We start from the raw sequence: 72089 nt of genomic DNA, 5'->3' as shown, positions 1-72089 counted from the left end.
ACAGAGAATGAATTAATTTTATAAATTTTATTTGAAAAAAAACAATAACACATCTGAGATTGTGGACAATTTTTGTGTAATGTCTCCCTGCATATTTCCAAACTCATGGTAAAGTTAAGTCATAGAGGCACATAGCATGGAAACATAACTTTCAATCCAACCAGGCAGAAGAAGGCACTGCAGATGCTGGAGATAAGAGTCAAGATTAGATTGGTGCTGGAAAAGCAAAGCAGGTCAGGCGGCATTCGAGGTATGAAAGAGGTGTCCCTCAAGTTCCTTTTGAATCTTTTTCTTCTCACCGTAAAATTTACGTTTGAACTCCACATCCCTAACGTACAGACTTTGGCTATTCAAATTATGTATGCCCCTCAAGGTTTTATGAATCTTTAAAATGTCACCGCTCAACCATCTATCCACCAGTGAAATAACCTCAGCCTATTCAGCCTCTTAATATAACTTAAACTCAATACCTGATAACTCCCATGTTAAGCTTGTCTGCACCCTCTCCAATTTAACAATGCCATTGGTATAGCAGAGACACTAGAACTGTGCCTCAAAACTTCAAACCTTCCCTCACTAATGACCAGTAAAACAACATGTTGTCCAAAATCCTTTGTTTATTTTCTGGGTAATGAACTCAAGCGTGCCAAATGCCATCTTCACTACCCTGTATACTTGTGTCACAATTTTCAACGAAATATGCAGCTGAACTCTTTGATGTCTCTGTTCTACAACACTCCTCAGTGCCTGACCATAAACTGTAAGGTCCTACCCTTCTTCATCTTATCAAACGTGACCCAGTGACCTGACCGATGTAGGCCAATGTGCCAACAGTCTTCTTGCTGCCTGAATTGCTGTGCTCTTCCAGCACCACTGATCCAGATTCTTCATTACCCTGTCTACCCGTGAATCCACTTTCAGACAACTTTGAACCTAAAGTCCAAGATCCCTCTGTTCCACTACACACCTTAAGTCCCTACCATTCACCATAAAACTCCGACCTTGATTTGAGTTTCCATAATGCAATACCCCACACATAGCTATATAAACTCAATTTGCCATTTCTCAGCCTAGCTCCCCAGCTGATCAAGATTCGACTGCAATTTCTGATATCTGTTGGATTTCTGCAATTCATTGGAGGTTGGGCTGAGAATTTTTATGACGTCGGAGAGGAAAAGGAAATAAAATCAAAACTTTTATATTTGACACAATGGCATCACTTTAAGAAATAATTTCCAATGTGTTGCAGTGCAAATAATATTTCACTCCTCTTTCTTTGCTTTGTAGATGATGGGGCAAAGCTCAATGAATTTCTCAGGAATGTCTCAAAGAATGATCTGCAAGCGCTCACAACACAATTCGAAAAGAGACTGAAAGATGCAGTGGAGGAATTTGGTCAACAGCTTGTTGTGAATTTACTTTGTAAACAATTAATTTCTGACAAAGAAAGTGAGGTATGTTGGATTATTGCCTTTTTTAAAATTTTGGTTTCGATCTGATGCCAGAAGCATTTTTCAGATTCAACTTGTAATTCCCATTTGGTGTTTGGATTCCGGATACACTGAAATTTAATGAGCAAAGTTACGTTCTCTTCTCATTAAGGCAACAAATCACAGCAGAGCGCATATCTAGAAATAAATGGATACTTTTCCAGAGATCACTCAGTGATATGACAAGTGAATGACTCCTTGTCCAAGTTGCGATGTTCAAGCTTTCAGTTAAGGAGGGTAAATTGTTTGAAGGGGAATTATATTTCAATAGAGGCATGCAGATCTGAGCAACTGCATTCTGAGGGCACAACTGCTTTTCTGGTTTGAAGTAGAGACAATGTGTTACCAGGTCAGATATTTATGATACTTGAACAACACATTACCACAAAGAAGCATGATGCAGTGAAAATCTTTGAAGAATACTGTGGTATTTATCCTCATAATCTGAAATCCGAAATCAGATTGTTGATGGGTGTAAAGCCATTTATTGATGAATGCATACAATGAAGTAGCGGAGATACTGTGGGTGAACCTGTTGCAAGTTCTCTCTTCAGAATAATAACATATATGGGCCCTTTAACAGTCTGTATGTCACGTGTGCCAGTTATTATTGAATCGGGAGACATAATTTGGCACATTATGTCAAATTACGTCCTGAATCACTGTATTCTACTTGACTCTTGGCTGCCTCGAGGCAGTTTGGGAGAGATAATAAATATTGGCCCAGCAAGTGATGCCCAAAGCATGTGAATGAACAAAATAAATGTAAAATCCGAGACGGAATTGCTCTGCATGTATTTGATAAACAGTTTATCATTATTTAAGATGATGCCCTGACAATATTTATTGTTAAATATTACCATTCGTTGGTTAATATCTCCTTTAGTTCTTTTGTTCATGCATTCACTAGTCTGTCTTTCAGTAGTGTTAATATATTCTACCAATCTCTTCAATATTGCATTGAAATATGGAAAATAAAAGGTCAGAAACGGAACAGCAAACCACTGCACTGTTGGAAATTTGAAATGAAAAATTAAAAGTAAACAATGCCCTGATTTGCTACTTTATGTATACCGTATCTACAGCATCAGCTAAAGTGGAAATATTTTTAAAGGCTGCATTGCAAAATGTGACCTTTGTGTTACTGCAGTTGAATTGGAAAAACAAAAAGTCGCAATGGCAAGCAAACAAATCAATGCCCCACAGTGAAATTAAGAGTAAAAATCATTACTGTGATTTTGGATATAATTTTATATAACCTGTCAGCAATGACTGGCAAATATATACTTTTTAAAAATTTCGTACATGTACATTTCATGCTATTGATTTTGAACCATCCTGCAATGTGTTTCTAGCATTCGACGAAGTTGATGAAAGAAAAATGCAATAGTGAAGCTTCAAAGTTCATTTTCGATAAAGTAAGAACAATTGGATTCGTAGCAGTGAAGACATTGTGGGAAATATGTGTGAACGTAGATGGCGTGACACCAAAGCTGAATGAAATACGGAAGGATCTACTCAAGACAGGTATGATCTCACGAGATACAATAGTAAGCATATGTTGTCCATACATATCAAAACATTCGGCAAGAGGGAGGGCAGCATCACATCGCATCCATTCAAATTAACAGTGGCATTGACGCAGACAGATGGCCAGTGTGCAGCATTTCACACAACTCGTTAAATAAACACTTGTGGGAAATCATCAACCAGTGATCCAATCTCAGCACGAATACCATCATCCTGAACAAACCTACTCCCAGTCTCCCACCCCTACCCGCTAAAACAGATTGCTGGGAAGTGAATTTGGACTTTTCCCCAAAGTGTGTAATTCGGATAGTCAGTGAGGGTCTGGGCAGACATGCTTGACTGAAATAGTTGTGCAAATGTGTGTCTTAGGACCTTCTTGCGTGTCTCTGTATTACCTACATTTGACAACTCTGCAACTAAGTGTTTTTCCTCAACACGACCTTGCCTCACTGATGACCAACGGCTCCCGGTTCAACAACAGCTATATTTGATCATTCTGCATCAGTGTTTTTGTAAATCCCTTCTTGGCCTCACCACTCCATCTCCCTTCAAACTGTCCCATCCAATCATCAGTTAGTTGTTTTAGGTTACTTCACTGTACACTTCCATTGCTTCCATCTGCTGTTGTACTGCTCATGTCAGTCTCAAGTCAGCCGATGTACATGTCCAAGTAATCATAGAACATAGAACAGCAGACAAGAGGAGCAGGTTATTCGTCCCATGATTTTGTGCCGAACATATGCGCCTACTCTGCAGATAAAGGAAATGATTCACTTCCTTCGACTGCTGTACAGTTTGTGCGTGTCTCAGTGTCAACCTCTGAACACATCCACTACGCTGAAGGTAACAGAGAGTGAACTATTTTTGTACGATGATTTCAAAGTATACTAACAAACTTAAAACATGTCTGACATTGTGTGAAGGATACAGCTTCGATGTCATCATTACCTATATCATTTCAAAATCACCGTGAAGTTGTGTTTGACATAGAACTAGTCATTCCAATAGTCACTGGAAGGTGGACTGAAGAACCAAAATGAGAATCTTCACTAGGCCACAGAATGAAATGAATGAAAATCAAAGCATTCGCTTTCATTTTTTCATGAAATATGTGTCACAGTGATTGGGCCAACAATTATTACTCATCCCTAGTTGCCCTGGAGGTAGCGGTGAAGAGTTACTTTCGTGGAATATTGCAATCTAACTGCTATGGATGAATACAATTTGCTATGGGGTAGGTGATCCAGTAGTTTCACTCAGATATAGTGAAGGAACGGTGACGTATTTCAAAGTCAGGATGATATTTGGCTGGGAGAATTTGGAGACAGTGGTGTTCGCACTTATGTCCTACACCTTCTCTTCCAGATGTAAGTGGCCGTAGGTTTGGGAGGTGCTGTCAAAGATATTTGGTAAATTTCAGGAGTGCATCTTGTAGATGAATTTCAATGTTGTTGTTGAATATCAGCAGTGCAGACAGTGTACATGTGTGCATGTGGTGTTAATCAAGCAGTTTGTATTGTCCTGACTGGACAAAGCTTATTCAGTTTTCTTGGGGCTTCACCCAACAAAGTAAGTGGGGAGTAATCCATCACAATCCTAACTTGTGCTGTATAAAGTTAAAAATCACACAATACCAGGTTTCTCTTCTAGCAGGTTTAATTAGAAGCACACTAGCTTTTGGAGCGATGCTGCTTCATCAGGTGATAGTGGAGGGGTCGATCGTAGCACAGAACTTATAGCAAAATTTTACAGTGTGATGTAACTGAAATTGTACATTGAAAAATTGATTGTCTGTTAAGCCTTTCATCTGTTAGAATACAGTAATAATTTCACTTCTTTCATGTGTAAATCACAAAACCTTTTTTAAAGTTGCATTCTCGGGTTAGCTGTTAACAATGATGATAGCGAGACAATATGTTGTGAGGGGCTTTGTGAGGGGCAGGTCATGCCTCACAAATGTTATTGAGTTCTTTGAAAATGTTACGAGACAAGTTGATGAGGATCAAGCGGTGCATGTGGTGTAGATGGACTTCAGCATTGGTTGACAGAAGACAGCGAGTGGTAGTGGAAGGGAAGTATTCTGCCTGGAAGTCAGTGGTGAGTGGTGTTCCACGGGGCTCTGTTCTTGGACCTCTACTCTTTGTAATATTTATTAATGATTTGGATGAGGACATTGAAGAATGGGTTAGCAAGTTTCCAGACGACACAAAGTTTAGAGGTGTCCTTGAAAGTATAGAAGACTGTTGTAGGTTGCAGCGTGACATTGACAGGATGCAGAGATGGGCTGACATGTGGCAGTTGGATTTCCACCTAGATAAATGTGAAGTGAGACATTTTGGTAGATCGGACTTGAAAGTTGAGTGCAGGAATAAAGGCAGGATTCTTGGCAGTGTGGAGGAACAATGGGATCTTGGTGTGCAGGTACATAGATCTCTTAAAATTGTCACCCAAGTGGACAGGGTTGTTTAGAAAGGATATGGTTTTTACGCTTTTATTAACAGGGGGATTGAGTTTAAGAGCCATGAGATCTTGTTGCAGCTCTATAAAACTTTGGTTAGACTGCACTTGTAACAATCTGTTCAGTTCTGCTCGCCCTATCATAGGAAAGATGTGGATGCTTTGGAGAGGGTTCAGAGTAGGTTTACGAGGATGCTGCCTGGAATGAAGGGCTTATCTTACGAAGAGAAGTTGGCTGAGCTTTGACTTTTTTGACTGGAAAAAAGAAGGAAGTGAGGGGAACTAATTGAGGTGTACAAGATAATGAAAGGCATAGATATAGTTGATAGCCAGAGACAATTTCCCAGAGCAGAAATTGTTAACAAGAAGGGTCATAGTTTTAAGCTGTTTGGCGGAAAGTATAGAGGGGATGTCAGAGGCGAGTTCTTTACGCAGAGAGTTCTGAGACATGGAATGCGTTGCCAGCAGCAGTAGTGGAAGCAAGGTCATTGGGGATATTTACGCAACTGCTGGACATGCATATGGTCACAGAAATTTGAGGGTTTTTACATTAAATTTACCTTACACGAGGAACAATGGTCGGCACAACATGGTGGGCTGAAGGGCCTGTTCTTTGCTCTACTGTTTTATGTTCTATATTTGTCTGCACGTCACCCAATGTAATTATTACATTCATTGCACAAAATGTGGCATCCTCTACATTGGCAAAATGAAACATAGACTGGGCGACCACTTCCCAGAACACCTACTTTCTGCGTGCAAGGAAGACCCTGAGCATCCAGTTGCCTGTCAATTTAACAAACCGTCCTGTTCCCTGGCTAAATCTCTGTCTCAGGCTTGCTGCTGTGCTCCAGGGAAGCTTGGCGCATTTTCCACTTTTTTTCATTTTCTAAATTTTCCATATCACCTCATGTTCCACATGGGGACATTGAAACCGTCTGGACCAATTATGCTACCCCCTACCCGAAACACCAAGCCTTGTTATCGCATAGTTTGCCGTTGCACACTGTCTGCTTCGATCCACTAACAGTCTCAATTAACAACCAAAATACATCCTAGCCAGATCCTTATCGAATCATTTGTCTGTTTAACTGTACTTCTCTTCATTTGAACTCTGTCACCACCTATCATTGACTCCTTACCTTCCACCAATACCCCCACCCAATCTTCTGTGTGTAAACTAACATTTTCCTAGCTACCATCCGTTCGAAGTTAATGTCAAGCGACGTTAAGCATGAACTCTGGATTCCCTTCCCAGATTCTGCCAGACCTACTGAGCTTTTCCAGAAATTACTGTTTTTGTACACTGCCTAATATCCTGGGCTCACCACAGTTTGCTTATTCCTCTCTTAGAATCTTTTTTTCCTCGCTGGGATGCTTTATTGAAGAAAATCGTGAATTACCTTTTTAAATATACCCCACTGCTTGGTTACTATTATTCATACGAAACAGTTCACTTCAGACACCTCTATCCCAATTTTATGGCAATTCCTTTTATTTAGTTAAACACAACTCTTTTCGAATCAGGATTTTCACTGTTAAAGTGAATATTAAGTTCTGTCGTGTTGCGATTATTTCTTCCTTGGAGATCCTTTCCTCTGACATCATATTTTACTTGTCCCATTTCCCATTTTTACCAGGTATAAGATAGCTTGATGCCTGGTTGGCTCAATGATATATTACACTAAGAAACGAATTTTATTATTCATATATGGGATGTAAGAGTCATGGGCTAAGCCACCATTCGTTGTTCAAGTTAAGAGTCATGGAGATGCACTGCAGAGAAACTGACAGTTGGTCTAATTTGTCCATGCTGAACAGTTAAGCTAAATAAATGTAGTCTCATTTGCCAGTACTTGGCCCATATCCCTGTAAAACACTCCTATTCACATGCCCATCCAGATGACTTTTAAATCTTGCAAACATACCAGCCTCTACCATTTCCTCTGTCAGCTTAGTTCATGCATGCACTGCACTCTGTGTGAAATAAATGGTTGCGCCTAAGTTCCCATTAAAGCCTGCCCCGCCCCCACTAACACTAAACTTATGCTCTCTAGTTCGGGACCCCTCTACCACAGGGGAAAACCTTGCTTATTTACCCTATCCCTGTCCCTCATGATTTTATAAACCTCTATAAGTTTATTCCTCAACCTTCAACACATTGCAGATTTTCTGGAGTCACATGTAGACCAGACTTGATAAGGACAGCAGGCTTCATTCCCTCACTGATAGTTGTATAAGGGATGGGGTTTTCCCAGACAGTAATCAACGGTTTTATTGTCATCAATAGAATTCTGTTTTCAGACTATTGTTGAATTCAATCTCCACCATCTCCCGTGGCACGATTCGAATACAGATTTCCAGAATATACTCAGGTCTGTGGATTGATACTGTCATGCTAAACCAAAAAGTGATTATGTACCCTGAATACACTATCCCTAATACTTATGGAGATAACTGATAGGTGCAGGATGATGCACATCCATGAAAATACATACATGGTGAAAAGAAACAGGTTGACAGTTGGGGATAAATGAATTGAGAATAAAAGAAGCATTAGCTCAAAATTTAAAGGAGCTCAAGGAGTCTTAACACTGAAAACAACGAAACTAAGTAAGCTTTCATAGTCACTTGCTCTCTGTGCAAAGTTAATCTTTTCAATGATTGACAAGCATTTCCAGCAACATAGAGGATCAGTCTCTCATTGTTTATGTATATTTATTAATTTCGTTCAGCCAAAATCACGAAATTCACATTTTCCTACGCTTCATTTCATTTTTTTGAAATCTTTGGAAACTAGTTAATCTATTTGTGTATCACCCTTATTTCCTCGTCATCAATTCTATTGCCCCCTGTCTTGGTGTCATCAGCAAATTAGCAAAAGCAAGTTCCGGTCCTTTCCTCTAAATCACACATAAAAATTGTAATCAACTGCGTCCCGAGAATCAATATCTGGGGCTAACTGCTCCTTGTATCTTGCCATGAAATAATGACTCACCTATGATTACTGTCTGTTTTTTTTTTATGGAATGGAAAGTTTATTAATCATATCAATGTTACCCTAACGCCATGATCATTGACATTCTATGAAAATCTTCATGTGGCATGCAATCAAATAACTTCCAGATTTCGAAGTACACCCATCAGTTTCCCATCAGTCATGTCATGTTACTTTGTCATAAAGTTCAATCGAATTGGCTGAATGCAGTTGCTCTTTCACAAAACCACGTTGACTTTGCACAGTTATCTTTACGTTTCCTGTTATAACCAAATATCTTTGAAAAAGGATCTAATGTGATCTCTTTCAGAATTGTTAAGATCGATAGCTGATCACTTTCTGCTGCTGCATTCAGTTTCCAATTCTGAAATTAAAGGAATTTAAGAATACTGACACCAATTCGAACGCATCTCATTATCCATTTCTTTAAATGCCCACTGATAGATCCCACAAGTCTCCTGGATTGTTAACCATACCGCTCAACTGTTCAGTCACATATTCATGATGATTTGATTTTTGTTTTATTTTCTCGGCTTGCTCATTTCCTGCACTTCCTGACATGCAGCTATTTTGAGAACCTTGTCTGCTGGGAAGACCAATACAAAATTGAAATAATTTACTGTCTGCCATTGTTTTAACCATGACTAACTTCACAAATTTACTTTTTTAAAGGAGCAGTTGGAAAATGGAGAACCGGATAGTTTGCATTGTAAGAAAGAAGCAGGCAATTTTCAAACAGTGTGCTAATGTTTGCAAGTTATTCGATATAATTTATCTGCAAAGTTAGTTTGGTTTTTACATTTGTAATGACCCTTTATCTGGAAGTGCATGAACATTTTATTGAAACAATCGTTAATTAGCAATGAAGCAGTAATTATGAAGATTGGAATTACTATTAATTTTCTTCTTTAAAGTTTAATGACATGTGGCTTCTATCATTTTCTCATTTGCAGACAAGTTCACAGCACGCACAGTTTCTAAATGTTAATTCATACTGCCCAAGCCAAAATCCTGACGTGAACAGAATTTTGTCATTGTTGTTGTCAGTAATGGATCAGGACAACATCAAATACAGTCTGAAAATCATTTGTGATGAAGGAATTAGCAACCTGATATTCCAACAGTCGGAAAGTACGACACTAGAGGAAACATGCTTCAGTGTCGAGACAGAAGATAACTTACAGCTGTGGATAGGATGTCACCAAATGCCAAGTAAGAGAGCAAGGGATCTCTGAATAAATGTCCTTTTGGGTTTGGAGTTTGTAAATCGCATTCTGCATTCTATATGAGTCTGTAATTTCATTCGCCTGGAGGAGAAAGAAATCAGGAAAACAGGAAGCGAAATTATTCTGTCCGGTATGGACAATGTTACCCAACATCAGGAGTGGCTGAAATTAACGTCAATATAAATGTATCCAATCTTTTTGAGAAATTTCAGTACTGAGGATAAAATTGTCTAGAATTTGCTGATGATCCAGTTTCATGTTCGAAATTACTTGTAGTATTCAGTTTGCTTTTCATTTGTGTGGACAGCACAATCAGTAAATTTAACTTCTGCGTATGCTACCTTCTCTCTTTGTGTTGATTGACGTACTTCACTAACACCACCATCCCAAAAGCTACACCAGCACAGAATCTCCAAACAGTAAATCAAACATCAGGCAGAAACAGAAAGTGAAATCACTGTCGAAATCCAGAAATCTGGCAGCATATCCGCAGAAAATGCTGAGTTAACGTTGCGATTTCAGTAAAACCTCTTCAGAACGCAACTAAAATCTTTTTGCCTTCGTGTTTCTTGGTGCATGTTTACATCAGCACATCAGTTTGCATTGTCGTTTGACAAGTGGTTCCTAGTTTGAGGTTCCCACAGATTTTACAGCTGATACTTCAATAACATTGTTTCGCTTTCTCATTCCTTTATTTCCTTATGTTTCTGTCAGTCAGTTTTGTCATTATTGCTGTCAGTAATGGCTCAGGACAACATCAAATACAGTCTGAAAATCATTTGTGATGAAGGAATTAGCAACCTGATGTTCCAACAGTCTGAAAGTACCGCACTAGAGGAAACATGCTTCAGTGTTGAGACAGAAGATAATTCGCAGCTCTGGATAGGATGTCACCAAATGCCAAGTAAGAGAGCAAGGGATCTATGAATAAATGGCTATTTAATTATATACAGTAATGGTCATAGGATAGTGAAACATCTTCCTTACAATTTGAATGATGAAGAACATGTCAAGCTAGGAGAATTCTACGATACTGCACAGAACACACAAGAGAATGATTTGATCAGCGGCTGTTTAATATATAGAGAGGGCAAGGATTCAACAACTCAAGTGACTTCTCCGGTTTGTATTATTTCAAAGGAAAGCATCAGTCTCCTGGCTTTCTCTACTGTCAGGTTATGATTGACTGACTGTGGCACTTGTTGCTGGATTCTTTAGAAAAACTTTCCCAAGTACTCTACTTCCCACTCTTGCAGAAATATCAACATCAAAAACTCATCAAAGGCAAGTCTGTCAATCTATCTCCTGCATCAGAGACACTGGAGACAAGATCAGTGGTACTGATTGCGCTTACATGTTTATGCAGCCTGGGTAGGCTTTTTGTTCAAACGTAATCAAGACACAGAACAACCGATACTTGCAGAATATTACAGTGAGAAAGGTTGCGTCAGGATGGAATGAGATGTGCGTAAGTATGAGTTTGTGCACTTTGGTAGAAAAGACAGAGACGTACACTGTTCTCGATATTAGGAAAGGCTTCAGAAATCTAAAGCTCAAAATATATGAGGAATCCTCGTTCAGCATGGTCTTAACGCTAACATTCAAATTCATGTGGCAGTTAGGAAAGCAAGTGTAATCTTAACATTCATTGAGCGACAATGCAAGAGCTGAAATGCTGAAGCTACAGAAGGTTCTGATTCGATTGTATATGGAATGTAGTAAGCCGTTTTGGACACCTTTTCTTCGGAAGGATGTGCTATTGTTATGACGTTGAAAGTGTTGTACTGTACCTTTCAAGAGATAGTGAATGTTGTTTGCACTGAGAGTATGCAAACACCTGTGATGTGACTGACGTCCATTCTCAGAGTCTACTGGAAAATTGAAAATATGTAACATTTGGTTGTGAAACAAATACCTAAGTTTTAGTTGTTGTTTTGGAAAACATTCAAATTTAACCAAACTGTTTAAATTATGCCCCCGGACACGAAGACACAATGAAAATTGAATTTGTTGTTTTTGCCAATCTAGAACCAATGAGACGATCCATTGATAGGGGATATAAAGAAGCAGACACTTTGAAAGTTATTGAGTAAACTGCCGTCGAGATTAAACCTTTATTGAGAGAGAGAGAGAGAGATCCATTCAAATCAGTCTCGAACAAGGTTCCTTTTATATCAGCAAACGACCAAATAAGACCCAGGGAGATCATCACCTGAAAGAAGATAGACCTCAGTAGCTGTATGATTTTGAAATTAAAATAATGTGATTTTAATACAGGCTTTTATTCGACCAGTACGTTGCTATAGAGTTGGAGATAGATAACAAACCTTGAACAGCAACGGGCCTTAGAGTTGCATAAAGTTGTTGCTTCATGTTCACATTTAGAGTTAAAAAACGAATTGATACCCTTTATTTAAATTGCGTAAATTGGGAGTTCTCTGCTACTCATTCTTTAACAGATTACGAGGTGAGGTGAGCTTTTCTGGGTTTTGTCTTTAATGTGCTGAAGGGTTCACTCCCATGTTGTAACTGGTTGAGGCTTCAGGTCCGTGATTTGGACAGATTTACACCGACCCAGTCTGAGATTTGGACAGGACTGAACAGATTTCGGGTATGAAGATCCCAGTAGATTTAAACACTTGCCGATTGGTGTCTGAGATCTTTTAAAAAAGAAGTGTAGATGGGACAATTTGTTTAATTTTGGTTATTTTCAGTTGGTTCAATTAAAATGATATAAATGGATCGTAAGATTACTAAAGACGTTCTAAGGGTTGAATCTGATTCCCAAATTTGCTAAGACATTTTAGGAGATAGAAAACAGCCATACCGTTACAATTAGCAAAGAGGTTAGTATTGGGTTTAACCGAGGAAAAAGGTAAAACTGACCTTGTAAGGGAGTTAGTCAAGCTGGTAGGCGTGTCAGAGAAACAGACAGGTGCTGTAAAGTTAGAAAATTTTAAACTACAATTGATGAAAAATAAAGTTAGAAGATAAAGCAAAGAAAAGAAGAGCCATGTTAAAGGAAAATGAAAGAGAAGTTTCTTAGCAGAGCAAAGAGGGAAAGAAGAAAGATAGAGAGGATTTTAACGTCAGTAGTTGCGAATTAGTCAGAAAGTCAGGTTGACAGGATGGAGATAAAAAGAAAAGGTAATGATATATGCAAATATGTTAAAACATTGTCACATTTGGATGAGAAGGATGTTGAAGCCTCTTTATTTCTTTTGAAAAATGGTAATGCAGATGGTGGGGTCAGGGAACTTGTGGATAATGCCAGTTCCTACTAAGCTGGTAAGCACAGCTCGTGAGGTATTTGCAGCGCTCTCAGCTGAGGGGTCAACAGATTATGAAGATATCAAACAGGCTACTTTGAGTGCTCATGAATTGGTACCAGAATTGTATAGACAGTGGGTCAGATACATAAGGAAGGAACCAGGTCAGACTTTCGTTGATTTGGAAAAAGATTAAACACAATGATTTTCATAAATGGGTGCCTTAAAAATAAGTAAGACCGATCGGTCTCTTAGAGTGATTATTCTGCAGAGATGAGAAGAATATATGTGTTCGAACAGAAAACTCAGTAGGGAGAAGAGTGGCAGAGGTGGCAGATGAATATGCATTAGTGCACAAGGCAGTATTCAGCTTCCATCAAGAAGTTCACACTGTGAGGGATAGATTTTGGTAGAAGAGGCAATCCTACAGTATAAAACAAGGAGTAGAGCACACTGGTAATAGTTTACTACAGGTTAAAACAGAAGCCCAAGAGGGTGGAAAGAAATGAAAGGCTTCAAGTGTTTTTTACTATAATGGCATGCGACACAGAAAATTACAGTGCCAGCGCTTTAAGAAGGGCACGGGAAAAAGGGGTTTAAACAGCTAGAAAGTGAGACATGTAAAGTCACAGTGCTGGTCGTTGAAGAAAGGCACTTTGGAAAAAAAATATGGTAAAAGAGGCTAAGCCAGTGGCATTAGTGAAAGTAATAAAGGAAACCCAAAAAAGAGCCAAGCAGCTGCAGGAGAGTGCACAACTTCGGCAAGGGCTGGGTATGGAGTTATTACCTAGAATTCAAAAAGGCTTTGCCACTGTGCATAAACTTTATTCAGAAAGAACAGCGGGGAAAACGAAAACAAGCTTTAATTTTGAGAGATTCAGTATCTAATCAGTCTCCAATGGTTAAAGAAGGACACATTTGCGCTCTTTTTGACCTGTTACCCGAGAGAGTAGCAATTTGGGTTCTATATAGACATAAATGTAGCGGTGCCCTGTGGAAGTTCAAGCTGGAGTGCGAACCCAAGACTGTGGAAGTAATAGTGAGAATGATTGACAGAGTGTTAGATCCTGGAATGTTTTAGCAGGCGTCAAGGTGGGGTGGCACCTCTTGTTGTGGAGAAGCCAAAGGAAAACCAGGGAACGATGGAGTTAAAATAAAAGTACCCAGGAATTTTTGCAGACTTTGTAGTAACAAGATCCCACTATCATAAATCAGAGCACGAAGGAAACATTAAACAGAAAGATGGAGGAGTGGAGGTTCAGTTTGAAGACAGCCTGTTTGACGTAATGGTGCAAGGACAACCCTGAACAGGCAGAGGGTCTGGCAGAAGCGTCTACTCCTGAAAGGCTCATGGGCTTACAACATAACGTTGAGACAATAAAATATATGTATATATGTTGATGCACACTCTGAAATTAAAGACAGAGATATTCCTGAGGTTCATTATCATAAATACAGAATCCAAAGAAAAACTCGTGACTACGACTGTTTAGTGCAGAGGAAAAATGGGCAGAAGTGCAGCAGATTGTAGCATACAGAAATGAATTGTTATGTGTTTCATATGAACGAACAGTAGGAGGTCGATTTTGATTGGCCTGGAACATATAATGAAGTGGTTTTGTCACATGTCACACATGCCACGAGGAGGAATAAAACCATGACTTTTTTTTAACCAATTCCAGCATTTGACGAACATTTCTTGCAAGTTATGATTAATTGTGTATATCCCCTTCCTAAAACTAAAAGTGGGAACCAGTTCTTGCTAATGTGTCTACCAGATTTCCAGAGGCAATAGCTTTACCGAGTATAAAAAGATGTTGGAAGAGTTAATAACTTTCTTCACTCTTGATGCGCTACCCAGCGAGATCCAAGCAGACAAAGGTTCAAAATTTACTGCTAGGCTCTTTGAGGAAGTCATGCATACTTATGCACACAGAACTTTAAATCAAGTGCATATCATCCTAAATCATAGGGAGCTTTGCCAACATGGCATCAGGCCTTGGAGACCATGTTGAGAGCATACCCGGATGATTGGGATAAAGGTATCCCATTAGTATTGTTTGCAATTCGAGATACTCCAACCTAATCTCCTCAGTTTACTCACTTTCAGTTAAATTCAATCATGAAGTGAGAGGGCCTTTGAAATTAATTGACTAGAAGTTGAGAGGACCGAAGTCGGAGATCTTACTCTTGGATTATGTATCAGAGTTGAGAGAAGGATGAAATCTGATAGGTGAGTTAGCGAAACAGGAACTGAAGAACGCAAAGCATTAGATAAAGTAGGTGGCAGATGAAAACCCTGAAATTCGTACTTGATCCATGGGGATGGTGCCTTAATGATAGGAGTTCCCAATTTATCTCTCTACCCCGCTGTCCATCAACATTAATGATGAAGGACTTATGCCCGAAACATCGACTCTCGTACTGTTTGGATTCTGTCCAATTGCTGTGCTTTTCCAGCGCCACGCGTTTCAGGTCTGAACACCAGCTTCACCGAATGACTTGTTGAAGCGCAGAAATTTGTAGTGGATGGAAGAATGTCAGATAGCATTTGATAGCTTGTAATCTGTTTTAATCACTATCCCCGTGTTAGCCACATCTAATTACTCAAAGCTATTCAAGTTGTCTATCGTTATGAGTCATGTAGGTGTCATTGCTGCACACTTGCAAGAAGGCGACAAGAAGAGAAAATAAACCAATTGGGTATTTTCCTCGAAAATTGAATGATCATGAGAAGTATTCAATGACTGAGATGGAAACATTGAGCTCCAGCATGTCAACAACTATATATTCAAGAATGCGTCTAACATGTTTATGTCTGCTCATTGTGACGATGCTGACATTTGACAAGGATATGTTGCCATTTTTTTCCAGATAAGTCGGAAAAGCAGAGATTCAGATATGTCTGGAAGAATGTACTTGAGAAAGGTTTCAAGTGTGTGTTTTTGTACATTTGAATAATGAAAGGGAAGTGGCCAGTTCTCCCAGTTAAAGGTTCTGTTTGGTTTGGTTTTATCAGGCTGTTTTATTTGCAGCTATTTGTCACTTTATATCTGGGAACCCAGAGAATCTGCTGGACCCAAAGAAGCAGTTCCATACTGATCCTTTCTCTCTCTGACATCATTCCTGTAAGAACTTTGTATGAATTTACCTTTTTGCCAAGTTTTTTTAAGGTATTTGAAAGCATCATTTAGTTGCGTTTTCGTGTTGGTTGGGTTTTGAAATAATCATACTATTCTATTTTTTTCTATTTATCTGTTTTTAATAAATTCTGGTCTTTTTATTTAAAAACGTTGTATTTTGGCAGCGGCACTACTCTTGAAATATCCTCTGCATATCTGCTTAGAACAGCAAAATATGTATGGTCTAGGCTTTCTTTTCCAAATGTTTTGAAGAGTTTTATCATTAGCCATAACATGATCACAATCCCTTAAATGTTTTGGGAAAAAATGATTAAAATCCAGACTGTTCAGATGCAGCTTATTATTGCAGCCATTCAATTAAAAGTTATACAAGTGCAGGATGAGATAATGTGATTGTGGTGTGGTGACTTTGATGAAAGAAGAAGGATACCGTTCATCGTATGGAAAATGGATTGAAATTAATTATAGTGGTGTATGTTTGCAAGCTTAGAGTCAATGTATATAAAGCACGTTTGCAAAGTCATAAGAGTAAATTATTTTTAAAATTGACCTACTTTTTATATTCATTTATCATATTCATTTCAGAAGAAAGATGTGAAAATTCTATGGTTTTGAGATGTTTATTTTGTACTTGTTTTATTAAAGCGAGATTTTGAGACAGAGGTGACAGACCTATTTGAATGCAACAAATTAAACAGTTTGTGATGTCATGGGATGGAAGTGACATTTTGAAGTTGCTTGAATTGGTGGGGTCAAGCTTCTCAAGAACGAGGATTTTAATTTTAGTTTCTCCACACTGTTCCAGCCTCTCTCTCGCTTTCTCTCTCTCTCTCTCCCTCTCTCTCTCTGTGTGTGTGTGTGTGTGTGTGTGTGCCAGCAACTTATTAATGCAACATTCAACACGTTTAGCCTCCGTTTGGTTCAGTTAGCTAGGTTGTTGTTTCGCAAAGTAGCATAATGCTACCAACGGGTTCGAATCACATCGCTAGTTTGAAGTTGTAAAGAAGGGTTCTCAGTTTCAACCTCTCCTCCCTTATCTGAGGTCTAGTGGCCCTCAGGTTAAATCATCAATTTCCCCTTCTCGCCAATGAAAGAGCAGCCTTCTGTTCTGCTAAGACCATGGCGACCCAATACAATACAAATAACCTAATACTCTGTTAAGCTTTCCATTTGAGTTAATTTATTCAAATTCTTGTTTTAGTCATATTTTATGATAGTGTACGAATAAAGTATGCTTTTCATCAAATCAGGAGACTTGATCAATAAATTCGCATCTGGAACACAATGAATGGGGGCACTTGCTTTTAAAATAAGTTTATAGTGGGGGTCAAGGCTATCGTCTTAATATATTTGAGGGGGTTTGTGCCGGACCATAACACTTTATACCAGGCAAAGCAACACTTTCCTCTCAATATCTGTGCATGTGACAATAAGTAAATCAAATACATCCAACCCCCTCCTGTCATTATTAACCTAAGCAGTAGACATCATCTGAAGTGAGTGACTGCATAAAGTGTACAGGTAACTTACCACCTTGGAATAAAGTGTATAGATAACTTACCACCTCTGTCAATAACAACAACTTTCCTTAACTGAACATTTGACTACACTAAGCAGTGAATTCAATAATAAGAAATCAAGGGTATTACGTCGCTTATTCAAGGAGCTGTACCGACGCACAGTGCTAATGCAATCACCTGGGAGTTTTCACAATATAAGTAATGAATCGACATTTGTGTCATTGAACTCTTGAAGCGAAAGAGTAATTCACTTTCGGAAATATGTTGTTTGGCTATAAGATGTATTTGATAGAAGTTGTATTCTATCCTGTTCTGGCAGCAATTGGAGTACCTGGTAAGACATTTCCAGATGTATTGTTTATGAAATAGACCATTCCAACTTTGTGTTACTCTTTATCTTTCTGGATTGGTAAGTATTACAAATTCATTGCATTTACTTTTTTTCGTTTCACATAAGCTCTTATTCAGTTTCAGCTTTTTTTAAACTTCATTGCACCTTTATTGTTGGCTTCAATTCTTTCCAGATTTTTAAAAATGTTTTGCTTTTCTGCCCTAGAGAACATCCTCTGGGTTGTTCTCTCCAGTGTCTCATTCTATCTCAGCCTCTGCCTCTCTCTTTATTTTTCACTTTTTTTTTCACCCTCTCTCTTTCTGTCTCTCTTCCGCCCTTACTTTCTCCTGCTATTGCTGTGTGTGGTGTTAGATTTCCTCATGTTCTTTTGGTCATCGGTACTCATCTTGCCATGATCTTTCTTTTAATTTCTTCTCCCCCCCTTCTTTGGAATTGTCTTCCCTCCTTCCTCGTTTTCTACTTGATAATTCTCACTTATTCTTCATTTTATTGCTGGTGCTGTGTTCTCCTTCAATAACTTTCATCAACAGTGATACTTTCTTTCCAGCTTGTGTGACCCTTGATAATGTCATAATTTATTTCTCCATTTTAACGATTTTTATTTATTCTACTCAATTTTATCCTTCATAACTGGCTTACCTGAAACGTTTATGCTTGCTGTTCTACTCTGCATTGATTCTCGGTGTTCAGGTTTGTCCTGCTGCATTTCTCTTTGCTGTTACGCGCAGTACTACTGCGTTTCTCTGGAGTACCATCCTGCTCCTTGTGATAATATTCGGGTCTTTCCCATGCACATTATTACATGTGTTTCCATCTCACCTGCTCCCGGATGTTGTCTGAGCTGGAGAGTTTCAGTTACGAAGAAAGGTTGAACAGACTGGAATTATTTTCCTTCGAGCTAAGGAGACTGAGAGGGGACAGGACTGAAATGTAAAAATTAAGAGGCAGGAGAGACAGGAAGTAGTAATTCCTCTTGATAAAGGGATAAATGACCAGGGACATCGATGAGAGGTAAGTGTCACAAGTTTTGGAGGAAATGGGAGGGAAATCTCTTCCACTCATAGGGTTTTGGGAATGTGGAACGCATGCCTGTCAGGATGGTAGAGCCTAAAACCCTCATTATATTGAATAAGTGTTTTAATGTGCACTTGCATTTCCAATCCTATGAGCCAACTGCTGTGGAATGAGTTTGAACAGATAGTTGGTTATTTTGGATTGGAGTACACTCGATGGTCCAAAAGGTCTTTGTTTTAAATTCCAGGATTGACCTGTGATATATTTTTCTGTCAGTAGTGTCTTCATTCAATCTCACTGTATCTTATGTTTTATCATGTCTCTCATTGCTTTTTTTTTTGAAAGTTAGATTAAAACCTCAGCGTTCCTATATGTCCTAACCCATTTAAGGAATTTCAGTCCCTGGAATATGATCTGCCATACAATAGAATCACGGTTGATAATTGATCATTGCCTTTACTTGTCCTTAATGGTATCAGAGAGAAGCGACCGAGACAGTCTGTGTAAAAATAAACTAGCTGAGATTCTGATGTCAAAAATGACAGTAGGTCAGTGGGGGTGATCGTAAACAATTCAATTCGACCGAAAATCTGTATAGCTCCTTGCTAAAACAGAGGCATACGAAACACTGAGGGAAAATATAAAGTTAGCAGTAAACATTGAAAGGAGCACCAAAAGCAGAGTGAAAAAGATTGAAATGAGATATGTCAAGCTCCAAAACAAGAAATTTAGAAAACAAACTCATGAAGAACAAGGTGTTCAGGAGCAATTTGTAACTAGGTCATGGCGATGTAGTCAATGAATTAAAGGAAGTGAGAGTGATGCCGAATTATTGTTTTGTTCATGAACTTAAAAGGTGTCAGTGAGAAACAGAAGCGGTCTGCCTGCCAGATGCCTCATAAAAACAAGATTTAATTAAGTAAAAAAGTCAAACAATATGGAATAGTAATCAAAGAGAAGCAACAAAGCAATTCCTGACATTATGCCCTGACAGGTCCCAGAGAGGGCTTGTACTGATGCTATGGTATTAAACAAAGTAGCCGAGAATGATGTCAATGTGTGAACTAACTTTCGAAAGTCATTTTAACTGGGAATCCTGCATTTCGCTGGTGTTCTTGTGACGCAGTGATATACTCCCTGTATCTGATTTCGGCAACCTGCTTTTGAGTGCAACAAGGTCCCCAGGTGTGACATGACACTCCTCGACCAGTTTATTGAAATTCTCAAGAAAATTATTCAATTTTCTCTGTGATTTAAGGAAATGAGGCACAAGTAAAAGCCAGAAATGATGTACAGTAAATATTACTTTCAGATTTCTTGTCAAAACATTACTGGAGTTGTACATAAGAAATAAACTCGCCAGACCTTTCAAACGATTCTGTTAATTGCAAATTGTACATTTTTATCCATTCATTTAGGGATACCTGGGTTGATTTTCAAACTGGTGAAAGTAAAAACAAAGCAATATATTTCTCAGTGAGGACTTGAGATTAGTCTTTTCATATTTATTTCAATTGCAGGGTGCATAGGTAAAACAAAAAAACTCTTCCACATATTGATGTTGATTGCAGCCCATCACACCTCAGTGAACCGAATCCTCAGCAAAGCAGAATGATGGTTTAGGCTGAAATATATGAGAGAGATCAGTCTAATTCCAGTCAGTAGCGCAGTGATGATGTAACTTGGAAGGAATAACCCAGACGACCAGGGGTAATTTCTGGAGAAATGTTTTGCATCATGTCAGGTAGTGAATATTGAAATCAAAGAGAAGTTAGTTGAACAGTACACATTTATCCAATGTCAATCTCTGCAAAATCCAATCTGATGGCGTCATGCATTCCAGTGAAGGGCAGTTGTTGGTCTTTAATTGGTCTAGCCGACAGAATTATAGAGTAGAAGAGTCTTACTGCAACGTATTTACATAGTTTGGGTACACTGCGTCTGAGTCGCATGATATAGTTTGATCCCATTATCTAAGATATATATTCGTGGCAGTTAAGAGAATGTTCGCCATGATGATCCCCAATATGGGACAGATATCCAATTCCAAAGGCTGAACAGGCTGGGACTCTACTCGCTGGAGTTAAGAAAATGAGAGGTGATCTCATTGAAATAACAGAATTCTTAAGTAACTTGAAAGGGTCAAAGCTAAAGGCATGTTTGATTTGGTTTATCTGATTTGATTTAGTGTTGTCATGTGTAAGGATTACAGGATAGAGTTTTGTTTTCCATGAAGTACAGACAGATAAAAACACATATGAACATAGAGGTGGGGTGATTGAACAGAATGAGGCATGCACAGTCACATGTGCACAGCAGCTGTACAAAAAAAACAAGATCAAATTTAGATTTGAAATTTTAAAAGGTCCATTCAGCAGTCTCAAAACCAAGGGGAAGAAGCTGTTTTTGAAATAGCTGACATTTCTGTTTAAGAATCTATATTTTCAGCCTGGCAGAAGAGGTTGGAAGAGATTACAACCAGGGTGGGAGCGGTCTAGATGCTGTTGGTGCTTTTCCGTGGCAATGAAGAGTGTAGATGCAGTGAATGGGTGAGAGGTTAGCTTAGGTGATTGCCTGGGTTGCATTCACATCTCTGTGCAGCTTCTTATGGCCCTGTGCAGAGCAGTACCTGTAACAAACAGTGATGCACCCTGAATGAATGCGTTCTATGGTGCATTTATAAAAGTTATTGAGGGTCCTTGTGGACATGCTAAATTTCTTTAGCATCCTGAGGAAGAAAAGGCATTTTCCCCTCCATTGTAGAGTGTAGAATGAGAGGGCATTGTCCCAAATTAAAGGAGTACCAATTTAACACGAATATCAGGAGGAACTTCTCTGAAAGGATTTTTTGGTGTTTGAACTTCCTGCTACAGAGAGCAGTGAGAACTGAATTCTTGCCTGTATTTAAGGCTGAGATAGTTAGATTCTTCATCCCTCGGTGACTTAAGGGCTGTGGAGAAATAAAACAGCAGTGGATTTGAGGAGTGCTGAATCAGCCACGGCCATTTTGCATGGTGGAGCAGGATCAAGAGAAAAAATAGCAGAATTCTGTTCCTATTTTGTATGGTCGCTTGGTCTCATACATACGTCTACAGACCAACAGTTATGTGGTTGACTCTTATTTGCCCGCAGGATAATTAGAGATTGAGAACGGTGGCAGATTGCCTCAGTGGTTAAGGATGGTACAGTGGATCAAAGGTGAAGGAAAGCATGGTGTTTTATTGATTTGCACTGTTGCTTCACAATTCCAGGTACATGGATTTGATTCTAAATTCGGGTGAATGTGTGGCGTTTGCACGTTCTCCGTGTGTCTGCATGGATTTCCTCCAGATGCTTCGTTTTTCACCCACAGTCAAATGGTGTACATGTGAGGTGGATTATCTATGCTATATTTCGCATAGTTTTCAGTAATATTCGGATTAGGTCGTTTAGCCATGGAAAACACAGGTGTTGGTATTGGTCTGATGCGACTTGAAGGGTCAGTGTTGACTTGATTGTCGGAAGTGCCTTTTACCACAAAGTAGGAATTATTTCAATCCCTAATAAATACTGGCCTGGCCCAGATATGAACTAAAAAGTCAAATCGTGATTCTGGCTTAACTCTGTTTTTCTTTCCTAACAGTAAATCTCCTGACAATTGGCATCTTGTCACGGGGAAGGTACAATCTCTCTAAATGTATCACTCTCTATCTGTTGGCCATGTCTACAGCAGATCTCATGGTGATTGTGTGCAACGTAATATTGTATCGTGTGGCAGCAATTTACTGGCGAAAAACGTTCCTGCTCTACACTGCAGTCTGCAAACTTGTTCTCTACCTGTCTCCCATGAGTGTTGATTGCTCTGTCTGGTTCACAGTCGCTTTTACCTTTGATCGCTTTGTAGCTATTTGCTGTCGGAATCTGAAAACAAAGTATTGCATTAGGAAGACAGCTGGTGTTGTTATCATGACTTTAACCGTGCTGCTCTGCTTAAAAAACATCCCATGGCCCTTTGTGTACACATCATCTGCTGTACTTCACAATGAACAATGGGGGTGCCGTGTGCCATCAGTCCTCTTTGTTCAAAATGGATGGAAAGCATTTTCTTGGCTTGAGCAACTGATTACTCCAGTAGTACCATTTCTATTGGTATTATTATTTAATGTTCTCACTGCTAGATGTATATTACTTACGAGCCAGGCTCGAAGGAGACTCTGGGATCAAACCTGCAATAAGAACGACAAAGACCCAGAGCTCATGAAACGCAGGAAGTCGATAGTTTTAATTTTTACAATATCCTGTAGTTTCATTCTACTCTGGATAACTTCAGTCACTTATTTCATACTTTATAGGATTTCTGGCACATTTAAGCGTAAATGGATATTTACACCATTCTCAGTAATTCAAGAAGCTGGAGTCATGCTTCAGTTACTGAGCTCCTGCAGCAACACGGTAATTTATACAGCAACCCAGAGAATGTTCAGGCAGCAGCTGCTTGATTTCCTGAAGTTTCCTTTTACTCTGATCAGAAATGGCATTAAATTAATAAATCATCAGAACTGAATCGTGTAATACCACTCCCATCCAACCCCCCCCCCCCCCCCCCCCCCCATTGCCACTCTTTACAGGGAAACCCATACATCAGTGGAGGTTATAGCATATTGGTATTATCCTTTCCTCTAAACCAGGAGGACCGGTTTCATGTCACAGCAGACTCGGAGTTCTATGATAGGATCTCTGAACAGAATGATCATTTACTCTCCAAGTTGACCTGAGTGAAGGGGTTCTGCGAAGGGATAATTTATATTACCCTTTGAAATTCCTTTCACAACAAAAGTTCGGATGTGAAGCTGCGGGTGTTTCACAGGAGTGTGCAAAGTCACAAACCACACAAAACAGCATTTTATGAATTCCTACTTTGGAAGGAAAACCAGCCTGACGCCATGATGAGATACAAACAGATTTGAAACAAGGCCTCACACCTAAAATGCACTGTCTAGCCTAATGTGTGACTTTATTCTGATAAAACCAGAAATTATCTTGGGGAAGGGATTTACATATTAATCAATTAACACCTATATCTCTATTCGAACTGATTAAAGTCTTGAATGCTGTCAAGGTTTTTTTCAAAAATCGTTTTCAGTTACAAGACACAGAGACTTGTTGCTATAAATTCTGTGTCGTATTTTGCTGCTTCAAAGCTACATGAAGAAGGAGCAGCAATCTGAAAGCTATTATTTCCATGTAAAGCATTTAGAGTATCAACTGGTGTTGTGTGATTTTTAACTTGCAACTTCCTGATAAATGAGCGAGGGCTCAAAAAAATTGGTATTTAAAACCACTCTTTGGACTACAACACTATGTGATGAGATTTTTGAATAAAAGTTAGAATTAAGTCATTTTTTTTTACAATCCTCACCAACTTGTGCAGATATAAAAGCTCTTCATGTTTTGAAAGAATGCTGCTAAACAAGTAGTTTTTCTTCAAATTGCAAACATAAATGTAAGTGTGCCGATGAAGCAAGATGACTTTGCCTCAGATGCTTATTGCACAACATTGGTGTGCTAAACGTCCTCCATAGTATCCATAGAAATGGAATGAGCTTTATTTTCCCCTCGTATCTAAAAAAAGCAACACATTCGAGCGTTTTGATTGAAACACCTATAATTGCAAATATTCAAATAAGAGAGTGAGAAAGAGAGTGAGACAAAGAAGGAAAAAGTGATCCAGAGCGAATCATGAGCAAAGAGAGACAATGATTAGATTAGGTTACAGTGTGGAAACAGGCCCTTCGGCCCAACAAGTCCACACCGACCCGCCACCCACCCATATCCCGACATTTACCCCTTACCGAACACTACAGGCAATTTAGCATGGCCAATTCACCTGACCTGCACATCTTTGGACTGTGGGAGGAAACCGGAGCTCTCGGAGAAAACCCACGCAGACACGGGGAGAATGTGCAAACTCCACACAGTCAGTCGCCTGAGGCGGGAATTGAACCCGCGTCTCTGGCACTGTAAGGCAGCAGTGCTAACCACTGTGCCACCGTGCCACCCAACGAGAAACCGAACATTCCAGCTGGTGCCAGGTCTCTTGATGATTTATTTATGTCTCTCTCTGTTTGTCTGTCTCTGTCTCTCTCTTACACACACACACACACACACACACACACACACACACACACACACACACACACACACACACACACACACACACACACACACACACACACACACACACACACACACACACACACACACACACACACACACACACACACACACACACACACACTCTCCTTGCCCCCGTGCAGGGAAAAATATACTTTGCTTGAGGATGTTAATAGAGGATGCATGAATACTTTATGGAGGCTTGAAGGATCAACACAGGGATTGACGTCCACAGGCCACAGACGTCCCTGGTTGGGGCCACATTCCAAGAATCAGCTCTGTTACTAAAAGCCGAGTTCCTTCTAAATGCTAGTTCATTTAGACAGCTCCCAATTCTCTCCCCGTCGAACTCACCTGACTCAGCTATCGAGTAAATCAACAGTAATCTCTATGGGATTAGAGGAATCAGAGCAGTTGAACTGTTTTAGACTGAGCTGTCTCAGTCTGTCCCTGTTCTAATCCTACCTCCAATGAAACCAGACTTAGAAGACACACAGGCATAAAGCTGCAGTTTTAAACAGGTAGCAGCTACAGCACAGATGCAGATCAGAAATGAACATACATTTAGCAAACTAATGAACAAAACATTTTATCACAACTGAATAAAACATTTTTAAACAAGGAATCAAAACATTTAGCATTTAGCACACAAATCAATGCAACTATTCTGCTTAAATGAGCGCAAGTTTAGTGCAAATGAAAACAAGGCTCTTGCACAATTGACAATGAGAGTTTTGCACAAATTCATAAAGCTAAAATAAAGTAATGTAGAGGGATAGGAATAGACTATGTCGGAAAGTATTTAATTGGGAGTAGGGAAATTACAATACTATTAGATCGCAGCTGTGGAACAGAAGTTGGGAAATATATTGTCAGGTTTCTCAGAAATGTGAAGGTGGATTAGGGAGCACTTTCTGGCCGTGCTGGATAGGTTCGTGCCACGGAGGCAAGTTAGGGACAGTATCGTGAAGGAAATATGGGTGAAAAGAGATGTAGAACACCGAGTCAAGAGACAGAAGGCACCCTATTTAAAGTTGAAGAGACAAGAACAAGACAAACCTCGAGAGGTTTTAAAGGTAGCGAGGAATAGACTTGGGAGAATTACAAGGAGGCATGAAGAAAGTTTAATGGTTGGATTAAGGTAAATCCTAAGGCATTCTACATTTTTGTGAAGAATAAAAGTATGGCCCGAGTGCGGGTAGGGCTGATTAGGTATGATGGAGGGAACTTATGCTTGCAGTCAGAGGAGGTGGGGAAGGTCCTTAATGAATATCGTACTTCAGTCATCAGTGTGAGAGGGAGTTAGTCGTTTGTGATGATAGTGTGAAACAAGCTGAATAAGGATTTGCTGACAATTCTGAAAAGATGCAGATTCATAAGTCCCATGGACCAGGCGGGATTTACCCAAGATTTCGAAAGGAAGTGAGGGAAGATATTGTCGTGCGTTTGACGATCGTTTTTGCGTAATCAAAGTCCACTGGAGTAGTGCCTGATGATTGAAGGATGGCAAATGCTATTCCCTTGTTCAAGAAATTGAATAGACTTAATCCTGAGAATTGCAGACCGGGCAGTCTTATTTCTGTGGTAGCCAAATTACTGGAGATGACTGAGAGAGGCAGGTTTTATGATTATTTTGAAAACCATAGTTTAATTAGAGATAGTTTGCATTGATTTGTCAGGGGCAGATCATTCCTTACAACCGTTATTTCGTTATTTAAGTATGAGACAAAACATATTGATTAAGGTAGATCAGTGGATGTGTTGTGCCTGGATTTTAGCAAAATGTTTGAGAAGGTTCCCTAAGCTAGTCACATTTAAAACGCAAGGAGGAATGGGATACCGGGAAATTTGACTGGCTGAATAGAGAATTGGCTGTCCCAAAGAAGACAGAGGGTGCTAGTAGATGGAATACATTCAGTCTGGAGCTTAGTGACCACGAGTGTTGTTCTGCAGGGGTCCTTTTCTGGGATGTCTACTTTTTGTAAATTTGTTCAAAGACGTGGATGAAAAAGTAGAAAGGTAGGATAGTATGTTTTTCGATGACACAAATGATGGTAAAGTTCTGGATAATGTGAAGGGCTGTTATTGGTGTAGAGTTGGGCTGATAAGTGGCCGACGGAGTTAATGCAAACCGTTGTGGACCAGGCCGGTCCTCTTAATCATTTTACGAAGGTTGCATAGACCCCAACTTTGCCAGTTGTTTTAAGCAGGTGTACAATGATGCTTCAGGAGAGATGCTGCTGGTGAAACCAATTAGTTTGAAACAAAATAATTTATTTCCAAAATTACTAAATGAAACACAAGCAAAATGCAATAGTATAGAGAATAACGTAACCTATCCAAAAACTCAACAGATTATTCGAACGTTATGATGCTCTACCCAATATTTGCAACAAACCGATAAGCATCCCGTGGCACAAAAAGAAACATTAAAGCTAGTGTCTTAGAGGAACGAAGCCAGAGCGAGAGAGAGAAGGATCAGCCTGAAATTGCTTCTTTGGGATCTAGAAGTTTTTTTTTTAACACCATTGATAAAAACCAAAACAAACAAGAGATTAGCGTAGCTGGGAAAATTGGCCACTCCCTCTATTTGTTTCAAATTTTTTTGTTTCAAAAACTTGGAAGTTTGTTCCTGACATAGCATCTGTTAGTTATAATTAATGTGACGCTAAAAGCCTTCAATTTCTCTGAATATAAACTAAGGATAACATAAACTTTTAAAGGATCGATATCATCAAACCTCTCCAATTTAAAGAAAAAGCCATTAATATCCAAATATGGCTTCACTTAAAACTCCTTTATATTTAAACTTTCAGTACTCTTTTACACACACGGTCATTACATTGACTTTGAACATGCAAACACGCACCACTACGTTCTCTTTAAGGCTATTTTACCCATGACACTGAATTTCACCATTTCTCATTCAAGTATGGACAATGTGTCGACAGTCATGTTTTCTCGATATGCCGCATGCAGAAACTCAAATTAAATGGCTGTCACAACAAGCTCAATCTAAACTGTCTGGAAATGTTGCCCTTAAAGTTCTCCCTAGACTTTATTGGTTTATGATCCGTGTATATGATTGTCTCAGATCCATTACAGATAACATACACATTGAAAATTTTCAGTGACAACACCAAAGTCAATGTCTCCTCAATCATCGAATATGGTTTGCTGATGTACGTTCTATTTGCTGGAGAAATACTTCATAGGTCTTTGTATCTTCTCGTCCTCTTCTTCAATGTCACTTGCATTGACAGCCACTTTGAATGGGTTTAGATAATAAGATATGTTCAATACTGGGGCAGTAGTTAATACAGTTTCCAAGCTGTCGAATTCCTTTGACATTCCGCTGTACGCTGAGACTTCTTGCCTTTATTTAGCAATTCACTGAGTGGCGAAGCCACACTATTAACATTTGTAATGAATTTTCAGTAAATTCCATGCAATTCCAGGAATGTTTGCACGACTCTTTTTGTTGATGTTATGTGATGCTCCCCAATCCCCCCTCAGGCAACTGTCTGTGTGGAGTTTGCACATTCTCCCTGTGTCTGCGTGGGTTTCCTCTGGGTGCTCCGGTTGCCTCCCACAATCCAAGAATATGCAGGTTAGGTGAATTGGCCATGTTAAATTGCTCGTAATATTAGGTTAGGGGGTAAATATCAGGGAATGAGTCTGGGTGGGTTACTCTTCGGAGGGTTGGTGTGGATTTGTTGGTTCGAAAGGCCTGTTTACACACTTTAAGTAATCTAATCATACCTCCTTTTTGCTTCTCATAATGCCATTTGTCCATGTCCAGTAACATGTCCAGTCACCCTAGGAAGGTGACTTGGGCGTTGGTAAATTCACTTTTAAACAGGTTTATGACCAAGCCTGCTTTCCAAAGTCGATCCAGCATGTGTGATAAATGTTGCAAATGTTCCTTCCACGTATGACTAAAATTAATCAGGTCATCTATGTATATGACACAATTCATTAATCAGGCAATGACCTTATTAGCAGGTCTCGGAAATGTGGCTGGCACACTTTTCTTACCAAAAAGACATGATCTCAAACTGACACTGTTCACTCAGTGTTATGAAAGCCGAAATTGTCTTCGCTCTTTTTGAGATTGGTGTCTGCCACTATTGTCTGAACAAGTCCAACGTAGAATTATAAGTTGCTTGGCCCATTTTTTCAACACCGTCTTCCTGACTTGGTCTCAGTTATGCATCAGTCTTTGTAACTACATTGACATGGTGATCGTCGGCACATACACTTTGGGAACCTTTTGGTTTTGGTGCCATTACTATGGGTGAGCTCCAGTTTCTGCAACATGCTTCGATTATGTCACCTTGAAACATGTATTCTATGTCCTTGCGAACTTTAGCGGGCTATGCATATAAGGATGTTGATAAATCAAAACAGCATCTCCTACATCTATGTTATGCATAATTAGGTTCGTACTTTCCACCTTAATTCCGAACATCTCCCCATGTAATAGCGATAACTCTTTCAGGTCATTTCGGTTTTCCTCTGGAAGTTAACTTAATAATTTATCAAAAATATTTGATAAACTGCTTCATGTCCGGTTTAAGTTTAAGAATCTCCAATTCAGAATACTCTGAAATTGATACCGTGTTGTAATCAAATGCACATTCTTCTCTTGCATTCCTTCCCTGTCAAAATACCTTTATTCACCTGACACACTCCGTGACGTTTCTTTCTGTCTGTATTTGTTATCAAATAGTTCACATCACTCTATTTCTTCTCGATTTGTAAGTCCACTAAATATTGTTTTTAAAGTTCATCTATCCCTGGGCGTTGCACGAACTCCTTATCCCCAATTTCAAAATGGCTGTTTTTTTATTTCTTTTCTGCCTCCTGTTTCAGCGCATGTTGTGATGCATTGCAATGCTGTGTAGACAAATCCCCTGCTCTATTTAATCACTCCCTAAAATTTCGCACATAGTTGAAATATGTGGTCTCTGAATTCCGACAAATAATTCTCTACTATCATATTTTAGCCGTCTTCTCATTGCATACCTCCCAACAAAAATAATAATTCAAATAGGCTGAATTTATTTGATTCATTTAATGCATTTCTCGTCATTAAAAGCACAAACAAAATTCCCTTACTCAAATTGTCTGTATAGTGCTGACTATAACCCTCTACGTGGTCTTTTAATGTCTCATGCCACCTTTCTTGCGCACCTTGCGAATCTGGATTTGCGCAATAATCTTGAATTGTCTATAAGTTATTTGAATAATTTCGATGTAAGTTTTGAACCTTGATCTGATTACGTCTCTGTGGGATAGTCCGTATCTAGTAAAACATTTGAGTTACTCCCGTGCAATCATGTTCACTGTGATTATTGTGTAATGAGATGGCCTCGGAAAAACTAGTGGGCATATCTAATGTTGTTCACCAATACTGACGCCCGTTTTCAGTTAAGTAGGGATCCAATACAATCAATTCACTCCTGTAAAAGTTTCTGCAAATGGTTTTGAACGCGCCACTTATAGTCGTCTTGTTGACAACTTCAAGGTTAAGAATACCCCCAGAGGAAATTGATTGGTGCCTGGATAGAGTAAGACGCAGAAAATGATAACATGCACTCGTTCCAGCATTCCACCCTGACTTGAGGTTATGTTGAGGTTGCAGTGTTTCTCAGTAATGGTCATTCGTCAGTTTATCCGGCTTGGTCTTGCAGCAGTTAGTCCTTTCGCAGATGTGCAAATTTTTTTTAAATGATCCCAGCATGCTTTAATTCAGTAACCCAGAAGCAAACTTTGCTAGTTGATTTAACGTGGTGTACAGTGGATATTGCAGGAAAGAATACGCTGTTCAAACCACTTAGTTTTAATTGTCACAAAATTTATGCACAATATTACTAAATGAAACACAAATGACAACAAATTAAAAAACAATTTAAAGTATGCAAAAAGCCAACAAATTATCCAAAATTCATTATGTTGTTCCCAATGTTTATAATAATCCCCATAATCACCCCTTTGCACAAGAGGAAAAATTAAACCCAGGGTCTAACAGGAGAGACACAAGACAGAGATGAGGATCAGTGAAGAACTGCTTCTTTGGGGTCCAACAGCCTTTCTAATAAAGTTGCTAAATAAACAAACCGAACCCTGAACAAGCTGAACTGTGAGAACCGGTCACTCCCATTTCATGTTACAAGTGTTATTTACTTTCAAAAATTCAAACCTTAGGCACTATCTGCTAGCTATAACCAAACTGACCCTAAAACACTTCTATTTTGACTTTTCTGAGTCAGTGTCATTTACGAGTTCTGTCTCTTGTTAAAAGAGCAGTGGCATCATAAGAGTGACTCTTTTTGAAAGGCTGAATTTGAATGCAGAAACCGTTTAAAGGCTCGATTCTTGGGAGAGTTTAGGAACAGAGGGATATTGGGTTCCATGTCAATACATCCCTCAAATTTGCCAACTAAGTTGATAGGATTGTTCAGGAGGCATATGCTGTGTTGGCTTTCATTAGCAAGGGGATTGAACTTAAGAGTCGCGAGGTTATACTGCAGCAATGTAGATCCCTGGTGAGAACACACTGGGAATATTGTGTTGAGTTCTGATCTCCTCATTATCGGAAGGATGTGAAAGCTTTACAGAGGATGCAGAGGATACTGCCTGGACTGGAGGACATGTCTTATGAACAACGTTTGAGTGAGCTGTTGATTTTTTAATTACAGTGAAGAAGGTTCTTACAACACAGGGTGTACGCTTCTGCTATTTTACACTCGACACACAGAGAACTACATCTGGTGTTGTGATCTGTTAAATTTCGAGAGGCAAACACTATCCCAGAGGTCACTATTTAAAGTTAAAATTAACAATTTTATTTCTAAACAACTATTTGCAATTCCTTTCTCTTAAACATATTTTTACCTGCCTAATCTATAATTCTCGCCCAATAAAATCCCCAATTAAGTTTTACAAAAAAAGCAAATTTCAAAACAAGCCATCTGTCGAATCTTCTATTTGCAACATTTTCTGTGGAATTTACTCGGTTGTTTTTTCTTCAGTATCCTGCTTAACAGGTCATTCATATGAACAGGTATCTTTCAGTTAACTGAGAGGGGGGTAGTTGTAGATGGAGCAATGACATGATATAATGAATTAATCAGGAAAGATTCTTACATGATGAAGCAAAAGGATTGGTTAAACTGTGTCTGCTTTAAGGCAAGGAAGTCCGAAATAAGAGTATGAACTTAGAGCATGAATCCGTACTTGGGGCAATGACATTGTGGCCATAACGGAGAGTCATTTTCACGGAGGCAGGAATGGTTGCGAGGGTATAGAATGTTTAAAAATAATAGGGAGGGTGGAAAAAGAGGAGTGTATGTAGCATTGCTAATCAGAGAGTGCATCACAGCTACCGAAACGAAGATTGTTGAGGTAGGTTTACCCACTGAGTCAGTATGGGTGGAAGTTAGGAACAGCAAAGGAGCATCCACCTCATTGGGAGTTTTCTGCAGAGTCCCGAATAGCAGTAGCGAGATTGAAGAACTGATAAGCCGGCAGATTTTCGGAAAACGTAAATATAGCATGGTTCTTTATATGGGTGACTCCAACTTTCCAAATATCGACTGGAACCTCCTTAGTGAAGATGGTTTGGATGGAGTCGTTTTCGTCAGGCATTTTCATGAGGGTTGACTTACTCAGTATGTTGACAAGCTGACGAGGGGAGAGGTCACTTTGGATTTAGTAATCGCCCAATGAGACAGGACAGGTGTCAGATCTCGCCGTGGGATAACATTTTGGTGACAGTGACCACAACTACCTCACAGTTACCACAGCCTTGGAGAGGGAAAAGAACAGTTACCAAGGGAAGACATTTAATTGGGGAGAAGGAAATTATGACGTTATCAGACAGGAGTTGGGAAATACACACTGGGTGCAATTGTTCCAACAGCAGACACGTGGAGACTGTTTCCGGAGCAGTTGTTCCGAGAGGATACTGCCTGGACTGGAGGGCATGTCTTATGAACAACGTTTGTTCCTCTGATACAGGTAAGAAGGGGTAAGATTAAAGAATCTTAGGTGACGAGAAGAGAGGAGCTTCTCGTCAAAATTAAGAAGGAGGCAGCTTATGTAAAGTGGAGGAAGCAAGGATCTAGCAAGCTCTGGAGGACTATAGGCTTGCTAGAAATAAGCTCAGAATTGGACTGAGGAGAGCCAGGAAGGGGGAAGTGAAAGGCTTAGCAGGAAACATTAAGGAGAGCCCAAAGGCATTTTACTAAAAAGTGAGGAATAAGAGAATGATCAGGAAGAAGGCAGGGACGATCAGGGAGAGTGGAGGGAACCTTCACATGAACCACATCATCCACCAACACTTCCCCCACCTCCAAATTGACCCCAACATCAGAGATATATTTCCCTCCTAACCCCTTTCCCCTTTCCATTAAGATCGTTCCCTCCATGACTACCTGGTTAGGTCCACGGCACCCAACAACCCACCCTCCCATTCTGGCACCTCACCCCACCTTACCGCAGTTCCACCCTTCCAGCTCTGCACTGATCTTGACCAGTACTTCCGGCCAATCTCCCTTCCCACTTATCCGCTCCACCCTCCTCTCTTACCGATCACCCCCCATCCCCACCCACACTCATATATTGTACAAATTGAAACCTTCGCCCCAGTCCCAATCCCACCCCACCACCTATTTATCTCCCTGGCTCTATCACTGATGAAGGGCTTTTGCCTGAAACGTCGATTTTCCTGCTCCTCCAATGCTTCTGTGCTTTTCCAGCACCAAACTGATGTTAACTCTGGTTTCCAGCATCTGCAGTCCTCACTTTTGCCTAGAACACAGAGAGTGCTTTTAATTGGAAAGTGTTCTGCTTGGAGGTTAGTTTTGAATAGTGTACTGCAGGGTTCTGTTCCTGGGCTTCTGCTCTTTGTAGTTTATATAAACGACTTGGATGAGGAGATTGAGAGGTGGGTTAGTAATTTTCCAGATGACACAAAGGTTGGAGTTGCTGCTGATAGTATCGAGGGCAATTGCACGGTGCAGCGCCACAGAGACAGGACACAGAGCTGTGATAAGAAATGGCAAATGGAGTACAACCTGGATAAATACGAAGTGATGCATTTTTGGATGGTTGAACCTGAAAGCTGAATATAGGATAAAAGACAGGATTCCTGGCAATGTGGCAGAACAAAAGGTTTTCGAGCACATAAATCACTCAAAGTTGCCACCCAAGTGGACACGGCTAGTAAGAAAGCATGTGGTGTTGTGACCTTCTTTAACTGGGGATGGAGTTTCAGAGCAGCGAGGTTTTGTTACAGCTCTACAAGTCCATGCTGAGACCTTATTTGGAATATTTTGTCCAGTTCTCGTCGCTCTACGATTGGAAAGATTCAGAAGCTTTGGAAAGGGTGCAAATAAGGTTTCTCAGGATGCTGCCTGGACTGGAGGGCTTGTCTTATGGAGAGAGATAACTAGCTTGGACTGTTCTCTCTGGAGAGAAGGATGAAGAGAGGTGACCTGGTCGAGGTATATAAGGTAATGAGAGGCATGGATAGTGTCAAAAGCCAGAGACCTTCCCAGGACAGGATTTACTGACAAGAGATGTCATTGTTTTTAGATGTTAGGAGGAAGGTATGGAGCACAGGTCAGATATAGGTTACTTATACAGAGAGTTGTGAATGTACATAATGCGTTGTCAGCGGTTGTCGTGGAAATAGAGTCATTAGGGACACTTAAGCACCTGCTGGACATGCACATGGACAGCAGTGATTGTGGGGTGCACAGTTAAGACGATTTTATTTTACAGTCGGATTAATCCTAGGCACAACATTGTAGGCCCAAGGGCCTGTTCTGTTCTGTACGTTTCTATGTTTTATGTTCTTTCAGAGATCTATTCGTCTAGCAATCCATACTAGTTGGTTTTCTTGGCAGTTCTCCATCCAACTGCTCAATATGTCTACTTTTATACCACAAAGCCTCGGAACATATTATTGGTTTCATGCTGTCCCAAAACTAAGTACAAATTTGATTGGATTTTGGCATTTGGTGCATAATTTACACTGATTGGCCAAAATTGAATATGCTTTTGTATAATGGGAACAGAGCTCCAGCTATTTGTTTCACCCACTGTAACGTTTTAAAACTTTTCAGAACACTTTGACCCTTCCATTAACTTCAGATCCTTTAAAGGGACCGACACATTGACAACTTCATAACACCTCCTCCTCCGTTTAGAAAAAAAATGAATCATCATAATGTTTCAATTCTTTATATACAGATAGCATTAATCTAACTTCAGCTTCACATTTCCCCATATATATATAGAACATTGTATAAATGCCAATCTCATCTACACTTTATCAGTCAAAACCACGACAACACATCTGCGATTATACTCTCACGACCCGCAGCATGTACAATTTGTAAATAAAAAGTCTGTATCATAAGACTCCAAAGAATTAGTCTCATATTCTTATCTTTAAAGCATTCTATGAAAGTAACAGGATTGTGATTTGTATACACGACCATCTCCGACACATTGTTCATGACATACACATTACGATGTTGGAAGTCTGGTACAGAACTCAAGTTATTTTTCGATCGTGGGGTATTTTCCCTGGTGGATGTTGAGCTTCTGAACAAGTAACCAACTGTCAGTTCAATCTCTCATCGTCTTCCTGTAGCAGTACAGTTCCAACTCCTACGTCACCAGCATCGATGGCAACTTTGAAAGGTTTTGAGAAGGTTGATATAGCGAAAACTGGTTTAGTCCTGAATATTTCTTTTAAATGGTCGAATGCCGACTGGTATTGTTCTGTCCACCGTAGCTTCGTGTCCTTCAGTAAACCAGTTAATGGTGCCACAGCACTGCTGAAGTTTGAGATAAGTTTCCAATAGATTCGTTTTGTCCTAAAAATTGAAGCACGTCTTTCTTCGAGGTTCGTTTTGGTAATTCCTTGATGGCCTTCGTCTTTGAGTTCCATTCGGTCAACCTTCCAAGAATGATGTTATGCCCAAACAAGCACTGCTTTTGCGAATGCAGTTTTGTTAAAAATTTATTATAAGTTTTGTTTCTTGTGGTCGTTCAAATTGGTCTGCCAACTGTATCATGTGACTTTTCCAGGACTTAGCTCAAGATGACTACACCGTTTAAATAGACTACACACTAGACATGCTAGAGAGTTCCTAGAGGCCTGGCACTCCAACCACAACGCCATAAACAAACACATAGATCTCGATACCATCTATTAACCCCTCAGAAAACGAACAGGAAATGACATCATCACAAAACCTAGGAACCCCATCCAGGATAAACATATAAATAGAAAGCAGGAGACAACAGTTTCGCTTCACTTAGAGGTAGCCACTGATGATGTTACCTAGCCAGGAAATGAAACTCTGGATATCAAACCTATAGCTCAGCGAGCAAACCTGCACCCTAAACCTCAACCTGAGCTACAAACCTTCACAAACCTTGCACTACACAGTTTGTTAACCCATCCACAACTCTGTTCATGAGTCTTTAGAATGTGGTGAGTGCGTTCTTCATTCAAAAGGCATCACTTTTTAATTGATTTAGCCCATTAGGATTACAAACACAGCCGTTTCTTTTACCTTCTCTGATCAAGGCACCTTCCAGTAACCATGCAATAAGTACAACTTGGTGAAGTAACTGGTTTGCCCAACTTTATCGATACAGTCCTCTAATTTCGGTATTGAATGTGAGTCCGATTTTGTAACGGCGTTGACGTTCCAATAATCCACGCAAAATTGTTGACTTCCATCTGGTTTGAGAATTATGATGATTGGCAAGCTCTACTCTGACTCCTCTCAATGATATCCTCATTAAGCATGGTGTCCACTTCCTTCTGGACCTGTCTGGCTTTGAAAGGACAAACCAATAGGGTATGATCGGAAAACTATTCCTTTTGTCTACTTTCTTTAAAATAGCATTGGTCCTCCCAGTCTGATTCCTTCCTATGTCCTCATACTGCAGTAAGAAACCACTCAGCTGCGTTTGCAGCTCCTGAGAGAGATAGCTCACTAATCGATTCATCTACACATGGACTTCTTCACTTTTTAACATATTTGGAGACACATCAAAATCCACCATGCCTGAATTTGATTCCACACTCTGCGGGCAGTGACTAACGCTAGTCCATCATGGCAAAAGAGCTCGAATTTGTTTTCTTTCTCTCACTATTACATTTCAAAATCTTTCAGAACATTTTGTGCCAGCCAGAAATTTCAGTTCCCTTGAAGGTACAGTAAAAATCTACAAATTCATAACAAAGTTGAGAGGGGTCTTGAGAGAGGTGTACAAATGAAGAGAGGCATAGGCATAATTAATAGTCAGAGATATTTGCCCAGGGCAGAAATGGCCGTCAGAAGGTGACATGATATTAATGTAATTGGGAGAAGGTTTGGGGGATATATCAGAATTCGGTTCTTTACACAGAGCGTGCTGGGTAAGTGGAATGCAATGCCAGCGGAAGTAGTAGATTCTGATACACTGGGTACATTTCGTGTTCTTGGATAGTCACATGGATGATAGTAAAATGAATGATATACAGGTTAGTTTCATCATACAGTCGGAAGAAAAGCCTGGAAAGAAAGCATCGAAGGGACAAGAGGCTTATACTGTGCTCGTCTGTTCTGTTTCTATGGTCAATGTTGTGTCAACAAGCAAAGTCAGCGTGCCTAATGAGCTTTAGATTTAAATAAATGATGATAAGAATGTTATACAACTGATCACACTGTATTTACAACTGAATACGTAAATGATTACACATTTCTGACAAAATTGATCAGAAATATTTGATAGCATTCAACATGGGGTTATTCAACAAACATTCCAAGCAACAACCGATATTTCAAAGCTCGATCACCACCAGAGTCTGTGAATATTACTCAATGACCGAGACTGTGACAGCATAGAACCACTCTGCTGGGGACAGTAAATCTTTTAGAAATATATAGACTCGCACACGGACAATCACACAGATATACACAGCGAGACAGCCGGATCTCACTCTGCTGGGGACTATACCTGTTTCACACACTATTCCAGAACATACTATTCCGTTCAACAAAAAGTGTTTTTTGTAATATTTTTACAGCAGAAAACAAAATCTTTTAACAAACCATACAAACAACTTTTATGAAAGGTAAGTTGCTACGTTATGCGTGACCTTTACTTCTTTTGCAATTATTCCATCGAAAATGAACTAAATGTTTAAAATTGATCAAGTCGAGCAACATCAAAGCCGTTCAACATGCTGCCCTGAACTTCCTTTTACATTCCCACTCCTCATAAGGTTCTTGTGCTATGCTGCCACAGCAATTTTACGTATCCACACTGCACAGCTCCTACTCATCCAAACAATCTAAGTAAACCTCCAACACGTTGGAAAATTGCAAATCCACAGGCCTCCACCGACTGTACCTCTTCCGAGTCCCAAATTGCTGGCACTCTGCTGTAACACTATTGACAAGTTTGCTGATGACAACACCGCAGTTGTTTGTATTATAGACAATGACATGACAGGATATATGTCGAGATAGAGAACTTAGTGACATGGTGTAAAGATAACAATCTCTTCCTTAATGTCAGTGAAATAAAGAAACTTGCCATTGACTTCAGGAAGCTGAGTGTTGGAGACACATTTGCCTGTAGCAGTGATGCTGATATGGGGATGCTCGTAATCTTGAAGCTCCTATAGAATAAATACCACTTATAATCTACTGTGGTCCTTCCACAGCAACGCTACGGTGAAAAAATCGCACAAGAACGTTTATTCATCAGAAGTCTCAGCAAATTTGACATCTCCGCATTGACTCGTACTACTTTTTTTAAAAGATGCCCCACAGAAATGATCTGTCCCAGATGCAGCATAGTGTACTTTTCCAACTGCTCTGCTCAATACAACAAGAATTTACAAACAGCTGTGAACGCAGCCCTGTTCATCAAATAAAACAGCCTTCCATTCATTGATTCTGTCCATATTTCCTGCTGCCTCATGAAACCAGCCATAACATTAAAGACCCCTGCCACCCCGGTTATACTCTCTTCCAACCTCTCCCCTCAGTCAGAAGATAGAAATGTTCGAAAGGCTATAACAACAGATTACAGACTTCCATATTAGAGTTGAGATTTCTCTGCATCCTCACGTTCCTTAACAAAATTCTGCATTTTATTTTCTTCCTCTGAAGTATTGTTGCAATTTTTGATTTCCATGTTGTGATTGTATTATGGTTTCCAAAAGTGCATTTTATGATTTTTTGAAAAGATTTACTTTAAACACAGCTTTACCGAGCTGTCTAGTTGAGTACATTAAAACAAAGAGATTGTCAGACCATGAGTGCTTTTGAAATTTGGAACAATAGAAGCAGGCTGAATAGATGGACCCCAGCTCCCTCAAAGCCAGGAATTTTTGTATTACATTTTCAGCAACAGTTGCTGGTAGGATCTTGAAGCTGGTTTTGGAAACTATAGTATGTGTCGCCCTGTTAGTCTGTCTCTCAAAATTTTCTGTAGACTTTCACTCTTCTGTACCAGATTTATCAATTTAACTGAATTTGCTTTTGCCAAATCTGTGTTTATGTGACGGTACAGTACTGGAACAGTTATCAGTTGAATAATCTGTTCTTTTGTCAAGGTTTACAATGTAGTAAAGTTATTACAATTCTTTCTCTTTTTGTTTGTATACTAACTGTAGTGTATGATTTATCTGGTATATGTATTAAAACAAGAAAAACATTAAGGTTTCGGCTATCTTCCTTGTCTATTTTGAGGAGGTTTTGTCTGCTACATAATAATCTGGGGTCTCTTGTTAGGATCAAATTCCCTAATTCGAGGTTGGGTTTAGAATTATTGACTTTAAAGCGGTGAGCATTGAGTGTTGGTTTTTGTCATTTCAGGATTTAAATTCAGTTGGATTACAGATGTACCATGTGTATTGGTGGCTCCTTAAGTCACTAAATGAATTGAATTGACTGAGTAGAATTGAGTGTTTCGTGTGAGTAGATGAATTGATTTTCGGCATTGTAAAGAAAGCGAGCAAGGCAAATCTTTTGGGATTAACAAACGAACTGAAACAGTTGCCTGTGCCTGTGAAGACAGGAATGATAGTTGTGGCAATCACGCAGCATTTGCATTTGCCAGGAATGCTATTTTAATATTCGGAAATGGCTGAAGTTGAATTGCATGCGAATCTAGATTAGATTACTTACAGTGCGAAAACAGGCCCTTCGGCCCAACAAGTCCACACCGCCCCGCCGAAGCGCAACCCACCCATACTCCTAACACTACCGGCAATTTAGCATGGCCAATTCACCTGACCTGCACATCTTTGGACTGTGGGAGGAAACCGGAGCACCCGGAGGAAACCCACGCAGACACGGGGAGAATGTGCAAACTCCACACAGTCAGTCGCCTGAGGTAGGAATTGAACCCAGGTCTCTGGCGCTGTGAGACAGCAGTGCTAACCACTGTGCCACCGTGCCGCCCAATATGGCACATCTGTAATCCAACTGAATTTAAATCCTGAAATGACAAAAACCAACACTCAACGCTCACCGCTTTAAAGTCAATAATTCTAAACCCAACCTCGAATTAGGGAATTTGATCCTAACAAGAGACCCCAGATTATTATGTAGCAGACAAAACCCCCTCAAAATAGACAAGGAAGATAGCCGAAACCTTAATGTTTTTCTTGTTTTAATATATATACCAGATAAATCATACACTACAGTTAGTATACAAAAAAATGAGAAAGAATTGTAATAACTTTACTACATTGTAAACCTTGACAAAAGAACAGATTATTCAACTGATAACTGTTCCAGTACTGCATCGTCCCATAAACACAGATTTGGCAAAAGCAAATTCAGTTAAATAGAAAAATCTGGTACAGAAGAGTGAAAGTCTACAGAAAACTTTGAGAGACAGACTAACAGGGCGACATATATTATAGTTTCCAAAACCAGCTTCAAGATCCTACCAGCAACTGTTGCTGAAAATGTAATACAAAAATTCCTGGCTTTGAGGGAGCGGGTACATCTATTCAGCCTGCTTCTATTGTTCCAAATTTCAAAAGCACTCATGGTCTGACAATCTCTTTGTTTTAATGTACTCAACTAGACAGCTCGGTAAAGCTGTCTTTAAAATAAATCTTTTCAAAAAATGGCAATGGCAAGTGTAAAAGAAAAAGAAGGAATAGACCTGGCAGTGCGATCAGAAATACTAAAGAAAATGAAACATTTTGTAATATTATTTACAGCAGAGGAAAAAGAAAATGAAAGGAAGACCCTGGCTGAATAAAGGAGAAATAGAGAAGTAAGAGGAAAAAACTTGGAATTTGAGCTTCAAAGGCTGGAACTGAAAAGTCAACGACAACTTAATATGGCAGACCTGCTTCAACTATCACCAGTCCAGCTACCTTACCCGCAGCCCCAACCCGCCCCACTATTTCTCTTTCATCCCACTTCCGTCTCCACATGACTGATGAAGAGCTTCTGCGAAAATGTCGACACGCCTGCTCCTCAGATGCCGCTTGACTTCCAGTATTTTTCCAGCGCCACTCATTTTGACGTTAAAATGGCGTAGGTGGAGTTCAAATGTATGCTTAGTGACGGAGGGCAAACCCATTTTAGCCAAAAGCCTAGTGGAGATCTATTTAAATACGCCCAAGAGTTGATTAAATTCATTGAGTATGATGTTTAACCCTTTTTCATTACAGCTCAGAAACTGAATAAACAAAATGAATGGCCAGGGACTGCGCTCTTGTATTTGCATGACGATCAAAGGACGTATCTGGGGAGTATGAGGAGGCAAAGAAAACCGTGTTAAATGCACATGAGCTACTACCAGAAACGACCATTTTAGAAATCTAAGAGGGAACTTGATCAAACAAACATAGATTCTGAATGAATCAAACAAAGTTAATTTGATTGGTGAACACAGACATTTAAATTGATCAAACATATGACGCTCTGAGAGAGATGAGTATTTTGGAGGAGTACAATACTTCACTTCCTACAGTAGTGAACACTTATATGGAAGATCAGAAAATTAAGGCTCCAAGATTAGCTGCGTAAATGTTAGATGTGTATGAGCTTGTTCATAAATCAAAACTTTTCTTACAACCGCAATTTCAATTCATAAGTGATAGATATTGGTTAAAGGAGAAATCGTCAGATGGTAAGAGAAAATGAGATCTCAATAAAGACAGTGAAGATAGTTTAGCACATGATAAAAGTAAATCCATGAGGAGGAAGAGAAGTGAAAATGCTCAGATGGTTTCACTGTCATACAGTCGGCAACATGAAGTCGCAGTGTTGGTGGTTTTGAAAAATAAGCACTGGGAAGATGGATATGGAAAAAGTAGGATAACTCTGAGTTTTGTCGAAATGGTAAAGGAAAGCACACTGGAAGATATTGTGATGAAGTTGAATGTATAGACTGCAACTTTACGACAGAATGAATGCTGTTCGGAACCGAGATCTTACAAGTACCTGTGATATGAATAGATAGCAGTCCGACAGCGTACTGGAAATTTGAAAATATCTAACACTTGACTGTGAAAAGGCTACCTGAGTTGTGTTCTGTTTTGACAATAATTCGAATTTAACCAATCAGTGTAAATTATGTCCCATGATACTAAAACCCAATAGAGTTTAAATATATTGCTTTGCCAACATCAAACCAGTGAGTGATCACAGGTTAAGGATACTAAAATAAAATCTAGCATTTTGAAAATTGTGCAGAACGCCTACCGTCAGTTCAGGTAGACTCACGATCAAAGGTACTTTTTCAAATGAAGCATATTCACAGAAACAAAAACCCAGGGAGTTCACAGATGAAAGGAGACAGACACCGAAGACGTCAGCTGTTGTGTGGCATTAAATTAAGTTGATGTAATTTTCATGCCTGTCTTATTATAACAACTGATTGTTTTAGATTTAGACCCAACTGATAAGCAGTTAAGAGAAAGGGAGGCTTAGAGTTTTGAATACTTGTTGCTTAATTATCAATTTCAGCGTGAAACAATAAACTGCTACATTTTCCTTTAATAGTAGAATTAGGGAGTTATCTGTCACTCACATTTTAACAGATTACAAGATGACGTGAGCTTTTCTGGATGTTTGGTTGAATTAACAGGTGGGTTCTCCACCATGTCGTAACACTATGAATTTTTAAAAGAACGTAAAACTTGTCAGGTGTTGATTTATTGGAATGCACCAGATCTCTTCAATGAATTTACTTGCATGCATAAAGTTTACTCATGTATGCCAGAAGGAGCACGTAACCACATTAAAACTTTAAGAGATATAGGACCGTGTGAGAGATGGTGATGTATGTAATTTAGATGGAATATCGCCAGATGAAGTAGTAATACATAGTAATCATTGTGAGAAGAGAAGAGATCCTTTATGTAAAATGATTTGGAATGTCCAGTGAGAAGTGCTGAAGTGAAGATCAGGTTTCTAAATAAACTCTCGCCGAAAGACAAATGGGGTAGACTTTGGAAAATGTACTCTATCGTCTACTGGAATAGGTTGCAGGCTGGTGATACCCCAAAAGCCAGTCTTGTATATTGGTACAAACCCGTATTTGTTGTGTTATATGACTGACGCGCCTCAGCTAGTCACAACTGCAGATATGCAGAGCTATATCCAGCTTTGTGAAAGACAGCCACACTACCCCCAAACCCCCAATTCCACCAAAACTTAGCTTCCACCTCGGGAGCCCACAACCACTCAACCTCGACATTTAATTAATCCGTTTTCAAATCTCCCCGCCGCATTTCATTCCAGATCCAAATCCTGCGACTCGTCACCACCCTCTTGACCTGATAATGTTGTACATCTTTCTTCCCATCCCTTCACTCCATACTTCCCACAGACCAATCAAAATCACCACCTTACTTCTCCCACCTATCGCCATGCTAATTACCTTTCCCAAAGCTGCACTCGCTCCCTGTATTTATTTCTTAGCCCACTTTTACCTCCCCAACCCTGACGACTGATTATGCCTGTAATGTCGATTCACTTGCTATGCCCATGTTACCTGGCCTGCTGTGCTTCCTCCACTGTCATACTTTAGCGACTCTGTCCTGTCCAGCATCTGTAGTCGTCACCATCTCCAAATTTAACAGTATATCAATCAGTGTTCTGTCGTTTCGAGGACCTAATATTACTGCTCTGCAGTCTGGAAGACAAATAAGACCCACTCAAACAGTGGAAGCTTAGAGACAGAGCTAGGAAGGAAACAATGTGGAGAGATGAGTAATTAAGACTTTATCTTCACCAATTCACATGGACCGAGCTTTCGTGATGATCTCTTATACTCCTTCATTCCACCACTTCAGCCACATACGCCAGGCTACATGATGATTGGTTAAAGGATCAGAACTGGAATTGAGAAACAAATACTAGCCACATTCTCTCTCTCACGTACAGAGACAAAAACACACATACTTATTTTTTTCTCCAGTTTTAATTCACATTGCCAAAAAATGTACAGTTCCCAGAAAGTAACTTAATGATACTACATAAACATTTCAGTTTGGACATTATACATAATATGACCTTCCTTATTTGAGTATTTGAGTTGTTCGGTGGCTCAGTCAAAATGCAAAAAAAACATAACATTTGTTCGATCCAAAAAAACTCATCCCATTCCTAGAGAAGTTACAGATATTTTTTATCAGTCCAATGTTGTGAAATGGGTATATCTGTAGCAAATTCATCGTGTTTCATCAGCACAATTACTTTTATACTTATAATTTAGAGAGGAAAATGAAAAGACTTGTGACACAACATTCTTTCAGAACATGATGAACATGTATATCTGTATATTTTGGTGACGATTGTAAGAAAAAAGTTTAAGTTTTTATGAGAAGTCCCATGTCACCAGATTATAGTCCACCAGACTGATTTGGAATGGCAAGCTTTCAAAGTCCCTGCTCCGTCATAGGGAGCTACAAAGCAAAACAAAACACACAATACCAGGTTATAGGCGAACGAGTTCATTCGGAAATCCTAGCTTTTGGAGTGCTGCTGCTTCATCAGGTAGCTGTGGAGCAGGTTTGCAAGACACCGGATGTCAAGCAAAAGATATCAATGTTGCAACTGAAACAATATATTGGAAAAAAAAGCTAGAGAACACTTAAGTCTTTAATCAGTTAGAATTGAGGTGCAGATTTTGATTGATTAGTATGTACATATCTGCCCCAAGATAACTTAAGGTTTTATCAAAATAACGGTGACATCTTAAGTTAGACAATGCATTTAAGGTTTGAGGCCTTGTATTAAGTCTGTTTGAAATTCATCCTGAAGTTAGATTGGTTTCACTTCCAAAGTAAGAATTTACAAAATGCATGTGTTGTGTTATTTGTGACTTCGTCCATACCTGTTTAGTACCCATAACTTCACACTCTAACTTTTAAAGACAAATGGATTGGAAGGAGATATACAAATTCGAACTAAGTAGAACTGTACTAAGTAGAGTTTGGAGAGAAATTCAGATCATCCAGGTCAATGATGCTATCACAAAACTCGAAGGTTGCTTTGCCATGAAACTGGGCCTCCTTGTTCGAATTAAGGGTAATGCCAATGTGTCACCCGCTCCCCCGAATTTGGCACTGAGCGAGGCATTACACCCTTCAGTTCTGTCACTTATTCCTACAAAGCAATTTCCAATCAGACTAAACGGAGACTTCAGCCTACCAAGCAACTGATGCCTGAACATTCTCTGGGTTGTTGTAAAAATGACTGTGTTGGTGCAGGAACTCAGCAACTGAAGCATGACTCCAAATTCCTGAAATATTGTAAAGGGGTTAAATATCCATTTGCACTTAAATGCACCAGAAAATCTATAAAACATGAAATAGGCGACTGAGGTCATCCAAAGTACAATGAAACTGCAATTGAAAACATTAAAACTATCGAATTACTGCGGTTCAGGACCTCAGGACCTTTGTCGTTCTTACTGTCGTTCTGACCACAAAGTCTCCTCCGAGCCTGGCTAGTCAGTAAAATACACATGGGAGTGAGAACATGCAGCAATAAAATCAGGAGAAATGGAAATATTGGAGAAATCAGTAGATCAAACCAAGAAAATGCTTTCCATGTACTAGCAATATAATTATTTGACACAATGGACCCCCATTGTCTGTTGTGAAGTACAGAACATGATCGATATACAAAGGGCCGTGGGATGTTCTTGAAGCAGAACAGCACGGTCAAGCTCACCATGATAACACTGGCTGTCTTCCTGGTGCAATACGTTGTGTTCAGATTCCGACAACAAATTGCTCAAAAATGATCAAAGGTAAAAGCCACAGTGAACCTAACAAAGTAATCGATACTCGTGGGAGATATAGAAAGTGAGGACTGCAGATGCTGCAGATCAGAGCTGATAATGTGTTGCTGGAAAAGCGGATCAGGTCAGGCAGCATCCAAGGAGCAGGAGAATTGACGTTTCAGGAGCCTGAAGAAGGGCTCATGTCCGAAACGTCGATTCTCCTGCTCCTTGGATGCTGTCTGACCTGCTGCGCGTTTCCAGCAACACATTATCAACTCGTGGGAGATAGATCGAGAACAAATATGCACATTGGAGGTTAGAGCAGGAAGGAGTCCCACCAATAAAGTGCTGCCACAAAGAGACAAGATTACGTTGCACATAATCACCATGAGATCTGCTGCAGCCATGGCCAACAGATAGCAAGTGATACATTTAGAGAGACTGTACCTTCCCCGAGACAAGATGCCAATTAACAGGAGGTTTACTATGAGGAAAGATAAACAGATTTAAACAAGGATCACGATTCGAATTTTTAATTCTCTAGGGTATAGGAGTTACTGGCTTGGCCAATATTTATTGTAAAATCATAGAATTCGTATAGGGTAAGAAAAGGCCATTCCAAAATTCAAGTCCACACTGAACCTTTAAATAGCATCAGAGCAAATACCATACCTATGTTTCCTATGTCTAATGCACGTGACCTTCACATACCTGAGCACTACGGGAAATACAGCATGGCTAATTCACCTAAGCTGCATAGTTTTCATTTGTGGAAGGAAACCAGAGCACCAGGAGGAAACTCATGCAGAATCACGGAGAACATGTGAACTCACACAGATAGCCAAAGAATGTGGAATCGTATCAGGACACGTGGTCCTGTGAGGCAGCAGTACCAATCCCTGAACCGCCATGCTTACCTTCACTGCTGAGCCATCGTACTATCCTCAACCACTGAATCAGTATGACAACTGTCCTTCCCGATGTGCCCCGAGGAATGTTAGGACTCAACCACATTGCAGTTGGGCTCGAAACCTATGTATGAGACCAAAATAGCATAGAAAATTGCAACAGGATTCTGCTGCTTGACTCTTTGATCCTGCACCAACATTCAAAATGATCTTGGCTGATTCAACACCCCTCCCATCCGCTATCGTGTCATTTCCCCACAGCCCTTCATTGCCCGACTGCTGAAGAAACTATCTGTCTCAGCCTTAAATAGAGACAGCGATTGTCTTGCCATAGCTCTCTTTAGCAGTGATTATCAAAGATATAGAGCCCACTAAGAGAATAAATTCCTCTTTATCTCAGTGTGAAACTTTTTATTCTGGGTCAGTTCTCTCTTTTTCCAGTCTCTAGTGAAGGGAAAGCAATACCTTTTCTTCCTCAGGATGCGAAAGAAATTCAGCATGTCCACAATGACCCTCACTAACGATTACACATGCACCATAGGAAACATTCTAACTGCATGCATCAACGTTTGGTACAGCAGCTGTTCTCCACAGATCCATAAGAAAATACAGAGAGGCGTGAATGCAGTCTAGACTATCACACAAGCTGACTACCCACCCATTGACTCTGCACTTGTCAATTCTGCGGAAAAGCAGTCAGCAACTGGAAAGACCCCTCCCATCCTCGTTATAATCTCTTGCAGACACTTCTGTCAGGAAGAAGATGCAGATTCTTAAACATTTATAGCAGGATGTTCAAAACCGGCTTCATCCCCGTAATTATTAGACAGCTAAATGGACCTGTCAAGTTTCAAATCTAATGTTGCTCTTGCTATTTGTCCAGCTCCCATGCAGACATAAATCTGTTTGCTTCATTCTGTTCAATCACCCTACAAGCTGTGGGGAGAAAGTGAGGTCTGCAGATGCTGGAGATCAGAGATGGAAATGTGTTGCTGGAAAAGCGCAGCAGGTCAGGCAGCATCTAGGGAACAGGAGAATCGACGTTTCGGGATTCCTGAAGAAGGGCTAATGCCCGAAACGTCGATTCTCCTGTTCCCTAGATGCTGCCTGACCTGCTGCGCTTTTCCAGCAACACATTTCCATCTCTACAAGCTGTGGGCCCTTGTACATTATGATCTGTCCTTACTTCAACTAAAACAAAAGTCCACATGTGAGAACAATGCAACAAATCAGATAAATCAAATCAGGCATCCTCGTAGCATTGACCCTGTCAAGCCCCTGACGTATCCTATGTGTCACAGTGAGATCATCGCACGTTCTTCTAAACTACAGTGAGTAGAGTCCCAGGAGAAAGTGAGGACGCAGATGCTGGAGATCAGAGTCGAAAAGTGTGGTGGTGGAAAAGCACAGCCGATAAGGCAGCATCTGAGGAGCAGGAAGATCGAGTTGCATTGTTCATTTGACACCCCTCCCATTTTGGGATCATCTGATCTAACCTCTGAAATTGAAATAAATATCTCAGATAATTGGACCAAACAGATGTGGTACTGCAGATGTGGTATCACCAACACTTTGTAAGTAAATTACAGTAAAACCCTTCTACTGCATACTTGTGTAGGCTAGATCAGGTAAAGACAGCAACTGTGCTTCACGAGAATACAGTAGGTAATCAGGTCGTGTTTTACAGCAACTGGTGATGGATACATGGTTACTGTTCAACTAGCTTTTCATTGAATTCAAAATTCACTAATTGCTATGATGTAAGACATGTCCCAAGAACTTTCCCCTGATATTCTGGATTACTCGTCCAGTGACATCATCACTGCACTACTGTCTCGAATTACCCTGGTCTCTATCGGATATTTCAGGTTATCTCCTCATACCTCTTTGCTGAGTATTCATGTCACAAATATGTGGTGGGTTGCAATCGAAGTTAATGTGAGGAGCAACTGAACTGTTAATTATGAGTACTGCAATTGAAACAAACATTAAAAGCCTACACTGAATCTCTTTTTGAACAGATGTTAACCTTAGCGGGCTAGATGCATAATATGCTTCATAATTAGAATGGTATTTCCGATATCTATGTCATGTGCAATTAAATTAGTACTCCCCAGCTTACTCCAACATACCACCTTACGTGATTGTAATAGCTCTTTCAATTCATTTTTATTTTCATCTGGAAGATAACTCAATAATTTATCCCGGATTTTAGAAACATTGTCTAAGTAAATTGGAGGAATTTCCAAATCAGAATCATCTAAACTTGCATCTTCTCTCCATGTGATTTTGATTTCCTTCCCGACCAAAATACATTGTAAACACGTTCACATGGTACATTCAGTGCTATTTCTTTCTATCTGGTATTCGTAACAAATTATCACCTCACTCAACTGCTTCTAATTTCAAAAGATCCACTAAGTTTTGCATTTAAAGTTTCTTTGATCACTGTGAGTAACTTTGACAATTTATCTCCACGAGCAAAATTGTGCAGTTTTCATCACGTCATTTTTCATCACGTGATGCGCTGCTTTCAAATGATGTCTATCCAGTTCAACTGCTCTATTTATACATTCTGTATGATTTGAAACATTGTTCAAATGTGTGCTCTCTGATTTCTGACTTACCCATTTATCTGCAATTAACTTCAGGGGTCCCCTTTTACCTGTCCTCGAGCTCTTCACTTCCAACTGACGCCGGGACATTAACCACTTCAACCTGTCTACCTCCCTCCCCCACTCCAACCTCTCACCCTCACAACGTGCAGCCCTCCAATCCTTCTGCTCCAATCCTGACTTCACCATCAAGCTAGCAGATAAAGGGGGCGCAGTGGTAGTCTAGCGCACTGACCTCTACACAGCTGAAGCCAAACGCCAACTCGAAGACACCTCTTCCTACCACTCCCTCGACCATGACCCACCCCATCACAAAACCATCATCTCCCAGACCATACAGAACCTCATCAACTCGGGAGATCTCCCAACCACAGCTTCCAACCTCATAGTCCGGGAACCCCACACTGCCCAGTTCTACCTCCTTTCCAAGATACACAAGCCGGAACAACATGGCCGACCCATTGTCTCAGCATGCTCCTGCCCCACTGAACTCATTTCTACCTACCTCGAGACTGTCCTATCCTCCCTAGTCCAGGAACTCCTTTCATACGTTCGAGACACCACCCACACCCTCCACCTCCTCCAAGACTTCCATTTCCCCAGCCCCCAACGCTTCATCTTCACCATGGATATCCAATCCCTCTACACCTCCATTTGCCATGACCACGGCCTACAAGCCATCCGTTTCTTCCACTCCTGCGCCCACATCTCCTCCCTCACCTCCATCCAAGGCCCTAAAGGAGCCTTCAACCTCCATCAAAGTTTTACCTGCACATCCACTGATATCATTTATTGTATCTGTTGCTCCCGATGCGATTGGGGAGACTGGACGCCTCCTAGCAGAGCGCTTTAGGGAACTACTCCGGGACACACGCACCAATCAACCACACCGCCCTCTGGCCCAACATTTCAACTCTCCCTCCCACTCTGCCGAGGACATGGAGGTCCTGGGGCTCATTCACCGCCGCTCCCTCACCACCTGACGCCTGGAGGAAGAACGCCTCATCTTCTGCCTCAGAACACTTCAACCCCAGGGCATCAATGTGGACTTCAACAGGTTCCACATTTCCCCTTCCCCTACCTCACCCCAGTTCCAAACTTCTAATTCAGCACTGTCCCCATGACTTGTTCTGACTTTTCCTACTTGCCTATGTTCTTTTCCACCTATCCACTCCACCCTCCCCCCGACCTATCAACTTCATCCCCTCTCCCACTCATCTATTGTACACTATGCTACTTTCTCCCCACCCCACCCTCCTCTCACTTATCTCTCCACCATTCAGGCTGTCTGGTTGTATTCCTGATGAAGGGTTTTTGCCCGAAACGTCGATTTTACTGCTCCTCGGATGCTGCCTGAACTGCTGTGCTCTTCCAGCACCACTAATCCAGAATCCCGATGGTACTGACCTTAGCTATTCATTTTATGTATGCCTCAAGGTTTCATAAATCTTAAAATTTCACCCCTCAACCTTCTATGCACAGTAAAATAGCCCAAGCCTATTCAGCCTCTTGTTATAAAGTAAACCCAAGGCCTGATAACTTCCATGTTTATCTTGTCTGCACCCTCTCCAATTTAATGATATCATTCCTAAAGCAAGGAAGTTAGAATTCTACCTCAACATTTTAAAACTTCTCGCACTCATGTCCTGTAAAACACCATGATGTCCCAAACCCTTTAGTGAATGTTCCGAGTAATGAAGGCAAGCGTGCCAAACGGCTTCGTCAATACGCTGTCTCCTTGTGACAAAACTTTCAAGGAACTATGCAGCTGAACCTTTTGATCTCTCTTTTCTACAACACCCCTCAGTGCCTGACCATAAACTCGAGAAGTCTTGTCATTTTTCATCTTATCAAGAGTGCAACGCCTTCCATTTATCTAAATTAAAATCTGTCTGTCACTTCCGGATACACTGCTTTAAGTGATGAAGATCCCTTTGTACTCTTAGATACACTTCTTCATTGTCCACTATATTGCCAATTCATATGTCATTCGCAAACTTAGTAACCATGCTTCATGCATATTCATTCAAATAGCTTCTATAAAGCAAGAATAAAATATAAATTATAAAGAGTTGAATTTGTCATCGATTAATTCATTTCAATGGTCATTGATTCCTTCAGCAAGGAGACAGGCCCTTTGGCTCAACTCGTCCATGCCGACCAAATATATCTGTCCAGACTAACCCCGCTTCCCTGCACTTGTTCCATATGCTTCCAATCCTTTATCCATATATTTTCCCAAATACATTTTAAATGTTGTTAATGTACCCAGCTCCAACACTTCCGCTGGCAGTTCATTCCATACATGTTAAAAAAAACCCCGGATGTTCCCTTTTATTCTTTCCCCTCTAACCTTAACCGGTGCTCTTCAGGCCACAATTCCCCAAATAATTCAATTTTGCATGCTTATACTGCATAAGCACTTTATATTTTCAAAGTGCTGCGATGCAGAACCAGTTTTCACAGTCCTGTGAGGCCAAGAAGAAATATAGTTTGTGAAGGCACAATGCAGACTGATGGTTCCTGACTCAGTTGAGTGTTGGAACCTTGGAACAGAAGCACGTCAGTCAGCCTTTTGAAAATGTGATTTAGCGTTGAAGTTATAATTTAATGGTTTGCACAATTCTTCAGACTGAAAGTCATTGTACAAACATGTATGTTAACAGCTTTTGAAGTGAGAACTGAAACACCTTGGAATGATTCAGACGCAGGCGTAACAGTTATTCTGCAAGGTAAGTAATAGAGTCATAGAGATGTACAGCATGGAAACAGACCCTTCGGTCCAACAAGTCCATGCCGACCAGATATCCCAACACAATCTCGTCTCACCTGCCAACACCCAGCCCATATCCCTCAAAATCATTCCTATTCATATACCAATCCAAATGCCTCTTAAATATTGCTATTGTACCAGTCTCCGCCACTTCTTCTGGCAGCTCATTCCATGCACGTACCACCCTCTGTGTGAAAAAGTTGCCTCTTACGTCTCTTTTACATTCCTCCCCTCTCACCCTAAACCTATTCCCTCTAGTTCTGGACTCCCTGACCCCAGGGAAATGTCTTTGCCTATTTACCCTATCCATGCCCCTCATAATTTTGTAAACATCTAGAAGGTCAAACCCGCAGCCTCCGATGCTCCAGGCAGCCCAGCCTGTTCAGCCTCTCCCTGTCGCTCAAATCCTCCAACCCTGGCAACATCCTTGTAAATCTTTCCTCAACTCTTCCAAGGTTCACAACATATTTCCGATAGGACGGAGACCAGAATTGCAAGCAATATTCCAACAGTGGCCTAACCAATGTCATGTACAGCCGCAACATGACCTCCCAACTTCTTTACTCAACACTCTGACCAATAAGGAAAGCATACCAAACGTCTTCTTCACTAATATTCATTGATAATTCCTGAAGAAGAGCTTATGCCCGAAACGTCGATTCTCCTGCTCCTTTGACACTGTCTGACATGCTGCGCTTTTCCAGCAACACATTTTTAAGCTCTGATCTCTGGCATCTGCAGTCCTCACTTTCTCATAGTCTTCTTCACTATCCAATCTACCTGCGACTCTATTTTCAAGCAACTATGAACCTGCACTCCAAGGTCACTTTGTTCAGCAACACGCCCTCAGACCTTACCATTATATGTATAAGTCCTGCAAAAATTTGCTTTCCCAAAATGCAGCACTTCCCATTTATCTAAATTAAAATTGCTGAACATCTTAGAGTCATAGTCATAGAGATATACATCACAGAAAGAGACCTGTCGGCCCAACCCTTCTATGCCAATCAGATATCCCAACCCCACCTAGTCCCAACTGCCAACACCCGGTCCATATCCCTCCCAATCCTTCCTATTCATTTACCCATCCAGATGCCTTTTAAATGTTCCAAATGTGTTAGCATCCACCACTTCATCTGGTATCTCATTCCCTGTAACACTCTCTGCGTGAAAAAAGTTTAGCCACCGATCACCTTTTTTAACCCTTTCAACCTAAACCAATGCTCTCTCGTTCTGAACTCCCCCACTGCAGGAAAGAAACTTTGTCTTTTTATCCTATCCATGCCCTCATGATTTTACAAACATCTATAAGGTCACCCTTCTGCCTCTGACACTCCAAGGAAAAGAAAAGCCCCAGACTTTTCAACCTTTTCCTATAGTTCAACATCCTTGTAAATCTTTTCTGAACTCTTTAAAGAATCAAATGATACACCAGATCTAAAGGCTGAAGTTCTAAATTGGAGCAAGGCTCATTTTGATGGTATTAGGCAACCACTTTCAAAAGCTGACTGGCGGCAGATGTTCGCAGGTAAAGGGATGGTAGGACAATGGGAAACCTTCAGAAATGAGATAACAAGAGTGCAGAGAAAGTATAGTCCTGTTAGGGTGAAAGGAAACGCTGGTAGGTGAAGTGAATGCTGGATGACGAAAAAATTGAGGGTTTGGTTAAGAGAAAGAAGGAGGCAAGTGTCAGGTATCGACAAGATAGCTCGAATGAATGATTAGAAGAGTAAAAATACAGTATGAGCATACTTATGAGAGAATCGGGAGGGCCAAACAAAAGAGGACATGAATAGCTTTGGCAAATAGAGTTAAGGAGAATCTAAAGGGTTTTTACAAATACATTAATGACCAAAGGGCAACTCAGGAGAGAATGGATCCCCTCAAAGATCAGCAAGGTGGCCTTTGCGTGGAGCCACAGGAGATGGAGGAGATATTATATGATTATTTTGCATCATTGTTTACACTGTAAAAGGACATGGAAGATATATAATGTAGGGAGACATGTGGTGGCATCTTTCAAAATGCCCATATGACAGTGTAGGAATTGCGGGATTGAAAGTCTTGAAACACTTAAAAGTGGATGAGTCCCGATGATCCGATCAGGTGTATCCTAGAACTCTGTGGGAAGGTAGGAAAGTGATTTCTGGGCACGTTGCTGTGATATTTGTATCATCGATAATCATAGGTGAGGTGTCCGAAGGTTGGAGGTTGGCTAACGTGGTACCACTCTTTAAGAAGAGTGCTAACAACTAGCCAAAGTACTATAGACCAGTGAGCCCGACGTTGGTGATGGGTAAGTTGTTGGATGGAATCCCGAGGGTCAGGATGTTCATGCATTCGGAAAGGCAAGGACAGATTAGGAGCGGTTTACATGATTTTGTGGATGGGGTGTCCTGTCTCACAAACTTGATTGAGTTTATTGAAGACGTAACAAAGATGATTGACGAGGGCAGAGCCGTGGACGTGATCTATATGGACTTCATTAAAGCGTTTGACAAGGTTCCCCATGGAAGACTGGGTTAGCACGGTCAGATCTCATGGAAAAGAAGGAGAACTAGCCACTTGCATACAGAACTGACTCAAAAGTAGAAGACAAAGGGTGGTGCTGGAGGGCTTTTTTTTTACTAGAGACCTGTGACCAGTGGAGTGTCACAAGAATCAGTGCTGGGTCCACTACTTTTCATCATTTCTATAAATGATTTGAATGTGAGCATAAGACGTATAGTTAATAAGTTTGCAGATGACACCAAAATTGGTGGTGTAGTGGACAGCGAAAAGGTTGCCTCAGATTACAACGGGATCTTGTCCAGATGGGCCAATGGGCTGAGAAATGGCAGATTGCAGTTAAATTAGATAAATGCGAGATGCTGCATTTTGGGAAAGCAAATCTTAGCAGGACTTATGCACTTAATGGTAATGACCTCGAGAGTATTGCTGAAGAAAGACACCTGGAAGTGCAGATTCATAGCTTCTTTAAAGTGGATTCGCAGGTAAATAAGTGAGTGAAGAAGGCGTTTGGTTTTCGTTCCATTACACGTCAGAATATTGAGTTCAGAAAAAAATGTTCAAATTATTCAAACTCTTCCTGTAGTTGAAATCATCCAACACTAGCAATATTCTTGTAAATCTTTTCTGAACTCTTTAAAGATTCAAAGGATGGACCATACCTCAAGGATGAAATTCTAAATTGGAGGAAGTTTCGTTTTGATGGCATTAAAGAATTTCTTTCAAAAGCTGATTGAATAGACATGAATAGATTTTTTTTCCAGACAATGATGTCAGTCAGGATTTTTTTTGGAAAATATAATGGGATAAATGTGCTAGATGTGTAAGGCAGCACTAACTTAAAATGGGATTTGCTGCGTACAAATGTTTCAGAAAATATTGAAACAAGAATGTTGTAATTAAGTGTGATGTAAATCTATTGGCGAGTGATGAATAATTTTGCATAAAGATAAGCAATAACTGCAAGGAGTTTTATTGTTTGTAGTTCAATTCCTTTGAGTTTGTTCGTTACTTTTTAATGAGAAAATGAATACGGGAAAACAATGTCAGAACAGTAATATGTTTCAAATATTTAGGCAATGTGTGCAAACATTGGACAGAATCCTGATGATTGGGAGAAGATACAAGGAGCAGCAAACAGCCCTAGAAGGAGACAAATAAATTGAAAAAGGGAATATGAAATGAAACTTGCCAGGTTCATTGAAACGACTAAGAAATGTTACAATTATAGAAAGCGAGTTTATGAGAAATGTTTGCCCACTGAAGACTAAAAGGGGGAACATTGTCAATGACTATGGGAGACAAGTTCAATATTATGCCTCAGTATTGCTGTTGGTTAAAAAAATGGACACTCACCGAGAGAAAAACCTGTAGCTCCTCCAGAACAAAGAGTTGACCCTGTCCACGTGTTGCAGATTGGCACATTCCAATGTTTGGGACTTACTTTCGAGGAAGCACTAAACCTTATGACAGTAGCCAGTAAGGTGCAGTGGGGAAAAATTACTGACTGAGCTGTTTCAGTCAAAGTTAAATGGGGGTCTGTTCTGTTATTGAACCCTTCCCAGTACTTCAAATATATGTAAATATTGACTTTGCAGAAAACAGAACTGGCTTTGTCTTGTTTGTTGGATTTGAATCAAACTCCAATGTTTATTTGTTTCTCCATGTGCTACCAGAATTGAACTGTTATGGTGACTATGTTTGTACATAAATAAATTTTTATGAATGAAGTATATTTTTGAATTTTAAAAAAAGTCTAAAGAAAATTTCATAGATGTCTGTCCTACTTGTTATGAATCCATGCCCACTGTCCCTGAGTAACTGAAAGTTTTGTGGTGCTCAGCTGATCCTTTATTATAGATTCTAGCAATATCCCCACCGCAGATTTTAGGCTGATTGCTTAGTATATCTCTGGTTTTCCTCTTTCATCCTTCCTAAGAAGCAGAGGGAAATGTGCAATTTTACAATCCAGGGGGATGACTCCCACATCGAGAGAACTCTGAAAGATTAGAGTCAGGGTGTCTACAATGTGCTGCGTGACAACCTTTAACATTCTCTAATACAAAATGCCAGGCCCCGAGATTGTGCCACTCATTAAATCCATTAATTTCCTCATTTACGATTATTTATGTAATTTGTGCTGAGTCCCTGTTCCTGTGCACAATTAATTTCCTGAGGACTTCCAGAAAACTATCATTCTTTTCTACTGTAAGCTGATAATATCCCCACTTATAGGCCTCAGTGGGTGAATACTTGCCCTGCCAACACACTTTTCTTGTATGACAATGACTTTTTTCATCATTTTGATGTCCCTGACAAGTATCCTTTCATTATCTATGTTAATAGTACTTAGAAACTTATTTGGGATTCTTTGCTGCAAATTGCACATTTATCATTTAGCAGGGTCTCGACTGTTTTTCCAGGTTTGTAAGCCTTTCTGGAAGTTTTATGCTGTCCCTTCTCTTGTCAGTTGTCCATCGCTGTTTTTTTCTTTTGTTAAATAATTTTACTTCTTCTCTCGGAGGGGTGCACAAAATGGCTTTTTACTGCATTAAATAAATATCGAGAGACAGTTAACTCTCTCGATGTAAGAACATAGTGTGGATTATTTATTATGGGAAGTTTTGCGCTGTGTAAATTTTTTGGAAATAAATACACTGTCAGGGTATTGAAAGAGGAAAATAGTAACCTGGGAAAATGAGCATGCTATTGAAAACGAATGAATTACAATTTCTGCATATTATTACAAGAGACGTGGTGTAAGAGCTTGTCAGTTTGTTTGCGAAATATTATAAATTGATGAAGAAACAGTGTTGAATAGATCGTTGATATTTAACAGCGATAAGCCAGCACGACCTGATGAAGTTCATCGAGGTATGCTAAAGGAAGGGAAAGTTAAAATTGTAGTGCAAATAGCCATAATCTTTCAGCCCTCCTGGATTTACGGCAAGTGTCAGAAGACTGGAAATTAACAAACATTTCAGCCATTTTCATGGAAAGTTATAAGGATGAACCCCGCAATTACTGACTGGGTTTCCAGATTCTTAGCTTGTTAAGATTACCACTTCTCCAGTGTTTTTCCCTATGACATAACTGGAATAAATCAGATGATCAATGTAACACTAATTTCACAGTAACAAGTACAGATATAAAAGTAAGTGTCGTGTGTCTATTTCTATATGGTATTTCTATCATTTATTGGTTAGCATTTTGATTCCTGTAATGCTCTTTTAAATATTGCTCATATGAATAGTCATGGTAAACTTGTGGAATATTTTAATTCAAGATGTCAAACAGACGCACAGAGACTACCTTCGCAAAACGAATGAGAACTTAACAATCACTGGAGAAAACATAAGCGTGCAGAGATTTCCACTGAGTGAAAGATATACCAAAGTAACAAATGGTGGGCGGCACAGTGGCAGAGTGGTTAGCACTGCTGCCTCAGAGTGCCAGAGACGCGGGTTCAATTCCCACCTCAGGCGACTGACTGTGTGGAGTTTGCACGTTCTCCTCGTGTCTGTGTGGGTTTGCTACGGTTTCCTCCCACAGTCCAAAGATGTGCAGGTCAGGTGAATTGGCCATGCTAAATTGTCCGTAGTGTTAGGTAAGGCGTATATGTAGGGGTATGGGTGGGTTGCACTTCGGCGGGTCGGTGTGGACTTGTTGGGTCGAAGGGCCTGTTTCCACACTGTAAGTAATCGAATCTAAAATTGTTGTTTCATTGGGTGAGCAGGAACAAACACACAATACACTGAAGAACAGGAGTACGGAAGTGAAGAATTGTGGAGGAAAGCTGAGCAAAATCATCTGGAAGAAATGCCGTGAGATAGGTGACTGAGAAAACATTGCAATCAGACAAGAGGGACTGGCACAACTGTCATCATTGGACCTTCAGGTTTGGAAAAACTATCACGATACAAATAAAATGTTTGGGCAGCAGGTGAAATGTACAAATATATAATCTTTCAATTTACAGCTCAGCAATTGAATTCCATCGACGGGGAAACCTGCTTAAATGAACTGATAATAGATTTCTTCCCCAATTCACAAACTACTTAGAGTTTCTGTGGACAAACCAGAGAAAATATTGTTCATATTCGATTACTTGGATCTTTTCCAGAAAAAGATCGATTTAACTAACACACAAACAGCAATGATCATGAAACTCAAAGTTTCGGGCCTGAACATTTTTGTGAAATATCCCACATTGTGTGCAGGCTTATAAAAGGAAGATTGCTGAAAGGCTGCTCAGTGTTGGGAAGAAGTTCCCCATGGAAACAGCATTCTCTTGGAAATGTCGAATTTAATCGAGTTGTCGATATCCTGGGATTCAGTGCAGACACGATGAAACAACATTCTCATCGCTGCTCTGCAGCTAGACAGTTTGCTTCAGATTATATCAAGCAGGATGAGAAATTATACACCATGTGCCATAATCCTCGCTTCTGCTCGGTTCTATGTTCAATCCAGGAAACCTAGCAGAAAGAAGGAGCCCAGATACCAGCATTCACAACCTGTACAAGGGTACTTCTCATTTACCTCACGTGTCTTCTGAAGAACTGTTGTTATGATAATGTCTTTGCTCACGATATGCTTCTGAAATTGAGTAGTTTGGCCTAATGGGGAATTTGCACCAAAACCATCGTGTTTAAAAGAAGCCAATTCAAAAAGCAACAGATCCTTATTTCCAATTTCATCTCTGGATTTATGATGGAAATTCGTGGCAATACTGGTTTTGGCTAAGTGTTCACTCACTCCATTTTGAAGGATTTTATCACTGCACTATTTAAATGTCAAAGTGCCCCAGTAGGCCAAGTGAGGCGAATGCTTCCTGAATGGTGCAATCGCAATGATGACAGGTCTAAGTTTTTTTCACTTTTTTTTTATTGGACTCTCATCACCAAATTAAATGAAACAGCCTCGATTTTGCTGGGGGTACAGCACTCTGAAACAGCTTCAAATGTATCAGACTGGCTGAAAGACAAAATCAACAGCTGTATGAAGAATTTGAAAAGTGAAAATAACCAAAAAGGACTCTTTGAAATGTTGTATTGTCTTCTTGAATTTGGAGATGTAGCACTAATGGAAGATGTCTTAACTCCAGTGAAGACATTACGATTTACAAAATGCCCACTTAAAATGTTTGACTGTACAGTTCTAACAAAAGCCTTAATGTTGGTAAAGGAGATTGAAGAGCTGGATCTGGACAGTTTTCTGGGATAGGAAATGAGTGCAGTCAGCAGCTGAATCCAGTGCTACAAAAATGTGAGGTACTTAGGTAATGCAATGCAATTATTTAATAACATTATTGCATCATAATGTGATGGAGCAAACTGTTGAGTAATGTTTATAAATAGTCTCTGCAAAATTAATCAAGAACACGGTTTTGTCTTAACATTCAGAGAAATGACATGAAATCAATAAACATAATCAAACCATCGGTTTAATACCATCTCGTGCAACAGTCTGTCAGTAAATAGATTTTAACAATAACACATTAGGATTTTGTACACAGTTAAAACGAATCTGATTCATTGATTTAATCACTGAAATATTCATCTTGTAGGCACATTAAACATATTTTACGGTATATTATTTGGTAAGCGTTGGCCCTCAATCATTAATAGTTTTGCTCAACAAAAATTGCTTAAGGTCAGATTTTAAATTAACACCTGACGTAGCATTCACTGCCATTTGTAGAAAAAAGTTTCAAACTTCTACCATCCTTTGTGTGGAAAAGGCTTCCTCACTTCTCTCCTGAATGGTTTGGCCCTAATTCTCAGAACGTGCTCATAATTCTAGAATTCTCACACAGTGGAAATTCATTTCTAGAATTCTTCTTTTCTTGAACAACAAACTGCAGGTTATTAATAAATTAGATGAGAATCAAGACCCGTAATAAAATGCCACGGGGAGATCCGACTTGAAACGTGTCTCATACCACAAAGAGCCAATCAGATTATTTCCTTGGTAAATAAATTATTTTCTTACTCGCCAGATTGGTTTTGAAGACTCTGCTGTATTTCAACGTCAATAACTTTATTCAACCGTATTATATTGTAGCACATTTTGAGACTGATTTATTATAAAGTATGGCAAATTCTTGCTCCATTTGTACAGTTACAATAGGATAAAGGCTCTGTCGTTTCTGGGAGCCAGTAATATTCTCACATCAAAACAGTTAGACACAAGCCATGGAACGAAATCTAAATTGTACTTTTTTTTTCATATCCTCTATCTCCAAACCACCAGTAACAGAACATTTCTAATCCTACTCATTTCTACCTGTGAATTTCTTTTAATTCTTTATTAGTCTCAACAGGAATAAATCGGGCGATTTGGGAGCGATATGTCGCTCTGCCATTCTGAAGAAGGAACATTGCAAAATACGGACATTATTGTAAGTAATTATGTTTGAAATGTAAAACAACACATTATTGATCCACACAAATTTTAAATTCTGTGTTAGTAAATAGCAAATCATACTTTTTCAGTTGGATTATTCTGGTAATAGTTTAGACATAAGAATGGCATATAAAGCAACTGTTACAATTAATTTGGAAAATAAATGTGATTGTTTGCAAGTTGGCATTTATTTTGACCTTTGCCTCTCCGTATGTGTCATATGTTACCGTAAATACAACTTGTTTTATTTTTCATTCAATGCAGTTTAAAATCCAACACTCTCACATATGACTCTGCAGAAATCCTAATCTCTGCTTTCTGTGAAAATACTGTGCTGCTAAAACTGGACATCAGCAATGATGACCTAAATGGTGACCATACCAACAAGCTGACAGATAAATCTATTCATTCATTAACCCAGTTCATTCAGGGTAGTACGCAAATGAAAGAAATCAAGTAAGTTTGTTATTTAAAATTTCTTTGAAGGGAAAATGTTCTTCTTCCATAAATTATTTGCATTGATTTGCAGGATATACACAAATTAATAGATTTTTTAAATGAATTGTATCACCTCTGACAACAGTGACTGAAGGATTGAATGTGCAACAGAGTCCTAACATAAAGGCCTAGAAAATACTTTAAGACATCTCTGCCAACTCTAACAGTTTTGCACTAAGACACAAAACATACTGGTTTAAAATTTATTACTGCTTCCTTACAAGCACGCGATCACTCCCCTGGAATGCTGTCACAAATAGTTACCCTGGAAAATGAGACTAGGTCAGGTTGGAATGTCTGGTCGGTGCAGATGAGTACACCCAAAGGATCTATTTCCGTGTTGCATGACTCTAAATCACAATTAAGAAATTCAAGACATGTGTACTGGCCAGTGATGTGTGTATCTCATGGATAAAAACAATATTTGTTTAAGTTTGCAGTAAAAACAATCTCTTAAAACAAAGTAAAATCATTAGCCATTGTCAATCTCAGAAGCTGCTACTTATCAGTAATTATTGTGATTTATTTTTCAGATTGATAAACAATCAATTTTCTGAGGAAGGACTGACAAAACTGAAGTTGATTCGTGCATTGAATGGTTTAATTGTAATAAAAGAATGAAGGAGCGTGAATACATTTTTTCTAATGATTTGGTCTGTATTGTGGGATATGCTTTTTAGAATCAGTCCCTGAACAAAATGCGTTTACGGAGTCATACTAGACACTGGAATAGCCTGTGCATCATACAAACAGATAAAAAAGACCTCGCACAAACTCGTTTCACAATCCCCAGATTCCAGAGAGTCCTCAGTGTCATAGAGGCATACAGTATGGAAACAAACCCTTCGGTCCAACATGTCCATGCCGACCAGGTATGCTAAAAAATGTATTCCCATTCGACAGCATTTAACCCATATCCATCTAAACCTTTCCTATTCATGTACTCATCCAGATGTCTTTTAATTGTTGTAATTGCACAAGCCTCCACTATTTCCTGTGGTGGGTCATTCCATACACCCATACACCGACTATCTGAACACGTTAGATCCCTTTTAAATCTTTCCTCTCTCACCAAACTCCTATGGCCTTTAGTTTGAGTCTGCCCCACCCCAGGAAAAAGACCTTGTCTATTCACCATACCCTTACCTCTTATGATTTTGTAATCTTCTGTCAGGTCACCTCCCCCCCCCCCCCCCCCCCCCCCCCCGCCCATTCTCCAAACCTCCAGGGAAAATAGCCACAGCCTATTCAGACTGCTCTGAAAGCTCAAACCCTAAAACCCTGGCAACATCCTTGCAAATCTTTTCTGATCCCTTACACGTTTCACAACATCTTTTACCCAATATCATGCTACTTCACGAATATAATTGAACTAACACACTCCACAAGATAGAGGAGTAGATGAGAACATTCAATCCATCGAGTCTGTTCCGGCATTTAATCATGGATGATATATTTCCCGACACTGGATCTCCCAGTCTGATGGTTTTGACAAATATTGATAAGTCATCAGGTGTATTCAGGAAGGGAGTCAATGCAATCTCCCAAGAAATAAGAAATTTCCGCTCTCAGAGAAACCACGATCTAATTAATAATGGTACTGTTGTCCTCTTCGCTAATATTCAAGACAACCGAATTCACAAAAAGAACATTTAGAACATAGACCATAGAAAAGTGCAGCTCAGACCAGGCCCTTTGGCTCACGATGTTGTGAAGAGAGATAATCCTAATGTAAAATATACTGACTTAACCTACACACCCCTCAACTCATTGCTATCCATGTGCATTTCCAGCAGTCGCTTAAATGTCCCCACTGACTCTGCTTCCACCACTACAGCTGGCAATGCATCCTATCCACAACTCTGCGTAAAGAACCTACCTCTGATGTCTCCTTTATACTTTCCTCCTAATGTCTTCAAACTATGACTTCTCGTACCAGTCAATCCTATCCTCGAGAAACTTCTCTGGCTATTGATTCTATCTATTCCTCTCATTACTTTGTGCACCTCGATCAGGTCTCCTCTCTTCCTCCTTCTCTCCAGAGAGAAAAGGCTGAGCTTATTCAAACTTTCTTCATAAGACAAACCCTCCAGTTCAGGCAACATCCTGGTAAACCTTCTTTGCTGCCTCTCCAAAGCCCCTGTATCTTTCCTATAGTAGGGCGACCAGAACTGGACACAATATTCCAAGTGTGATCTCACCAGGCACTTGTAGAGCTGAAGCAAAACCTCACGACTCTTAAACATGATACGCCTGTTAATGAAAGCCAAAATACCATATGCTTTCTTAACAACCCTAACCACTTGGTTGCAAATTTGAGGGATCTATCTACTTGCACTCCCAGATCCCTCTGTTTCTCCACACTGCCAAGAATCCTGTCTTTAATCCTATATTCAGCATTTGAGTTCGATCTTCCAAAGTGCATCACTTCACCTATATCCAGGTGGAACTCCATCTGCCATTTCTCAGCCCAGCTCTGCATCGATGACACTCCAACCTTAGGTGTCATCTGCAAATTTGCTAACCCACACCTCAACCTCCTCATCCACGTCATTTATAAAAAAACTACAAAGAGCAGAGGTCCGAGAACAGAGCCCAGCAGGACCCCACTCAACACTGACCTCCAGGCAGAATACTTCCCATCTCCAACCACTCTCTGCCTTTTGTTAGCCAGCCAATTCTGAATCCAGATGGACAAATCTCTCTGTATCCCATACTTCCTGACTTTATGAATGAGCCTACATGGGGAACCCTATCAAAGGTGCTGAAGTCCATATCCACATCCACTGCTCGACCGTCGTCGATCTGTCTTGCCAATTCCTCTAAGAACTCTATAGGACTTGTGGGGCATGACCTGCCCCTCGCAAAGCCATGCTGGCTGCCTTTAATCACACTGTACTTTGCCAAATAGTCATAAATCCTATCCCTCAGAATTCATTCCACAACTTTGCTGGCCACAGACGCAAGACTGGCTGGTCTGTAATTGACAGGGTTTCCCTATTACCCTTCTTGAAAAAAAACAACATTTGTGTCCTTCCAATCCTCCGATATGGCTCCTGTGGAGAGTGAGGAGGCAAATATTCTCGCTAGAGGTTTAGCAACCTCCTTTCTCGCTTCCTGGAGCAGACTAGGATATATCTGTTCTGGACCTAGACAGTTATCAATCTTAATGTTTTCCAAAATTTCTAACATATCAACTTCATCAATGTTGATCTGGTCAAGATTGTATCCCAGCCCCTCCAAGTTTTCATTTGCAACAAAATCCCTTTCCTTGGTGACAACTGAAGCAAAAACACACATTTAGGGCTTCTTCTATCTGCTCAGACTCCACGTACAAGTTCCTTACACTATCCTTCATTGGCCCTACATTCTCCCTGATCATCCTCTTATTCCTCACGTATGAGTAAAATACCTTTGTGTTCTCTTTAATCCCTTTTTGACAGCAGAACTGACAGACGATTATCAGAGAAGGCACAGAAATGTCTGGAAAACATAACCTGACTGCAAAACTAAATTCTGTTGTTTTATTACATAATTGGGACGTGTATTTATTAGACTATTAGAACCATGTGTTCTTGCGTAATAGGTACTTAGAGAAGAATTGTTCCATTTGTTAAGAGTTTTGTTAATTTCTTCACTGATAGATAAACACATCGTTAATTAATAATTGCCAGGTTAGCATCCTTGAGTTCTTTTACTTCACTGCTTTACAAAATGGATTACATCGCTTCTCGGGTGATACGTGGCTCACTGGTTATCAATGCTATCTCACAGCACTAAAAACCCGGGTATGATTCCAGCCTTGGGCGACTGTCTGTCTGGAGTTTGCACATTCTCCCTGTGTCTGCGTGGGTTTCCTTTTGGTGCTGCAGTTCTTACCATAACCCAAAGATACGAAGTTTCGGTGAATTGGCGATGTGAAGTTGCCCACTGTGTCCAGGGATGTGTAGGTTAGGTGCATTAGTCGGGGCACATGTTGAGTGGTAGGGTGGTGTAATGAGTCTGGGTTGGATACTCTTCAGAGGGTCACTGTGAACTTGTTCGGCCAAATGGCCTGTTTCGTCACTGAAGGGATTCTTTTGTATCTCCGTCCAACAGATTATAGGCTGAGGGACTCCCCTTTGAATCATTCAGTTTCAGCTCTCGGGGGGATCACCCTTCACTTTATATCAGTGATAGCCACTGGTGAATTCTTCTCTGCAATTTGTTGAATGTCAGAGGTGCAGAAAAAGATGCACACTCAGAGAACCACAGAGAGATGCATATCTCAATACCTGCCATATCAGATGGACAGATTAGATACTGCAGAAATTAAAGGAAAAGAAATGCAACAACCACAGCCAGCAGAATCCCAATTACCACCATAATCATCATAAATGAAATTGAATTCACTGCAGTAATGTAAACATTCCGTTGTCATCATGAGTACCAGATAATTAACAGTTACTAATGACATTTGGACATGCCAGAAATTGATAGGAATATTTTTGATTCAGCCAGCAGATGCAATCAGTACATGAGACAAAAATGCAGAGGCAGTTAGTTCTCCACATTTCTCCACTGTTCAATGAAATCATGACGGATTTAATAATCATCAACTTTACTTCCACGCTGCCATTGATTCCCTGGATTCCAACTGAAAGAAGGAGGATTATTCAATTAAGGAATGTTTTCCCTGTAATATAAAAAGTTAAGGTGTGATCTGATGAAAGTCTTCAAGATCGTAACAGGAAAAAGATAGGATTGATGAAGATCCACTAAACCCACTGGTTGGGATTCTGGAACTAGTATTTTTCTTTTTTAGAATTAAGGTCAGACAATTGAGGATAAATGCACCCAGTACTCCAGATGTAGATTCCAGTGCCGTGTACCACTGCAGCTTGACATCCTAAGTCCTAATATTTGCACAGTGCTTCCTTTATAGACAGGTAATGAAGGCAAATTATTTATAAAATTCTATCATTCATAAAGGGCATTGGTTTACTTAAGATTTTAATCTCCTGTCATTTAAATTTCTTTCACTTGTCATTTTCTTCATTGCTCCATATCCAAACTTTGACAATACATGAATGCTTCAGGATAATACATTTAGTCCCTCTCAAAGCCTCACTCAGATACTCAGAATCACCCTCACAAACACAGAGACATACGCTTTAAAAAACAGACATGGCTTTTTCCCAACAAAGGACATTAAGAGAGGAGCTGAAGAAGGTTCTGAAATATCCGTGGCTGCTGATTTTAAGAATAATTCAAAGACAAATAAATGCAAGATAGTCTCTGTTTAGAATATTGGGCTCTCAGGTTTCGTCCAATTGATAATTTTCTTTCCGCTGTTCATAATCCCATGTATTACTAGACTGCATTCCTGCATCTCCTGTGCCGTTGAGTGCTAGGTCCGATTGTGCATTTCCAAATGAAAGAATGAAGTTTGGATGATGGATTTCCCAAAAAAAATCTGTTATCCCTGGAGAAAATCAGCAGCGTCTCATGAGAGATGGTTAAGTTAATGTTTGGTGTCAAGTGACCAATCTTTCGACATGGGTAATCTGTTTCTGTCAACAAGTACTGCCAGACATGATAAGTTTCTGTAGATCTTTCTATTTATCTTTCAGATTTCTCGACTCTGTTTTCTCTCCACGGATGCTGTCAGACCTGCTGAGTTTCTCCAGAAATCTCTGATTTTACGTTATTCAGAAGTTTTTTTCCTTTTGTTTGTCATTTGAGCTCAGTGGCAGCTAAGAACTTGGAGGCAGGCTGTTAGATGTCACTGCTGTTATGCTTTTGTACATTGCGTTCATTTATTGAGATGGTGTCTACAAGAATGTTTCGTTCTGGTTAGTGTTTAATGGCGTGCATTATTGTTACGTTCTGAGATAATAATTTGATTAGCTGATTGCGCCATTGAATATGCAATCCAGAAATTAAACAAATGAACAAACGGAAACAGAATGACACAAGTTCACTGAAGTTTCAAAGTGCTACAGATAGATTTAAAATGAAGAATTGGAACAGATAGGTGTAGAATAGCACTGACGGACATTTCCTTCATGAGACATCATATTGATTAATGAATGACTGATGACGATGACATTGCTGATTTAATAGCTATCACAGTCTTTCATTCCCCTTCTGAATCATTGACGTAATCAGACGCGCAGTATTACAGAAGCTGGAAACCTTGTTTGACTAAACTACGGGTTGAGTAGTTCTGTTTGCTCTTTTTGTTTCAAAAAGAAAGCTTTTAAGAAGAAGTGCCTAGACGCCTATTGAAAACTCAGAGTAAACAGCTTATTAGTTTTTTTTTGTGGATATTGGAACAAATGAAGCAGCCTGAACGGACGTGATCAAACTCACACAGAACCGAGATTTTTAGTTTTATTTTATTTTCAGCAGTAACAATTGTTGCTGGGTCTGTTGTGCAGTCCATCTCACCCTGTCTCCATCTGTTTCTGAACATGCCATTTACCAAGGGTGTGTTCATGGGCTTACATGATACTGGAGCTGTTACATTTTAGTGGGCAATGAATCTGTTATTCTGTTAGGTTTCCCAATAGAGTTACAGCTCATTGAATTATTTTTATCGTTTCCTTTGTATTTTAACAAGAATATGTGAATAAAGTACACTTTTGCTTCAAATTCGGTGGTTTGTTCAATCAAATTGCATGTGGACCATACCTTACATGTACTTTTAAAATATGAAACAAGTTAGGGTCTAAGCGGCTTTTTCAATTATGAGGTGATTTGGTCTGGTTCATAACAATCTGGGTGTTATGGTTGGGATCAAAATCTCTAATTCCACGTTGGGTTGAGGATTATTGGACTCAAAAGCAGAGAGCTGTGAGTCTTAGTGACCTCTATCTTGGGTGTTGCATTTAATTCGTTGACACAGGGTGTCCCTTATGTAATAATGGCTTTTCCAGTCACTAAGCGTTTCTTGGAGGTGGAAGATGTCACTTTGCGAGTTTTACCGGAAATGAACAAGGGTGACCAGCTAGCATTCCTGGTGCATATAGGCAGTAATGGCATAGACAAAAAAAAGGGATAGGGTCTGACAAGCAATGCAAACAGTTTGCTAATACCAGACCACAACGAACTCCGAACTGGGAGAACTACCACACCCCTTCCATTGTACAAGTGCTAAAATAAACTTAGAACGTTACTTAATGAGGTATTTCCAAACATATTGAGGACACAATAAACTTGTCAAAGGAGCAGCATCGTCACAATCAGCATACACAAGCATCTCAGACACATTACTGGCAATCTAAATGTTGACATGCTTTAGCCCCAGTTTTCCTCCTCAATTGTCCAATATTTCTCATTATCATTCAATTTTCTGGAAAACAATGCCCAGTAAGTTTTTATTTCTTCTTGTAGTCTTCTTGCAAGAGTACCGCAATGACACCCACATGACTCACATTGACGGAGACTCTGAATGTTTTTGCTTGTTTAGGTTTGGCTAACACTCGGTCAATGGTTAACATAGCTTCAAGTTTGTCAAATTCTTCTGATAATTCTCCATCCACAGCAATTTTCTGAACTTCAGCAAATCAGTAAGGGGACATAAATTTAAGGTGAAGTGTGGAAAGTATGGGGGGATGTTAGGAGTAGGTTCTTTACGAAAAGAGTGGTGGGGGCATGGAATGCGCTGACTGTGGGAGTGGCAGAGTCAGAATCATTGGTGACCTTTAAGCGGCAATTGGATATGTACATGGATGGGTGCTTAAGCTAGGATAAATGTTCGGCACAACATCGTGTGCCGAAAGGCCTGTTCCGTGCTGTATTGTTCAATCTATGTTCTAGTAAGTGGAACATGCAATCTTCTACACATTGGAGTTGAAAAGTAGGGTGCTGTAAAAGCACAGAAGATCAGGCTGGATCTGAAGAGAAGGGGATTCAATGGTTTGGGCAAAAACCCTTCATTCAGAAATGTGGAGGGGGAGTGGGATTGAGAGGTAAATAGAGAGGTGGGTGCAGGGCTGTGGAGAAGGAGATAGGCAGGTACAGGTGTGGTGTAATGGTGATAGATCGGCTTGGAGGGTGGAGTGGATAGGTGGGAAGGGAGATAGACATGTAGACAAGTCAAGAGGGGGTTCCGAGTCAAAAAGTTCGATCTGATTACTCGTGCCCTACTCACAACACCTCCTTTTGATAAGCCAGCAGTAATCCAACCTGATGAAACTCTACCCATTTCTCATTCATGTGAATATCCAATGGTCTCCAATTCCGTATGAAGTCGTCATTTTTCAGATCATAAAATTCGTGAATGCACTCAGATTCATTTTGGATGAAGGAGTTTGGATGCAACTGTTTTGGTTTTTCATTTCTCTGTTGAAATTCGACAAATTTCTCTGATCTAAAAATACCACCAAGTTCTATTAACTTGTCTTGTTTTATTTCTTCTCAATTCTAGTCTCTGATAATTGAGCTTTTACTTAATAGAAAGTAGACCATAGAACAGTACAGCACAATACAGGATGAAGGGCTTTTGCCCGAACCGTCGATTTTGCCTATCCTCGGATGCTGCCTGAATTGCTGTGCTCTTCCAGCACCACTGATCCAGGATCTGGTTTCCAGCATCTGCAGTCATTGTTTTTACCAAAATACAGGCCCTTCAATCCTCGATGTTGTGCCGGCCTTTAATCCGACTCTAAGATCGAACAACCTAAATACCCTTCATTTTACTATCTTCCATGTGTCTATTCAGGAATTGCTTAAATGTTCCTTTTGTATCTGGTTCTATTCTGCTGGCGGTGCTTTCCGCATACTCACCACTCTTTGCGTAAAGAACCTACCTCTGACATCTCCACTAAATCTACCTCAAGTCACTTTAAAATTATGTACCCTTGTGATAGCCATTTCCAATCTGGGAAAATGTCTCTCGTTATCCACTCTATCTATTCTTTTCATAATTTTGTATACAGCTATTAAGTCACCACTCATCCTTCTTTGCTCCAATGAGAAAAGGTCCCTCCTTCTCCATTAAACACGCCTTTCAAACTAGGCAGCATTCTGATAAATCTCCCTTGAGCTCTTTTTAAAGTATCCACATTTTTCCAACAATGTGGCAACCAGAACTGAAGACAATTTTACAAGGGTGGCCTAAACAAGACTTTATAGGCTTCCAGCATAATGTTGCCACTCTTAAACTCAATTCATCTGCTAATGAAAGTCAACAGACCATATGCTTTCTTAACAACTCTATCAAGTTGGGTGGCAACTTTGAGAGATCTTTGGATATGATCTCCAAGATCCTTCTATTTCTGATCTAACGGATCCTCCCTGTAGCTTTGTATTTTGCATGCAAATTCAACCTTGCAAAGTGAATCATTTTGCACTTCTCCAAGTTGAACTCCATCTGTGAATTATCAGTCCAGTTCTGCAGCCTCTCAATGTCTCATTGCAACCTCCAACAGTCCTCCACTATCGAACACTCCACAAAACTTTGTGTCATGAGCAGCGTTACTAACAGACCCAACCACTTTCTCATAGCACTATCACAGGTGAGAGTGCTGCCTACTGTGGTTGAAAAGCCTTTTTGTAATCAAGAAACTGAGATGTTACAAGGACGATATCGGATTTCTTTTTTCTGGTGATGTGTTTAACAATTTCACAAAGCCAATGTTACAAACAGAAGATAAACAGCAATGAATAAAGGTAAGTACGGTGGGAAGGCAGGAAAGGTTGCTGGATGTTTCAGATGCTCCAGGCTTCAGATGTTTCAAAAGGAATAAGGGGGAGGTCAAAGAGTTGGAGGAGAGGCATCGCTAATCAGGAGTTGCATCTTAACTGCAGAAAGAAGAGGTCGTCAAAGCAGGTGAGTCTACTGAGTCAGTATGGGTGGAACGGGAAAGGAGCATCTACTTATTTGGGAGTTTTCTTCAGATGCTCAATAGCAACAGAGACACGGGGAAGCAGATTTGGACACAGATT

At 40.0% G+C, this 72089-nt stretch overlaps 1 pseudogene; it reads left to right on the top strand.

Annotated features, from left to right (window-relative positions):
• Window positions 1-49121: 49121 nt before the first annotated feature.
• Window positions 49122-62777, top strand: LOC148138370 (nucleotide-binding oligomerization domain-containing protein 2-like; annotated as a pseudogene).
• The last annotated feature ends 9312 nt before the right edge of the window (window positions 62778-72089 follow it).

The sequence above is a fragment of the Chiloscyllium plagiosum genome, unplaced genomic scaffold (assembly GCF_037043375.1).
Source record: "Chiloscyllium plagiosum isolate Xiang-an unplaced genomic scaffold, Cpla_swu_hap1 HiC_scaffold_40, whole genome shotgun sequence".
NCBI lineage: Eukaryota > Metazoa > Chordata > Chondrichthyes > Orectolobiformes > Hemiscylliidae > Chiloscyllium > Chiloscyllium plagiosum.
This window is presented reverse-complemented; position numbering and strand designations above follow the sequence as displayed.